Genomic DNA, 72,089 nt, shown 5'->3' with positions numbered 1-72,089 from the left:
GGTATTGCAATTGTTGAGTACTTCTCTTGATCAGTCACTGTTATCATGGACCCACAGGGATATTCCTGAAAATATACTATAGAAAGCAGCATTAGGGAGACAATTGAGAGTACTCCAGTGAACCTATGAGTTTACTTAGATACTCAACTATTTATAGAGAAAGAGCCGGACATCACATGACACAATGTAAATGAGGAATTCAAAACAAGAAGTTGAAAATAATATCTTGAAGACCATCATGTGTATATCAATGTCTATAAATTAGAGTTACATAAGGTTGCATGCAGGTACCTGACTTTCCCATGTGCATATATTATCAGCTGGATAGTGTCTCATATGGATGCAAATACTATGACCCTTATCAGTGTTAAAAAATAGTAACTAGGTTCGGTCTCCATAATGACATGTGTAATTGTGATTTTATGTATTTAATGTAAAGAATAAAAATAAAATTATTATTGTAATGCTTGTCTCATGGGTTTCATGAGCAAGGAATTTTGTTTTTTGTTATGGCTCCCATTGTAATCCCTTAGGATTGGTCATAAATTCAAATTAAGTCAATGTCATATATAAAGGACCATTTTTGGGCATGTTACATATTTGTATGAGTTATTAAAAGAGTAAAAAGGCCCTCCAAGACCAAGAAAAATCACCTCCAACAAGTTAGACTTAAATGAAATAATGGAACTACACCAAAGGACCTGTCGGCTCAACCACAACTCAAGTTGGATTATTTGATGGACGAAACAATTTAAGTAGACAGTTCGACTCTCATTTGAATACATAATAAATCGGTCATGCAAGTCTGCAATAAGGAGTGCAAAAACACTTTGAAATGAGCCTCATGGCCAACCAAGAGAAGGGAAGGAAGAGTGAAGTATTTGGTGTTACTTTGGATATGTTTTTGGGTTGTTTATTGTCAAATGTGTGAATAATAGAGGCATCATCTGCTGTAGGAAAGTTCGAGAGTCTTACTGTCTGCTGCAAGGAAGGGCCGAGGTTGGTAACTTCATTGTAGAAGTTGAATAAAGGAGAATACATTGCAACCATCATGCCGAAGTGTAGAAGGAAGTATCCTTATTCAAGCGAAGTGGTAACAAGGTGCTTCAACTAGGGTTTCTGAAATAAGGCCGAGAATTTCAGTGTTGAAGCAAGGAATCAAAACACTTCAAGATAACCAAGAAGGAGGAAGAAATAAGGATTTTGATTATCGTTGACTCAAGGAAGAAGAGGAATCTTTGTGTCTTAGTCTTGGAGAGGCAAATAGGTCAAGGGTCTTGGTCTTGGTATTCATCATTTTAAGTCTCTATAAGAAGAATAATTAATTTGGGTTTTCCTCTCAAGTAGGAGAGGTTTTGGCCATGGCTGATCACCTACATTATGTGTCTCTTGCCTCTTTACTATTTATGAATTGGTAACTATTTGATGAATAAGAACACAATAATAATCTAAGTAAAGAGAACATCCTAATCTAAAGAAGTAAAAAACGTTCACAAGCACTTATCATTATAGAGAAATCACCTGATCTTGATGCCCTAGATTTTTCAACATGGTATCAAAGCTAAGGTGACAAAGTTAAGGAAGGGAATCTTATCAAGGGACACTCAAGGATCAAAATCTGAAGAAAGACATCAAAGCAAATCTAAGAAGATCATCTTGGAGTCAATATCTACAAAGAAGTATCAAAACCGTAGATTGAATAAGAAGTCTACACCAAGAAGAAGTCTTGGGATCCTCAAAAGACCAAAAAGACCCTTCTCAAGTTGAATATACTTATGAATCAAGTTTCTTGAAGACCATTCATTCTAGAGAAGCAATATTATGGACGTTGTCATCATCTTCAAAAATTCAAGGCACTTTCCTCTTGTTGAAGCAAGAACCTTACTATTGAAGAATATCATCCAAGAACCATCAAGACATCATTAAGAAGTCATCATTATCAATAAGGAGATCACTTTCAAAGGATATAAAGTGATCCCCTTATTTTTGAAGTCAAGGATAAATCTTGAAGAAATCTATCATCATCAAGGATAATTTATCTATCATCTATATTATCATAAAATTCAAGGAGGGTAGTGAGTGAAAGAAGCATATTCACAAGTAAGTACATTTATGTCTGAATCTGTCACAATTTTTTTTTGCAAGGAAAGAAACAAGTTGGTTGGGGCTTCAAACTATCTTGCATGGAAGAGTAGGACAAATTTGAATCTCATTGAAAATGAGGTTATGGATAATGTCAAAGGATCTATCGCCAAACCAACAAAAGAATATGCTCAAGAACTTGCAAATTTTATAAAAGGGGAAGTGAGGGGTCAAAGGATTCTCATAGAATCTATCAAGGATCCCCTCATTCCATATGTATCTAAACTTGACACCTCAAAAGAAATATATGATAAATTGGTAGAGTATTTATTTTATTTTATTTTATTTATTTATTTATTTATTTATGTAAGCACTATTGGAGAATTTATCTCTCTAACAAAAGACCGCTAAAAGCTAAGGAAATCAAAATAAGAAGGAATAGCCTCACAATTTATGAGGATATATGAAATAAGGAATCAACTTCAAGATCTGGGAGAAGTAATGTCTAACAAGGAGATGATCACTATAATACTAAATACACTACCAGAGGAATGTGGTAACTTTGATTTAAGCATTTATGGGAAGAAAAAAGCTACTCCATTCCATGACCTATGGTCTCTATGCAAAATTGAAGAAACCAGACCAAAGGCAAAAACTGATGTGGGATCAAGTGATCAAAATTAGGCATATGCTGCTATGACAACGAGAAGAGGAAAATATAGGAAATTTGGTCCTCAGAAAAAGAAAAGGAAAATGGCTAACATTAAATGCTATGGAATCTGGATGTCAAGAATATGGGCATTAGAAAAGAGATTGTCCTAAACTCAAGAAGGACAATAATAAAAGAGGTATATAAGAAGGCCATATCAACGAAGAAGTGGAGGAAGATGAAAATAATAAGTCTAAGAAAGAGAAAGTAAAAGATATCTACTATGATTGAGATAGTCTTCCTCACCTAGTTCTTTTCAAGTTCCCGTTTTCAATTTTTGTTGTTGTAAGCTATGGCCATCATGATTCACTACGGAAAAATGATAAGATGCATCATGGCATCATAGAAGCATTAAAATCAAGAGATTTTGATCATAGAGAAACATGAAATATGGCAGAAATAGGAGTTTATGGAAGTCACCGATGGAAGGATATAACTCCTAGTAACCTCATTAGAAGAAAAAATTATCTTGTACCAAGATCATCATACATCAGTCAAAAGGAAACATCTATTGGATGAGGATACTCAAGATACTCTATTGGAATCTTCATCGGAAGGTTAAAAAAAAATAAAGGGTTTCATCAATAATTCCAACTTTTAGGAATTCATGGGATGGTGGTATGATGACAAAAGAGGTGAATCAGATCAAGGAATTGAAGTTTTTTCAATCAAGGAAGTTGTTGAAGGAAGTATAAGATGACCTAAAGTAAATTGAGGTATGTATGCTTGTATTCAATATTGTAGATTCATGTCATATGGTTGCAGGTAACATGGATAAATGCTCTATCATGAGAAAATTCTCAAAAGAAAGGATCTCCTCCTTTAAAAGGATGCAGGAGGGCATGGGTCACACATTTTCTAGATGAAATCAACATAATATGTCCCCATAAGGAATATGATGTGGTTGACAAATTGGAGGAACAATGACTATAATTTCCAAAAAAGAAATGTGTGAAGAAAGAAAAGGAAGATATTATGAAATATGCAACTATGGACAAGGAAATAAACATCTGGGGACTAAGAGATTTTAGTAGGATATCTCCATGAAATATATGAAGACTTTTATGAAGTTTGAAAAAAGAAAGATACCCTTGGAAATATATATATATATATATATATATATATATATATATATATATATATATATATATATATATATATATATATATATATATATATATATATATATATATATATATATATATATATAGATATATATGTATGTATGTATATATGTATTCTGGAGATGTGTTTATATGTATGTAGGATGTTGATGCAAATTAGAAGATGTTATGATAAAAGACCATCACAAAGGTAATTTAATGGTTCATCTCTTATTTTTGGATAACATCTGGATGGGATGATGCAGGGCTGCCAAGGGAAGAGCTATGGATATCTTCCATGACTAATGTCCATGTAGTATGATGAAAGATACTTAAGGAAATATGGCATGAAGAAGGAAACATGACATGAAGGAAGGCCATATATGAACTAATGGATCAATTTCTAATGAAAGGAATAAAAACATGACTAACTCATGATAAAAGTGATGGATGGTCTCTGCCCTACAAATAAGTCCAATAAAATGTAGACTCCTTGACAAAGAAGAAAAATTCATGACATCAAAGGAAGGAGTTCTACAAGAAGTTGGTTGTCAGATGATCTCCACCTAGAGAGTTGCTGGAAGCAAGTCCCTAGTCAAGAGGGAGCTTGGTCAAGTCCCTATTTAAGAGAGAGCTTGGCTACATTCCTTTATGGAATGGGTTGGTAATTCTTGGTTAAGAGGGAGTGAAAGTTGTGGTTCTCTATCTCATGTATCATGCACTAGACTAGTACTAACATTCGTAAGTCTTAGTGAAGGCCACGAGGAGAGAGATAGAAACATCATTTTTGTCTACACTTGGGAAGGAAAAATGAAGGATTGGCTAAAAATATGGCATTTGATACTCTTTGAGGATGAGTTATGGAATCCAAGGTAAGATTAGTCATAGAGGACCGATATTCTTTGAGGACTGGGAATCCAAGATAAGAATAGTCCTGGTGGAACACACCTTGAAAACCTGAGTGGGGTATGTTCTGAGAGAGACAATGATGAGGGTATCTATACATCATTGGTCTTACCAACATTTTGCTCTAATCTTGTGGAGAGATAGAATTGTTAGGCAAAGCCTTATTATGTGACAATGCTGGTTGATATGATGCTATACAGATGGGTTACCAATCCAACTCTTCTTATGAGAATTATTCAGATTGAGAATATCCAAGTACCTTGTGTGGATTATGAATACATCCTTAGTTAAGAGGGGGTTTTGAAAAAGTGTAACTAGGTCTGATCATCATAATGACATGTGTAATTTTGATTTTATGTATTTAATGTAAAGAAGAAAAATAAAATTGTTATTGTAATGCTCGTCTCATGGGCCTCATGAGAAAGGAATTTTATTTGTAGTTATGGCTCCCATTGTGAGCCCTTAGGATTGGTCGTAAATTCAAATTGAGTCAATGTCATTTATGAAGGGCCCTTCTAGGGCATGTTACATATTTTTATGAGTTATTAAAAGATTAAAAATGCCCTCCAAGACCAAGCAAAAGCACCTCCAACAATTCGACCTTAAATGAAATAATGGAACTACACCAAAGGACATGTTGGCTCAATCAAAACTCAAGTCAGCTTATTTGATGGAAGAAACACTATAAATAGGAAACTCGACTCTCATTTGAATAGATAAGAATTTGGTCAAGAAATTATGCAATAAAGAGTGCAAAAAACACTTGGAAAAGATCCTCATGACCAATGAAGAGAAGGGAAGGAAGAGTGAATTCTTTGGTGTTACTTTAGATATTTTTTTGGGATGTTTCTTGTCACACATGAAAAGAAGAGAGGCATCATCTACTACGGGAATGACCAAGAGTATTATTGTCTGCTGCAAGGAAGGGTTGAGGTTGGTAATTTCACTCTATAATCTGAATCAAGGAGAATACATTGCAACCATCAAGCTGAAGTGTATAAGGAAGTCTCCCTACTCAAGCAAAGTGGTAACAAGGTGTTGGAATTAGGCTTTCTGAAATAAGGTCGAGAATTGCAGTGCTGAAGAAAGGAACCAAGAAACTTCAAGATAGCTAAGAAGGAGGAAGAAACAAGTAGTTTGACTATAATTGACTCAAGGAAGAAGAGAAATATTTGTGTCTTGGTCTTGGTATTCATCAATTGAAGTCTCTACAAGAAGAAGAATTCTTTTGGGTTTTCCTCTCAAATAGGAGAGGTTTTGGCCTTGGTCGATTGCCTATATTCTATGTCTCTTGTCTCTTTATTGTTTATGCATTGGTAATTGTTTGATGAAGAATAAAACAATAATAATCTAAGTAAAAACAATATCCTAATATAAAGAAGTAAAAATAATTCACAAGAAGTTGTCATTATAGAGAAATCCTATAATTTTGATGCCCTATATTTCTCAACAAGCAGTACCAGTGGACGAAGGCTTGCTTATTTTCTAGCATCGGATTACCATCTCATGTATCATTTTCCAGAGCTGGAAACGCTCATGGATTCTTACTTCTATGCAGCCACCAACTACTTGAGAATAAAGAATGTTGTCAAAAGTTGGGTGAAATAGCCAACGAATTTCCATTAGACACCTACCAACACCTACAAGACAAAATCTCTCAGGAAGGATTATCAATACTTGATAGTTCTATTTTGCAGGATCTATGGCCAAAGAAGTACTAAGACCTTCCCAAAGGGTGGGAATTTTTTCTAAACCAAATTGTGAACAAAGGAAAACCATTCAAATGGTTATATTTTTTGGCTCGAAAATTGAATATCCATGTAGCTAATGCTCATAATCCTCCCAAGGATAAGAAGACACAATTTTACATGTATTCCTACCTGCTGGATGCAATTTGTGCTCATAATGAATTCCCTGACATGAATTGGACCTAAACACTAAGGGAGAATGTCATGCATATTTACTGCAAGCTTCTTTCAGAGTGCAACCATAGAGGAGTAATGGAAAATCTGCCTGATCACTTCCTCATCCCATTGTACAAGATTATCTTTGAGGAATACCCACCTTGCATGTTACATGGGGAAATGGAAGCAGTGTTAGAAATAGTAGATTGGTTTGCCTCACCAGATGGCACTTTCCTCAAAGTGTTTGGCAGACAAAAGTCACTAGATGCTTTATGGAGGTATGACACTGATAATTTGGCTATGCAAGAAGTTGTGTACCATCTCTCCACAGGGTTATCAACAACTTTGCACAGGAAGAAGAAAGCACCTTGGGTCATTCTTCCTTTGCAAATCAGATTGTACAAGATCAAGAAACTGAAAGTTGTAGACATTGAAGGAAAGAAGATAGATACATTCACATTTAGTTTTTTAGAATTCAATACGTACAATGCTAGGAATGTTTGTAATGACCACTATGTGAGGATTCATTTCCAGTGGCTAAGTGATACATTTTATAGGCTCGAGGAGGAGAAGATAAAGAATTCTTACAATACCTCTAGGCCCCATGAACTAGTCAACTTTGCTGGAACATCACTGGTTACTATGCAAAAGGACGTCACTCCAGAGGCAATACCAAAAGGAAGACGTAATCCAGTGTGTGAAAAAGGCAAGAGGAAGGTTTCACATAACCCAACATAAGAGAAAAGTTGCATGATGAAAGTATATCTAGTCATCATGAAAGCGGATATAGAAATAGAGAAGAAGAGGAAACAAAGGAATCAGAAATAAGAAAAAAAGAAGAAGGAAGAACAAGAACATAAGATATTGGAAGAAGAAAGGAAGAAGAAAGTTGGAGGTTAGAAGAAGAAGAAGTAACACATAAACAAACTGAAGAGAAAGAGCAGAACTGACAACTAGAAGAGGAGAGAAAACAATTGCAAGACAAGGAGATCGCTCAATAGATTGAGGAGTTGAATATGATTCAAGACATGGAGGTGGAACTAGAGCTTCTTAACCAAGATGTTGATTTGATTCTGAGTACTTATTAGGTCACCATTCAGTCTCCCCATCCTCTAATAGCAGAGCAAGCTCCAAGTGAGGAAGTGGAAATTGTTCCTCTTGATGAGGGTCCAGTCATGGACATGTACAATATGACTTATGAGGACATTCAAAAGAATATTTTAAAACCAAGGAAGAAACATTTCTGGACAACCTCACATTTCCTGCATTCATCAAAGAAAGGGTATTTGTGAAAGATACCAGAAGGAATCCAAATTCCAGTGCCGCAACTAACTTGGCCTTTGTAGGAGTAGTGCTGTCAAACACAGAGTATCTGATGGCCACGAAAAAACAGTTGGAAAAGATCTTATAGGCTGCGGGGCAAGAAATTGTACAACTTTAGGCAGAGGTCTAGAATGTAGCTCCCGCAAAGATATTTTTGGAAGAAATCAAGGCTACCATACTCGATGAAGTATCAACAGTTGGAGAAACCATGCATAACCTTTATGAGGAGCTTGTCACCGTTCATAAGGAAATTGTCCACTTGCACAACATGCAAAAAAAGTGTAAGTATATTCTAAATCTCTCAAATATTTTTACACAACCATCACTTTCGTCCACGAGTGGTGAATGCAACACAAAGGGGCACCATCTAAGCTAGCAAATAAAACAAGATAACAAGAATATTTGGAGAAAGAAAAAGTTTGAATGATCATCCAGGGTAACAAACAATTCGCCTCATTCATCGCTAACATTAAAGTATCATATGCACAATTGTACAACAACGTGGATTTCTCAGTGAAATCACAAAAGATCCCATCAATTGGTTTGCTCACCAAAGCCAAGCACAGGAATCAAGTCTAGTAGGAAGTTGAAGAATACTTGGACCAATTGTGGAAGATTTCCGTTAAGGAAGATCTGGATGTGAAGAGGAACAATATGTAGAAGTACATTGGCGGGCCAGTCCAGATCAACAATATGTTCCTCATGCTGAAGAAAGAAATTTATTTTGGTTCAAAACCAATCTAGTTGGATGCCATGGAGGCTACAATCCACTTCCAACATGTTCCCGTCACACATTTTTGGGAATTCATTGCACAATATAAAGCTTGGTACCAATATATGACCGAGGAACTACATGTCGAAGTGGTTGAGTTGGAGTTTCCCCAAACTCAAGCTTAACTTTTTTCATCTTATAAGGGCTTCAAGTTGACTCTACCCAATTTTTTCTTATGTCAGTATGAGTAATATTGTAATATTTTTTTGTAATTAATTAGTGAAATTCCAAGTGTCATGGTGGAATATGAAGAGTAAAGGAAAGGAAGTCTAAAGGTCATGGTTATAGAAATAAAATAGTCATGAGGGAAGTTGAAGAGTCACAAATGGATATTAATAGTCACCCATGTGCTATAAATAACTTTCATGAGTCATGCAAAGGGATTTTGGGAGCCAAGTTTTTGGTCGGGCTTTTGGCTTAGGGGAAAGAGCCTGAGAATTTTGTTGAGGGCCTTGGCTTCTTCGTAGCATAGAGGGAGTATCTTTCTTTGGAGGAGTAGGTGTTGGGTTTACATTCCACTATTGGGGCTAGTGGTTTGTCAAATGTATATGTATGGTTGGAACTTTCACTTTAATAAAATCTCAGAGTTGACACATTTTCATGCATATGTTGTGAATATAGTAGGGCTATTCTTGTTTTGTTTACAATATATGTTATTTCATTTACACTAACACATATGAACTATTCTTTTCACATTAGTTTGAATCTTGTTGAATGTGTGTTGTTGCATTTTTCCATCATGGTTAACTTGTGAACTATTTTGCAGGTTAACTTGTGATTTCTTTTACGCTCGTGTGTTCCTTTCAAGTTGTGTACTATTATAGGCTTATAAGGGGCTCACTTATTTTCAGTTCATCATATAAAAACCTTTCATACATTTCACTTGACCCTCCGCAAAGTCACACGCATATTTCATAGAGTCATAAATACATCACTCTATGTGTTATTGCAGCGAAGGCATAACACAAAAACCCGTAATTTTGGCAACTGGGTCGTATTACAGATGGGGCTCCTACTCCAAATGGTGTGAGGTATATTTGGGAGTTCATATTGGGGGGACCCCTGAATGTTAGTGGGTCCAACACCGTCAACATTTTTGGCACTAGAAGGAGGACCAAATGACAAGATGATCCCATGAATTCTGTTTTAACTTTTCGTTTCTCTAAATGGATTCTTCCCATATCTTAACCTCGATATTGTTTTCCATTATTGCGAATCTAAAAGTGCCCAATGGGACAATTAATGACTTGTCGCATTTGAAATTCAATGGTAAGGGTGGAACAACCATTCTCAATCACACTGCTTGCTTTCTCAATTTTTTCACTCAACAAGATATTCACTGTGAGGATATTTCTAGCAGGTTGTTCGTTCTTGTAATAACCTCCTCCCACATCTACCCAGGTAACCGACCAAATGGGGTAAACATGTGACAAAGAGTTAATATGATATGATTCATCTCCCTATGTGTGTGTTAGTTAAGGAAGTGGAACCAATGGAACACAAAAAATCATACCTTCTAGACTTACTACAGAAACCCCAGGAGTAATCCAAACCTTCTAGGTAACTAAATTTTTACTAAATTAATCCTCTAGTCATTCCCATGAAATGGGAATCAGTGTGATTGGGACCCTCCAGTTGCTCCCACAACATGGGTATGCCTACGACTGGGGACTTTCCTAAGCAGTTTTGTGCTCGCGACTCTAAATTTTTTGCCACCTTTTCAGGCCTAGGGCTGAGGTCACTACACAGAACTCCATGAAACTTCTAGAAATCAAAGATAACAATGGAATAATGATACAAATGTACTTACTTGAACAAGGATTTGGATAGACCCCTACTAGTCACGACAAGCATTTCATCAAGCATGTAAAAAATATGCATTCTACAGGTTTAAACAACATATCTGAGCATAGGTGTCTCATACTTATTTGAGAACCACGAAGAAGAATTTATACCTCATCAAAATAACTAAATTACCATCTATTAAGTCACATATTCATTGTAAATTTAGTGATTAACCAAAACATGATGAGACCCATACATTTCCAATGCCATAAAACTCATTCATAACCAACATATAACCAACAAAAATATGAGAGATATAAAAACCATATAAGAAACATATAAACAAGTATATTTACCCATAAAATTCCAAGGAGAAAGAGAGCTCTTATTGATGATTGTATAATCTGACTAGGTATGGGACTTCCACGAACCACCCGACCATAGACTAGGATGAACCAAATCTTTCTTTCATCTAGTCAACCTCGTACCATATTCCAAGCATGAATGTGGGATCTCATAAAACAAATCAATCAAATCCATCCAGGGCTTCTAGAGGCCAAACCATCGCAAAACTCAGCCAGTGATTCCACCTCACAGTCAGACATCACTAAGCATCACCAGATTGGTCTCCACCCAAGTTGTTCAAGGCTCCAGAGCATTTGTTACAACCAAGACTCCAGGAATAGTAACTCAACCCATTGTTGTTGTCGGGGTCCAGAGCGTTTGTCCAACCAAGTCTCTGGGAATAGTAACTCAACCCACCAAGGGCTCTAGAGTGTTTTTCCAACCAAGGTTCCAAGGCTAGTAACTCAACCCAAGTTGTTACAGGGCTCCAAAGAATTTGTCCAACTAAGGCTCCAGGAACTAGTAACTCAACCCACAACTAAAGGAACATGAGAACCAACCAGAAAAAAAGGAAGTGAACCCACAACACCATGGTTATCCAAGAAATGGAAAGGCTAGGAAAATTTGTTGTCAATATAGAAAATCCTCCATGACAATGACAAATCATAACCAATAAACCACATGCATATACCATGCATGCCAAAACTAGTGAGGAAAACATACATGCAACTTGGTACCTACAAGCAAAACCCACTGTAGTTGTTGATCCTGATGTCCTCTTGCACTTTCTCACTCTTCCTTTGCCTTCTTGCTACAAAACTCCAAGTATTCAACACTCCTCCAAGAGTGCTCCAAGAAAACTCTAAGTGTCCAAGTGTATGAGAGAGATAATAGAGAGAGAGCTCCAAAACTGAACTGACAAAAAGGTTACAAATTGAGCCTTAGAAGCCTTTTTATCAACGAGGCCTTTATTTTGTTCATTTTCCATTATTTTCCTTCATTTTCCTCCTCACGTGCAACCTGTGAGCTTTCACCTTCCTTTTCTCCTAATTTCCATTATTTTCATAAATAAAATGCCAATAAATTCCTCATGCCTCTCCAAAGCCTTTTCCATTGCCTTTGCCAATTTTCATAGCCATTAATTAACCATAACTGATCCCCATCACTATTTTTCTGCCTAACATTCAACTTGGAATAAAAGGCAAATGATCGAGGTATTATTTTACCTTTATTAAGTTTACATGGATTTTTAACCACGGTTGTTATAGAACCCTCTCCCTTGGGGGAACACCATCCTCGGTGTTCAATGAGACCTACAACCAATAAGACTATTGTAAATAAAACATACTGGCCATGGAGCTTTATAACTTAGCTCGATTTAGTATTTACAATGATCAACCTACTGAGAAGAAAACCAACATGATAACATGAAAAATATAACATCATAAATACATGAAACCCATATTGCTTATTGGAGCTTTATAACATATCTCATGGCAGTATTTACATCCTATACATATGTACATATATCAAAACATCACCAAAGCATGTACCAAAAACATATACCAAAATATATTCCAAACATTCACTCAACTAGTGAATAGAGAAGGATACATAGCCCGCATATGATCCGCCATCTCCCATGTAGCTTCATCAAGCCTAAAGTGCTTCCACTGCACTTTAACCTGCTCGATTGCTCAATTCCATAGCATGAGTGTATTTCTCTGCAAAATGCAATGAGGTTTCGGCTGGAACTCTCCTTTTGGCTCCACCTGCAACAAAAACCAGTCAATAACATGATTAACATCTTTAACATACTTCTTAAGCAATGACACATGGAAAACATCATGGACTTTCATTATCGGAGGAAGTGCAAGTCAATAGGCTACTGGCCCAATCCTCTCAAGAATCCTGAAAGGTCCAAAAAACCAGGGTGCCATCTTGGCACATGATCCAATCTGTAAGGATCTCTTCTTCGGCTTGATGTGCAAGTACACTTGCTACCCAACCTGAAACTCCTTAAACTACATGTTTAGATATGCATAGCTCTTCTGCCTATCTTGTGCTACTTTTAGATTCTTCCTGATTACTTGCATTTCCTGCTCCATTTTTGCTAACATATCGGGTCCAATCAATACCTTGTTAATTGGATCACTCCAACTAATAGGAGTATTAAACTCCACCCATTGAGTGCCTCAAATGAACTCATCCTCAAATATTTATGATACCCATTGTTGTAAACAAATTCAACCAGTGGAAAAGTTTCTTCCCACTTCCGTTGTGTTATCACTGAGAAATACATTGGCATGTATATAAGTTAAGTCCAAAATTTCATGGGTAAAAATGTGTGTTATTTGGTTGGTCTCCTATGTTTACCATTTAGGTGTCATGTTCTTCAATGAAGTTGTTGAGAATCATTTTTAAAACCACGAGTCACCCTTCATCATGATTCATTAAGGTATGTCTTGTCTCGTATGTGTCATTTGTCCTTTTTCGCAATTTCGCAGCACTTTTCCGCAGTTTCGCAGCGCTGTTTGATTGGCTGATTTTGCAGCGTAGTAATGTTTTAACCTTTTCGTAGCGCCAGCCATTTCGCAGCACATGTCACTGAATTGTAACTGTTTGCGCTACGAAATCGCGGATTCGGGATTTTGTAGCGCGCATTTTTAAAATGTCATGTCCAGAGATGAGTCATTGTGTCCGGTCGGATTGTTGTCAGTTTATGTACCTTCCAAACAATTGCAAGGCATCATTCCACAAATAGGTTCAGAGTTATGCACCTTAGGTTCATTTAAATGTCCTTGTCATGCATGCTTGTGTCATGATGTGCTATTATCATTATTTGAAGCGGCCAGCTTACATGTTAAGCTATTTGAATTGTAATGAGCCCGAATTTCTTCTTCAAGAGAGCTGCATTGCAAGCGAGCCCGTGTTCTAAAGTTCGAAGTTGCCTGTTGAGTTGAAGCTGCCGGTGTTACTGTGTGCAAAAAACTTTTCAAGGCGTAATGGAGAAGAGAGAGCATCGATCAGGAAGGTGCCAAAGAGCAGAACCCGAAGGATTAGACTTGACATTGAGGGAGGAAGGTGTTAAAAAGGCCTTCAAAGACGCTGGTTGCTGGAGTTTTTGTGAGAAGCTGAAGGGAGGACACACTCAGGTAACAAAGGAATTTGCATTAAATTTTACAGGCTTGAGTTCCAAAGTTTCTATGTTAGAATTTCCAGTGTCTCCAGAAGCTATTGCTAGGGTGACTGAGATTCCTAGAGGAGGCCAATAGTGGTTCAAAAATTTCAAGTTTGATATGAGCCCCTGTAAAATATTCTTGAAGGAAGCCTATGTGAATGAAGATTTGACCAAAGCTGTACCAAGAAGTTATGTCAAGGAGAGTTATGCTATGCTGCTTACTTGTATTCAAAAATATTTAACTTGTGAGGGCAGGTATAACAAAGTTTACTCATATCATTTCAAGTTGTTGCTTCATTTCACGGGTAAATCACATATAGATCTCCCATTCTACTTGTTTCGAAGCCTCAGTAAAATGTGTGATAAAATTCAATTGAGGAAGGACGATTGTGAGTCATCACTATTTCATCATGGCCTAGTTAAACTATTAGTGATGGATGCCTTGCAAAATATTGGTAAGGATTGGGAGTCTTTCATTTATATGGCCGGGTTCCAGAGCAAGACAGGCCTCACCCCACAGCCACTCAGAGAAAGAGAAGAAGTGATGGAGGAACCCACTATTGCTGAGCTTAGGAAAGAGGTTAGTGAGAAAAAGAAAGTTAAATCTCAGTTAAACAAACCAGTCAAACCCTTGATTATCAAAGAGCCATCTCAGCCACCTCAGTCATCATCAAAGGGAAAAGTCAAGCAAAAGAAGGATGTTCATGGATCAGCTGAGTCTGAAAAAACATCAAGAGTCAAAACTAGGGGTCAACTAAGTAAAGAGAAAGGTAAATCAGTGGCTGTGGAAGAGAGTCCAATTTCAAAGGCCAGTCTAAGTGACCTACTTGAGGCTATTGAATTTGAACAAGGAGAACCAGTGCATCTTGAACCGATGCATATTGACTTGACCCAATCTTCTCCTGAAAGCACTAAGAAGTCAAAAGCCTCGAAAAGATTAAGGTTTGATGAGCCTAGTGAGGCCTTTATGTTCAAGCCAAGAAGGCCAGTTACGAGGAAGCAAATTAAAGAAGCTGAGAAGGTGAATAAAGAAGAAGAAGCTGTAAAGGAGAAAGTGCATAAGGCAAAGAAGGCTGTAAAGTCACCTAGAACTGAGGTAATTGATGTATTGACAAAAACAGTGGAGGCAGTCAAACATAAAGACAAGGATAAGAAGGTCATCATCACCCAAGGGGGAAATGTGATTGCCATCAAGAGTCAAGTGAGGACAGCTATGAAAGATCAGGTGGGAGCAGCCAAAGAAGAAATTGTCAAAGCCAAAAATGTGACTAAGGAGCGTGCTGTGAGATATGCCAATTATAAAAGAGCTGTGTTGAAGGGCAGCAGTAACTTAATGGGTCAGACAGAATCTGTGGCTGATGTATATACTTGGACTGTCCCAGCTCTAAAACAAGCAAAACTCCTCAAACAAATGAACCTGACTCTGAGAGCTAAAAACAAGGCTTTAAAGAAAGAAGTTTCAAATTTGAAGATGCAGCTAGGTCAGCTGGCTCATTGATTTGAGGAAAAGGTGATATTTTCAGTTTTGGTCAAATTTTGTTTGAGTTGCATTATTTTTGAAGTCATCTAAGTGTTTGGCACCTGTAAAGAAGGTTTGAAAAGTTAAAAGTTCAAGTCAAGGAAGCCTTAGTGCAAATGCGTTCTGTTTTGGTAAAAACAGCAGTTTCGTAGCGCGCTACGAAACTGCTGTAGGTGCTGATTTATAAGGAAAATGAGCAGTTTAATGGTGAGGTCATCAGATTTTTGAAGGAAACGCCAAAGTAATGAAGGAGATATCACTCAAGGCTATCCTAGCCATTTAGAGAATGACAGGTGGACCTTTTGGTAAAGGTGAAGTTTTTGTCTCAAGTTAAATTTTTGAAAAGCTACTTTATGACAAGTTAGGGTTTAACAGAATGGCATACGAGGAGTATCTTCTTGGTTCATACACCTGGCTATCCATGAAGCTTCCAACGCATTTGAAGTATGGTGAGGCTCGTAAGTTTTGGGATATTTAAGGAGCTGGGACATGTTGCTTGTTTTTCGGAGGATGGTAGGAGACAGGGACCATAGAAACAGGGGTTTTGATTCTAATGATAAATGATCCATCAGCGCCTTCAGGTATCCAAAGTCAGCGTTCCTTGCACCTGTAGCCCAGTCATCTCAGCCTAACCAACAAGAAGACAGCTGTCAAAGATCAAGAAAAGAATCATGCTACGAGGAGATGAAATTAGAATTTTAGTTTGATTAAGACTCTTTGTAATTACAGCTCAACACTTTGTGTATTTAATGAGTTTGTTTAAAGTAGATAAGGATAGTTAATGATAGTTCATCGAGCTCCCCTCATGCTTGAGGAGGAGACTCGAAGTAGTTAAGTATGTTTTCCTATATATAGCGAAAACTCTGATGTAATTCGGGTTGGAGATTTATACAAAAAACAGAGTTTTTATATTGACTGATGTAAAAGACTTTTGACAGTAATAGAAAGATTACTTTTTCTTCTCAAGATTCATCTTGTGTTTAAATGCTCAGAATATATATGGTTGTGTCTTTTCCTTTCTGTTTTACAGCTCCATAGATGTGCAATCACTCTGAATTCACCTAGTGCTCAGACTTCCTGTGTATGTTTATGAGTTGAGGTTCCTTTGAGAAATGTTTTGAGTGCTTAGACATTGTATGCCTTGACTTCCATGAATGAGTAGTTGGTAATTTACTGCAAAGGTGTTTGACTCCATGAGCCCAATGGAAGAAGTCTTATTTTGTTGTTCCAACCAGCTTATTTTCATGTACTGTTTGAAGAGTTAGCCATCTTTTCTTGTCATTAATTCATATCAAAAAATCTGTGAGAGAGCCCTCTCTGACTAAGGAGGCTAAGCCTTAGTCTAAAGCCTGGTCTGAAGTAGTTACATAAAGTCTAACTGGTAGCAGCCATCAGTACATGATTTTGTGATAACACGTTGTTCATGCATCACATACATCCTTAACATGTCCTCCAATATCTTGTTGACCTTCTCTGTCTTTCAATCTATCTACAAATGATAAGTTGTACTGAAGGCCAACTCTATACCTAATCATGCAAAGAACTCCTTCAAAAACTTGGAAGTGAATTTAACATCCCTATCTGACACAATCTTCTGCGGAACACCTTGTAATCTCACCACATCTCTTATGAAGACATGTGCTACATCATTCAATGAGTATGTAGACTTCATTGGAATGAAGTGCACTACCTTCATCAACCTGTCCACCACAACCATGATGGAATCATGCTAACTAGATGTCCTCGACAAACATGTGATAAATTCCATGGAAATGACCTCCCATTTCCACTTTGGAATCATAATCAGCAGTAGTAGTCCACTTGGGAGCCTACATTCTTCCTTCACCTGCTAACAATCTAAGCACATATCAATGAAATTCTCTCTTCAAATTCAACCAATAGTAGAAATTCTTCACTGCCATCAATGTCTTCTGATATATTGGGTGGCATGAATATGGTTTCACATGAAACTCCCTTAAGATCGCCTTCTTGAGCTCACTATTGTCTGGCACATATATCCTGTCTCTAAACTTGACCAATCCATCTATTTTCAGACAATAGTCCACATACCGTGCACCTATACCTGTACCTGTACTCTGTTGTAACCTATGCCTGAGCTCCATGTACCTATTATCCTGCTGATCTGCCTATAAGATCCTATCCTATAGATCTGTCCCATACGAGATCATAGCTCTTATATGATTTGCCTGTATCTGTCGGCTAAGAGCATTTGCAACCCTGTTCTCTTTACCTTTAATATACCTAATCTCAAAGTCAAACTCAATGATCATGGCCAACCATCTAGATTCCTAACATTCAGATTGGGTAGGTCAAATAGATATCGCAATCCACTATGATCACTCATCAATACAAATTGTATTCCAAGAAGATAGTGCCCACACATCTTCAATGCATGAATGATCACTCCCAACTCAGGATCATGTGTCAAATAGTTCTAATCGTCTTCATTTAGTTTCCGTGACTCATATCACACTACCTATCCTTCCTGCATACAGATTCCACCAAGTCCTCCCTTGCAAGCGTATGTACATGCCAGAAACTCTTTATCCAGACTTGCAATATTTAACACTAGAGCATGTGTAAATAACTACTTTAACTACTCAAAACTAGATGCACATTCCTTTTTCCATTCAAACCTCTTTCCTTTCCTTTGGGATGATGTGATAGGATAAGAAATCTGCGATAAGTTCCTAATGAAACTCCTGTAATATCTTGCTAACACCATGAAGGATCTCACCTCATCCACATTCCTAGGAGCTTACATTTTCTAGGTCCACTGCTATTCCTTCCTTGGAAACCACATGTCCCAAGTAATGTGCCTCACTCTAAAAGAAACTGCACTTGCTCAGATTAGCATACAACTGATTCTCTCTCAACAATATCAATACTTCTTCCAAGTGTTTGACATGAGGCTTCTTCATTTTTAGAATATACAAATATATCATCAATGAACTTCAGCTCTACCAACTCCAATGTGATCATCCTGTAAGGTGCCTTAGATGTTGGTGTTGCCCTTGGTACCAACTCAATAGAAAAGTTTATTTCCCTATGAGGTGGCAACATTGAAATCTCTACAAGAAATACATCCTGAAACTGTTGTAGAATTGGGTACCTTATCAAAACATTTTCATCCTCAACTTCCTTACCTTTGTTGCTAGAAATATGCACTACAAATAACACACACCCTTTGTTGCGACTACACTTGGCTTGCATAATTGTCACCATTATCACTGATGTTGATTTCTTCTTACCCTGCAAGACTCTTTGTTCCCCATTATCATCTAGACACTCAATAGCCTTGTCATAAAAATACACCTTGGTCCTATGGAGATACAACCAGTCCATACCCAACAACATATTGTATGATCCCAATGGTAATACATTCAAATATGTTGAGGTAGGGATACCATTCAAATAAAATGCACAAGATCTTACCCAATGATGAACTCGCTTCTTTGTACCTATAACCAACTTCGCTAAGCAAGACTCTACATGTACTTATTTATTCAAACCAAGGCTTATCCACCAGGTCAATATTAACATAACTATAATTAGATACAAGTTCAATCAAAATAGAAACAACTTGATAAAAAATATTATTGTCAAACTCAATAATAGATGCCTGCTGATATGCCTGCCTATTATCTAGCACTATATGGATCCTAGGAATACTTTTTCCAACATATCCCACTGTCTGTGCCTCCTGAGCACTGTAGATATGTAGTCTACCACCCTGATGTGTGGAAAATCTCTCCTATGATTCTTTCCTCCACAAGTCCAACTTTGCACGGTCTCCCTATTTTCACTCTTATTATGCTCCTCAGAATGATGTTCCTATCATCTTCCAGATGTATTGAACTTCTTAGGTGGTGCAACATTCTCTTTGTTACCTGTGTCCTGAAGTCTTGCTTGCTTCTTCTCCCATTTTCCTTTATTCTTATCATTACCCTTCCAATCCTTCTTAGTCTCAAATTTGTGCTTCGATTTCTCATAACAATGCTTTAGCTTTCTATTGGCTTCCTACAATGATTTAGGCTTGTCGAACCCAATATTGTCTTTGAATGCAATCGGCAACCCACTGATGAGTATCTGAATCTTGGCCTTCTCCTCCTTGACGTAAGGCACATACCTCAACAACTCTAGAAATATGGTAGTGTACTCCTCATCGGTCATAGAGCCCATCTTTAGCTTATAAAACTATTTTTCCCTGTCGTCATCGTACCTCTCCGACATATACTTTTTCCAGAATAACCTCTCTAACTCACTCCAAGTCAACTCCTCCTCATAAATATCTATGACATTCTTTACATATTCCCACCAGATGTTTGCTTTACCTTTAAGACTGAATGTAGCTATTTTGGCTTCATGTTTTCTGAGTAATCATGAAATATGAAGAACTTAATCATTCCAAGCAACCATGTTTCTGCATTCTGCGACTTCTTAATCTCTCCATAAAATGTAGGTGACTTTTCTTTCTTAAGATCATCTGGAAAATAATCCTTGTCACTACTCCTGTAAGGATGATAATGATGACGATCATTATACTTGTCAGAACTAGAACTAGAATAGTACCTGTGTCTATCACCTCTCCTATCAGGAGTGTCCAAGAACCTACCATATTGATCATGTCATCTCTATCTGACCTGTACCCACCAGGATACCTACTGCCATATGCCATATCATTTATGTTCTCTTATTCATGGTTGGTCTGAAGTGGTCCCTATCTCTGAAAATCTGACAAACTCTGAAGGATTACTGCATTGACTTCTGCTTATTTCTCCTATGTTTGGAGGGTTTTGTCATTTTATTTGTTACAACTCCTTATTTTTACCTTCAAGCTTCTTAGTGTATTTGCTAAGCTAGAATAATTCCCAACACCATGCTAATTCTCTGATCCATAAAGAGAATCTCGTGAACTGTAGTCTACCATATTGCTAGTCATCATGATCTCTTTCCTGGTGTTAGCGCTTGAAATTGCACCTCAGGCTGAAAAAGGTAAACTCCAAGGCAACATCAAACCACTTAGCCTTGTAGCTAGCCCTACGGAGCAGGAGAGGGCTCTCTCTGGTCTATCTCGATAAAGATCTTCAAAGGGTGAGATAACCAATAAGGAAACACTGATTTTAGGCTAGTAAACTGATAAAAGGTTTGAATTGGGAAGTTTTAAGATTTTGGTGGAAAATCGGGGAAAGGCAATTTTGGGTGCGGGGTTTGGACACAGTTTTTGCAGGGGGTTCTTTGAGGCAAGGTTGGAGACTGTATTGATGCCTTTGAATTAAGTGAATGGATAGGAATGACTGGTGAGGAGCTAAAGAGAGCAAGAAACCTTCAAGAGTTCTCTTTAGACAGATGAAAACATAAATATTAAGAAAACTTAAAAGCAGAGCATGGCAATCATGAATTCTACTTTAACACTTCATTTGCCTAATTTGCAGAAGGAAAAGTGAGAAGATGAATCACATAGCAAACTTACAAGTACAAAGAGAAACACACCATCAATACATATAACCACAGGAATCCCAAAAAGGACTGCAAAACCCTGGTCTTTCTTCCTTTGCCAAAATTGCAGAGATACAATGAGTAATACAATAGAAGCTTCTCCCTCAAGAGTCCAACCCTCCAACCTCTGAAAATGACTAAGAAAATACATAATATAGGCAAGCTAACACCTTTCCTTGCATCTAGGGGTCGAGCTCATCCTTCTAGGAGCTGTTTCAACCAATTCTAAACTGAGCACTAAAATCTAGGCAGTCAAAACAACTTGCCTCTATAAGCTAGGAAACCAATTCATTCATTAAATGTATGCTATTTCATGAATGAATCTTCTAGAATAGGTAAATAAGTGTCATGTCAACATGAAAATACATAAATTACATCAAAGAGGGTGAAAAATCCCATCACAAGTCAAAACTGGTCAAAGCTGGGCGAATTTCTGAGCTGTAGATGAATTCCTGTGAAAACTGCCCAACGGGTCGCGCCCTCTTCCTGAACGGGTCGCGCTACTTTGGAGGTGATTTTGAGGTACTTCCAGGTGTCCAAATGAGGCAAAAGTGGGCTTTTTGGAAAGGTCTGGATGTCTAATTTCCCACCCAAGTGGAATTTCTAAATTTGGTGGTCATTTTCCCCTCCAAAATTGCAATCTCCCAAGACTGCTTCCTGTGTGTCAAAAAGGTGGCAGAAAGTCATTTTTTGCTTGTTTTTTGACTTTCTGGAGGCCCAAAACTTGGTGAAATTTCTTGGAAATGGCTGAGAAAGTGTATCTTTGCATGAAAAATCCAAAAATGTTGAGTTTTCCCAAAAAGGAGTTGCCCAATGAAAGGGTCGCGCGCGGCGCGCGACCCGTTGGTGGAGAAAACCTGTGTTTGGCACAAAAAATTCACAATTGACAAAATTTTCTCCAAATTTCTTGAAATTTGGGCTGGGAGTCCCAAATAAAGTACCATGCTCAGTCAAAGAGGCTTTAGCCAAAATTTGGAGTGGATCGGGCCTTTTCCGTCGTTTTAGTGCCTTGGCCAACCTCCTTGAATCTGGCAATTGCAATTTTGACATTTCTCTAAAACCATGACACCTGTGAAAAAAGTGAAGGAGGTTTTTCTTCTTTGGCATGTTTTGGACAAAAACCTCTCTCCGTTTTCCAAAATTCATCTTTTATTGCTTTGGAACATCATTTGAGTGTGACTTGTCCCGATGTGCGAAACAAGGAATTTTGTCGAAATGGAGCGAAATGAAGGGGATAGGGGGCTTCTAAATTCTTGGGGAAATTTTTGGGAGTGGGGAGGGATGTTAGGAAGCAGGGGGAAGTGGAATCTCAGAGATTGAGTGAGGGGAAGGGGTGCAAAAGGGCAAAACACAGGCCAAACCTAGAAAATTGCCAGGTTGTAGCTAGAAACTAGGGTTTGTGCAAAAATGAGGAATTTGGGGGATCTTAGTGATGGAAAGCATTTGATAAGGTACATGAAGGATAGGGGAAGGTGTATGAACATCTGGATACAAGTTTTTCCAATGATTTGACCGTCCAAGAGAAATTGCCTTCAAAACCTTAGGAGAGGGAAATGACCTTACCTAGGCGCAACTGAAGCATGAACAAGGTGTACAAGGACTCATTAGACACTGACATGATAATGACAACCCTATGAATGATGATAGACTCAGCTGAATAGTGACATAGATTGGAATTTGGGAAATTTTAGAAGGAGTGAAAGCAAACCCTAGACCTAATGCCTAGTGACCAAATTTTGCTTGAAAACTCTTTGAAATGACAAAATTTGACCTGGATACTCTGAGACCACTTTGTAAGAGCATATTTTATCATTGGAGGAAGGCTGGAAAGACTGAAACTAACACCTGGAAGGCATCTCATGTCAGCAAAACCAAATCATAAACACAACAACGTACCTTAGCATAATTCAGGGAGGATATCTCATCTGCAAGATCAACCGATTTAGTGTGATACATGTATAAACATAATCATAACAACATATAGACATAACAACATATAGACATCATTCTAACCATATTCTAGTCATCAATGCATGACCATATCAACTACACATCATGACCTCATGTATGAAAACAAAAACCATATCAATGTACACTTGACAACATGTAAACACTAACTTGCATAAACAACACATAACCAATCATACACTCATGACGACACATTCCACGACAACACCATCAACCTTCACATGGCGACATCACTACAACCATGATCAACACCATGCATATGCAACAAGCACATAGACCACACATATGAGTAACACATATGCAACCAACATGAATGCATGACCAACACACCGCCCATCCAGTTTGAGGAGTGAACCATGCTCTAATACCACTCTGTAACACCCTCCTCCCACATCTACCCAAGTAACCATCCAACTAGGGTAAACATGTGACGAAGAGTTACTATGATATGATTCAACTCCCTATGTGTCAGTTAAGGAAGTGGAATCAATGGAACACAACAACACAAACCTTCCAAACCTACAACAAAACCCCCAGGATCCATCCAAACCTTCTAGGTGACTAGCCCTAGAGACAAACTAATTTTTTATTGCATTAGTCCCCCATTCGCTCCCATGACATGAGCATGAGTGCAACTGGAACCCTCTAGTTTCTCCCATAGCATAGGTATTCTTGCGACTGAGGGCTTTCCCAAGTAGTTCTGTGCCTACGACTCCAAATTATGTGTCACCTTTTCAGGCTTAGGGCTCAGGTCACTTCCCAAAACTCCATGACACTTCGAGAAATGAAAGCTAACAACAGAATAATGATACAAATGTAATTACTTGAACAAGGACTTGAATGGACCCTATTTTAGCGGCTGCAACACCCTCCAAAATTTTGGCTTGCACTCAAATTTCGGAGCCTTCATTGGTTTTTCCTTTGATAGTTGCAAACACTCGAGCTCATCTCTTGAGCTCCTTTAGAGTCTTTTCACCCTTTTACTTATTTGGTCAACTATAGTCTTTTGGCATGTTGATTGCTTTCCCATGCTTGTAGCCTTTTTCTAGTGATTTCGAAGGTTTCTCTTTGGGTTGTTGAGTTGTTCTAACTATGTAAACATCAGTCGCACTCGTACACAAAGTTGTAAACATTGTCATGAAAGTGTCATCACGATCGTCCGAAGGTCTATCTCAAGTGTCGCACTCATCTCTTTTAGCTCTAGACAGTCTCAGAGAGGGAAATGATTTGTCTTGTTGTCTCGGTGGTTAATGTTGTCATGTTGCCAAAGTATGTTAACTGTGTGATCACAATTTCAAGTCTTCACAAGTACACTTGCTTCCCACAGTTAGCCATTTTCCTAAAAATGCTTCCGATCGGACAAGCCCATCTCACCGAACCTTGATTTGGCTACACTACGCAGTCTCAAACCTTAGTAATGTTGCTGTGCTACCTAGAACTGTGTAGTGCTTGAGGCTTTCCTCAAGGTCATTTGCATTACGTAGTCCCAGATATGAGTAACTCGCCTTCCTTCCTAGAATTGCAGAAAAACTGCCTCAAAGCCCGACCTGAACTGCACACTTCACAAGATCAGTCATTAAGCCTCCAACCTGCCTACTGAAAGCCAACAATACATAGAGACTTGAGCCTGTAATGTTCCTACAAACTGTGTAGAGATGTCCTTCTAGTGTCTTCCCTCAGATGAGACTCACTACTCCTAGAAAATATACAGAACTATCCCCTCTGGTCCTTCTACTGCCATGTCTTGTCTTCTCTCATAAAACTGTGAAAAGGTGCCTCCTAAGGTTCCACCTTGCAGTTTCCACTGGTGACCTCAACTATGCAACCTTGCCTCCCAGTGGCCATTGCGCAGTTTTTCCTGACAGTGAAGATTGTGCCCCAAAGTTCCTCATCCAAGCCTGAGTTACGCTCTATGCATACTTAGTGACCAGTGTCCCTCACTATCACCTGGAACTGTGCAATGCGTAATTACTGTTCCCTTTCCCAACCTGTCATATGTCCCTAGCCTAAGCCATGGATAACAATGCATCATATTAGACTAGGAGATTCTGGATTTAATGTCATCCTGTCATGAGTGAATTGTAAGAACATGTACATTGATAGATCATGGCCAGATGAAGAATGGGATGAAGAAGGAGTGCACATGCTAGAAGACTCACTTGCAATTGGATTGATGAAAGAAGTTCATCAAAGAGAAAGTGAAAGAAACACATGCATGCAACCATCTTACAAGAACAAGACCATTGAAGACCCCACAACATCAAGCCATGCAGAGGAGAAGACAAAGCACATCCAAGAATTGATCCAAACGGAAAATGGCATCAACCCATGGTATTCATCCAGCCATGTTATTTATCCACCCGTGGAATTTACCCATGGTATTGTAAGTGGCATCCATTCATGGTATTTATCCACCCATGGTATTCATTCACCCATGGAATTGACCCATGGTATTATGACATCCACCCATGGTATTCATTCACCCATGGAATTAACCCATGGTATTGTGACATCCACCCATGGTATTCATTCACCCATGGAATTGACCCGTGGTATTGTGACATCCACCCATGGTATTCATTCACCCATGAAATTGACCCATGGTATTGTAACTGAAAAATACTATAAGTAACAAGTCACATTTTGTAAAAGGACAGTTTGTCCACCACAATGTAGCTTTTATAGTTATTCTCCATTTTAATAAAAAATTCTTTGTGGTTTTGTTTATTGGGAACTCTCCTCTTTTTCTTCTAGCAATTCAAGTTTTCATATCTTAGGGGTCTCTCTCCCCAAGATCCATTTCAATTTTTTATATCTTGGGGGCCTGCCCCCAAGATCCAGATCAGTGGTATCAGAGTAGGTTACGATTCCATGGGAATGAGGGTTTCATGCATATTTTAGTTTCAAATTTTTGTAGCAATATTCAACAAACTTTAGGCACGCGTTGCGACCTCCATAGAGCACTTTCTTGGGCCAAGCAGGAAGAATTTTTCTTTTTTCATTTTTTTGCAGGAATTTTTTTTTGGGCGGCGAGTTTGCATATCAGATCTGAAACATTTGGTGCAATATTTACAAAAACAAATAATAGATCTAGATTCCTTGTGAAAAAATACCAAAATTCAAAAAACAAATCAGCCGAATTGGAGTCTAGATGAGGGAGATATTGCTAATTTAAAATCAGCTATGTTGTAGATTTTTTTTTTTTTTTTTTTTTTTTTTTTTTTCTGATGACAACTGGTGGACGGTGAATCTCCTATCATTTTTTGAAGTTTTTGTGCATAATTTCAGAAAAAGGATTATATATCTGAGATCCTCTTGAAAAATAACCCAATTTAAAAAAAAGGGTCGAATCGGAGTTCGGATGTGGGAGATGTCGCTCATATAAAATCAACTATTTTTTCAGAACTTTTGTGACGGCGGAAAAAATTGCAGCATGAATCGAAGATTCTAGGGTGTCCAGATAAGGATTTCCAACACATGGGAAGATGCAAAATGGTCCTTTTGCTTCCAAAAATAGGTTATAATAGATATTCTGAGTTATATTGACCGAATTATGTCCATTTTAATTCTAGAGCAACATTCAGAGCGGGTTCTCGTTGGAGACGTGCCCCCCCACCCCACTTTAGTAGGAACTTGCTTCACATTCATCAGTTTCAACATAGCAACATTCAGCTTGGGTTATTTGGAGACGTGCCCTCCCACCCCAGGCTATGTAGGCACCTGCTACTTCATCAACAACCAACATCATGGTTATGGGTCAACTACACAAAATCCTTGTCATCGAAGTCCATTTGCTAGGCCACACACTGTTAGTATCACAATTGGTCATAAGCATTACATGGTATCTCTATCCTCGGATCTTCGTTTGTCATGGTTATGGGTCATCCACAAACCCACACTTCATCGAAGTCCATTTGCTAGGCCGCACACTGTCAATATCATAGTTGGTCACAAGCATTACAGGGTATCTCTATCCTCGGATCTTCATTCATCATGGTTATGGGTCATCCACAAACCCACACTTCATCGAAGTCCATTTGCTAGGCCGCACACTGTCAGTATCACATTTGGTCACAAGAATTACAGGGTATCTCTATCCTCGGATCTTCGTTCGTCATGGTTATGGGTTAACCACATAAAACCCTTCTCTTCAGTGGCTCTTCATATTAAACAAAGGCTTCGCAGGAGGGAACTTCATGCAATGCGGACCATTGCTTCTTAAGGAGGGAGGAATGATCCAAATGGAAAATGGCATCAACCCATGGTATTCCTCCACCCATGGAGTTTACCATGGTATTGTAAGTGGCATTCATTCATGGTATTTATCCACCCATGATGTTGTAAGTGACATCCACCCATGGTATTTTCCCATGGTATTGTGACATCCACCCATGGAATTGACCCGGGTATTGTGACATCTACCCATGGTATTCATTCACCCATGGAATTGACCCGTGGTATTGTAACTGAAAAATACTATAAGTAACAAGTCACATTTTGTAAAAGGACATTTTTTCCACCACAATATAGCTTTTATAGTTATTCTCCGTTTTAATAAAAAAATTCTTTGTGGTTTTGTTTATTGGGCACTCTCCTCTTTTTCTTCTGGCAATTCAAGTTTTGAAATCTTGGGGGTCTCTCCCCCCAAGATCCATTTCAATTTTTTAGATCTTGGGGGCCTCCCCCTAAGATCTGGATCAAGAATACATCCATCACTCAGTAGCAACAAGAACTTGAAATTTCCACCACAACCATCCAGTCCATGTCAACAGTGTCATGTTAAGTTGTTCCATGAGTTGTCAAGGCCACATCACTACTATGTGTCATATCTATTGTAGCCGAATGTAATGTAAAGTGAAATTCCAACAGACACACACATGAAGATGAAGAATCCTGTCAGTTCAAAATTCATAGGAAGTTGAATGATCATGAGGGTAGTCCAAGTGTCACAATGGTCAAGCATCACCCTTGGCTACATATACCACTCCCATTATATGAGAAAGAACTTTTCACCTTGGTTCCTCCCACATAGCGTTGATATTTTTTAGTCAATTCTTTGAGGAGCGAGGAGTGGCTCCAATGTCCCACTACTGGGACTAGTGATGTATGATGTACAAATGTGTCTTGGAACTTTTGCTTAACTCAGAAGCATGTTAATACTAACACGTTTTCATACATGTTTTGTAGATTTTTGTAAGACTATTCTTTTAGCATTTGTAGTGCATGTTCATTTCACCTGTACTGAGATAGTTGAACTACTTCAGTTGTTTTAGTACTTACATTGTTGGGAATGTGTTGTATTGGTTTTCATTGTTGTATCATCCTCGTGGACCACTTTGCAGGATACTAGACAAACTTTCCGTGTTTACTGGTTATAACAACCGTCACATCTGTGTGGATTACTCTGCGTGATGGTGGACATGTTTTCCCTTATACTTCGGTTTTGATGACTTCAACATCCGTTGTGGACTATTCCACTAGATTTTTGAGAGACCCTTTATGGTTCACATGTGTCTCTTCCTAGGTGGTACTACTACCTCTCACTTATAGGTTCATTTTACTCTTCCCCTTTGTAGTAAGAGAAACTATAGACAAGTGACATTATGCGCTCACTAGGCATACTCACCTCGCTTTTTGAAGATACCAGCATAACACACTCATTTTTTGAACAACAAGAGCTAAGGAAAATATCTAAGTAAATGGCAACCAGGCCATCGTACCAGATGAGACTCCTACACCAAACGGTGTGAGGTCTACTTGGGACTTCATACAGGGGAGACCCCTTGAATGTTGGCGGATCCAACATCGTCAACATTTCTGACGCTAGAATAAGGGCCGCCAATAGTTTATGGCTGATTTTCCCACCGACCCTACTCACCCATCATTTGGTTAAGGCAATAACATTCACTCCCTCTCCCCTACACGCAATTTTGAAGTTGGACATTTCTCACCTCTCAGACCCGAACATCAAATCCTGTATCATCAAATTTGAGTTGTCCATCTCATCACCCATCAATTCGCTAAATTTGTTGGACTGATTCTAGGAGTGTACACTCTTATGTATTCTCAAAAGAAGAAAAAGACTACCCCCACAAGAGTATTAGTTTCATCTGTTGAAGAAGCGATCTTCGCCACTCTCGAGGAGCTGGCAGAAGTTGTGGAGAAAGAAGAGGAACCCCCACTATTTTCAAAAGGAAGAAGAGGACAACCACATACTCTCAGGCTCAAGTTCTGGCATAAGAGGTAGAGGGGAAGTAGCGGAGAAGGTGGAGGGTAAGGAAACGAAGGAAGAGAAGATGAAGAAGAACCAAAAAATTTAGATGAAGAGTCATCAGATTCAAAAGAACTAGAGGAGGATGAAGAAGAGGACAAGATGGTTGAAAAAAATATGGAATGGATGACTTAGGGTCCATTGGCACTTATAGGTGTCCTGCACAAGATGCCAAGACATGAGGAGAAGCTCTTAATGAAATATGACCCTAAAAATACAGTGAAGGCGAAAAATCACTTAGACACATTCTACCTACATCTACAAACACTCGAGGTACGTTATGATGATGTTGCTTCCAGATTGTTTCCACGTATCTTGGATGGAAGAGTATTTGTATCGTACCACAACCTTCCTCCAAACTCCATCCAGAATTGGGGGGTGTTCAAGAGAATTTTTCTTCAGAAATTTGTTGAAGACAAGACCCCGTCATGTTGCTGAAGGAATTGGGTAGTCTCAAGATGGATCAAAAATAAAAAGTTAAATATTTCAATTAGAGGTTTAACCAAAATTTGAAGAAGTTCTCAGCTAACACTAAGCCTCATGACTTCATCACCATCAACTATCACACTTATTCCTTGCCGACCAGTATTGTACAGTTCATCAAGCGAATTGCAAAACCAAAATTGACAAAAAAATTGTGAAGAGGCTATTTCCGTGGAGAAAGACCTACACACTATTGGAGTCATTGCAAATGATGAACCCAATAAGGATTCCAAATATACAGGCAAGAGGTTTCATGCCTCTGTAAGTAAGGAAAAGGAAAAAGAAACAAGTGACATTGAGAGCCTTACTCATCTCCTCAAGTCCCTGACCACTGAAGTTGTTGATCTCAAACAACGAACGAGAAAGACAACCATGAACAGTATGTTAGGCCCCTATACTACTAGTGTAACCCCTTATTGTTATTAGTACAATCCCCTTATTATATTGTTGTACCCATGTAGCCCCCATATTGTTACTATTGTGCCCCATAGAAGCCCACTATTGTTATTATTATGCACTTACATTATTATTGTTATGTTGGCTCTGATTACATTATGACCCCTTAGACTCCTATATATAGAAAGGAGGTATTTTCATTTGTATAATCCAAGAATTGTTCATTTGTGTAATGCAAAGGAGGTTGCCCCCTCTAAGAGGCTGAATTCTAAGGCATTGATCTATCTTTTCTATCTTTTTGTGAGTTGGTTTCATAACATTTGGTATCAGAGCTTTGGATTCTAGGGTTTCGCTACTCCAAATAGGTCATCGTGGCATTTTCGTTATAAATTTTTTTCTACGACATTTTAGAAGTGAAAAAAAACCCATTTGATATGAAATTGCACTGAACCTAGGGTTTTAATTTCAGAGTTTTTCGCGTTATATTTGCGGAGATATGATCTGATGAAGTTGGTCTTTTGCAGACTCCAAAATTACATTCCAAATAGGTGACCTGGGGAAAATCGTCATAACTTTCTTTCTGAGCATCGGATTGACATTTTGTAAGAAGTTACAAAAAGAGGACAGACAGTAGTTTCTTGTATATATTTTTCAGAGCCAAAGGTAAAAACAGTGACACGTGGCACTTCATACAAGTTCGTTCTGCTGGAAAGGTCTATAATCAGGTCAGATTGGGAGATTGTGCATAACTCTTCCTTGGAGAATCCAATTTGGATCAGACTGGTGGCATTGGAAAGAGGACATAGAGGGCTACTACAGATCACAATTTCAGAACTGGAAGAGCTGAAATTACAGAGTTATAGTCATTTCAATATCAAGCTCCTAAAGTCAAGAAAATGCAATATGAGGAAGTTTGATGGCAAGGATCTGGTAAATTGGATACTTTAGATGGAGCAATATTTTGATCTACATGGTGTACCAATGTTACAAAAGGTATGTATTGCATCTTCATATTTAGAACTAGATCAATTTTTATGGTATAAAGGGCTCTGTTCTTGTAAACAACTTGTTACGTGGTCAATTTTCATGGAGGAAATGATAGCACATTATGAGGATACAAATAGAAACACCTTCATAGAGAAACACCACAAAAATTGGAAAGAGTAAAATTAAAATGACAACAAGGAAGTAAAATTACATAGTGGAAAGTAAAATTATGGCAACAAGGAAGTCTACCCCTCACAACTATAAAGATGGAAGTGTTGTTTCTCCTAGCCTTCCACGACCTACAAGGGTTACACCACAACAATTGGAAGAAAAAAGAGAAAAATGGTTTTGTTACAATTGTAATAGCAAATGCACTAAAGGTCATAAGTGTGCTGAGAAGAAATTATTTTACATAGAGTATGAAGAGGAGGAAGAAAAGGATCAAGAAACATCAAAAGAAGAGGATATACGCTAGGACCCAACCCCGGAGAAAGAAGAAATGAATCAGACCATATCTTGTAAAGCATTGGCAGGAATTACCACTCCTTAAACTCTCAAGATAGAAGGACATATCAAGAAGAAAAAGGTGCAAGAAATGAAAGATCACATCGAGAAAGAAGAAATGAATCCAACCATATCTTGTAATTCATTGGTTGGAATTACCACTCCTCAAACTATCAAGATAGAAGGACATATCAAGAAGAAAAATGTTCAAGAAGTGAAAGATCACATCGAGCATCAAGAAATGAATTCGACCATATCTTGTAAAGGATTGGAAGAAATTGCCACTCCTCAAACTCTAAAGATAGAAGGACATATCAAGAAGAAAAAGGTTCAACCAGTTAAAGATCACATCGAGCATCAACAACAAGTTCTCCAACTTTTAAAGGATAATGCCACTTTGGTGCAAAATCGAATGAAACAACAAGTAGATAAACATCGTAGTGAAAAATGTTTTGATGTAGGTGATTGGGTATTTTTACTGCTACATCTCAAGCAAGCTATTTATGAGAAGGAAATGTTGGCAATACTACATGCACTTAAGAAATGGCGACCTTACCGAATGGGAAGACACTTCATGGTAAAAATGGATCATGATAGTCTTAAATACTTTTTAGAACAACTATTATCTTTAGAAGAATAAAAGAAATGTGTCACAAATATGTTGGGTTATGACTTTGACATCATCTATAAAAAATGGAAGCAAAATTTTGTTGTAGATGCACTCTCAAGAAAGGATGAGGATGTGGAAGCATTGTTTTGTGCTATTTCTATTATCCAACTAGATTGGATAAACGAAGCAATGGATGAATGGAAGAAGATGAAGAAGTATGGCCACTTATTCAAAAGTTGCAAAAGATCCCAATTCAAACAATATTGCCAGAAATTGAAGAGGAAGGAAAAATCATATTGGAATCTGGAGTAGTCACAGAAACAAGAACCCGACAGCTACGAAATTGATCAATTTCATAGTATCTCATCAAGTGGAAGAACTTACCCACTGAGGATTCCACATGGGAGGACAAGAATTTTATACAGAAGCATCAAGAACTACTCAAGCATTGAGGACAACACTTTTTGAAGGAGAGGGGCATGTTAGGCCCCTATACTACTAGTGTAACCCCTTATTGTTATTAGTACAACCCCCTTATTATATTTCTGTGCCCATGTAGCCCCCATATTGTTACTATTGTGCCCCATAGAATACCACTATTTTTATTATTACGCCCTTACATTATTATTGTTATGTCGGCTCTGATTACATTATGACCCCTTAGACTCCTATATATAGAAAGGAGGTATTTTCATTTGTATCATCCAAGAATTGTTCATTTGTGTAATGTAAAGGAGGTTGCCCCCTCGAAGAGGCTGAATTCTAAGGTGTTGATCTATCTTTTCTATCTTTTTGTGAGCTGGTTTCATAACACAATAGGCCTCCCAGGTACCTGCATAAGAAGAAAGTAGCTTCAGGCAACAACAACAACCATCTAGCCAAATATGCACAAAACTCCAATCTGGTCATGAACCTTGACCAGTTCATGACAGATTCATATTTCTCGTTTCATCGCGAACAACATTTGGAAAGAACGTGCCTGAAATGGAACCATGTAATGAGAAGCATGGCTGTTAGAAAATTATATATTACAGAGCAATGGAATACATAAAATATTGTAGAAATATAAACACATAAAACAAGAGAGACACAGATATACATGGTTCACCTAGTTTGGGCTACGTCCACGGAGAAACAACCAGTCCTTCCTTTTATATTATCCAGCAAAATAAAGAGATACAACCTACAACAAATCTATTGTAATTCCCTCTTTGCTCTCAATATTCTCTCTCTTCCTTACTCAGAATACAGATCTACATAGATGCAATACAATTCCCTCATATATAGCGAGGGGTTGCCTTCTAGGGCAAAAAACCCTAAATTAAACATAACTTCTACCGTCAGATCTCTGCTTAATGAATGGCCCAGATTGACTACGAAATTACAACATTTTACAAGGCAATTTTACATCTATTTTTAGCTTTGGGGGCGTTGCCCCTGATCCCCCCGCTAGGGGGGTGGCTCCCAAAGGTCACAACCACCCCCCCTGGACCCCCCCTGCAGCGAATATTTCACGGGGGGCATTGTCACCCCATTACAAACTGGGGTCCAATGCGGTGATACCTTTGAATACAGAAGATAATCATGCTCCACACCCAATAATGGCTACACAGTTGTCCAACAACCTCGTAGCTAATGAGCAGGCTGAGCCCAAAGAAGAAGAAAAATAAGTTTCTGCATATGATGAAGCTCCAAGTACTGGGCATGTAATAAACATGTATTAGTGTACTCACACAGCCCAGAAGATCACCATCAAGAAGGAGCCTCTGAGTGACAGTCCGGCCCCAAAGAAAAACAATCAATATAACTTGAGAAGTCTAGGGGTCCCCACTATGTTTGAGATACTGAGAGATAAAATAAGACTAGATATGTTAAGGACAGTAGGTCTGCCAGTCAACTCAACAAAGAAAAATTAGAGCAAGTCCAGGAATACAACAATAGTGAAAAGTGCTTCTGCAAGCAACAAAGACAAAAGAATCCCATCAGAAACCATGAACTTAATTCCACCACTAGACACCTCAGTGAGCCTCCTCACTTTGGATTGTAACATTATAGAAGACATGAAGAAGACTCATACAAACATATCTCTATATGAGCTTACCAAAAGCACCAGTCAGTGGGACATTCTTCTATAAGCACTTGGGAAGACCTCTATAGGTGATTCTACCTCTTCCAGCAAGGGATCAAGTAAGCCTCCTAACACAATTTCATATGTTCTCAACGCGGTCCGCATGGAGGAGGCAAACTCACTCTACCTACCATTCTTGTTATCATTTGAAATCTTCAATTTCAATGTTCACAACTGCTTGGTTGATTTTGGCACCTCAGCCAATGCCATGCCACTCTCCATTGCTAAGAACATCAGTTCCAAATGGAGTAACACATGTGCACATATCATCCAATTAGATAGAACATGTGTACCAACAATTGGTGAAATCAGGGATGTGATCACCTGGTTATTGTCTAATGGACGAGTAAATCAATGCATCAACATCATTGTTGTGGAAATTATAGAAGCATATGGTGTATTTCTTAGCAGAGACTGGTCAAGCAAGATGTAAGGATACTTTTCTACTGACTAGTCACACTTATGGCTTCCGTATAAGGTTAGAAACAACTAGATACAGGTATTTTCAGAGAGATACACGAAGCACAATGTGACTCCCAATGAAATGTTAGCTTTCACAGAACTTATGTTCATCAATTGCTTTCTGGAAACACAATTGGGGTGTTATCTTGCAGAGCCATCCCTTGCTCCACCAGAGACAGTTGGGCCTCCGTCCATGCCCAACTAGTGAAAATGAAACTTGTACAATATTTTGTAAAAGTAGTAGTAGTAGTAGTAGTGATAGTAGTACTAGTGTGGCAAGCAGTCCTTGTACATATGATATGTGGACCATGTACTTTGAAGCATCCATGACACAAGAGGACTCTGGAGCCAGTTGTATTTAACATACCCGTTGCAGAGAAAACACTTAATATCTAGCTGCTTGGAGTTCGAGTGCATGAACAAAACCGCTGAGTATGAAGCACTCCTCTTGGGCTTACAGAAAGCCATCAACCTCAACGGTGTTGTTCTAAAAGTGGTAGGTGAATCAGAGATTGTGGTGCGTTAGGTACGTAACACTATACATTATGTGTCACCCCATATTAAGAGTTATCAATAAGAGGTATGGCGACTCATCTTGTTGGGTGTGGAGCTTGATTATCTTCTTTATCTAGAGGTATTGTCACATTGGACCCCAGTTTGTAATGTGGCAGCAATGCTGCTCATAAATTTGCACCGCCAGGGGGGTCCAGGGGGGCGATGACGATTATTTGGAGCCCCCCCCCTGGCGGGGGATCAGGAGCAGTGCCCCTGAAGCTAAAAATAGATGTAAAATTTCCTTGTAAAATGTTGTAATTTCATAGTCAATCTGGGCCGTTCATTAGGCAAAGGTCTGATGATACAAGTTATGTTTAATTTAGGGTTTTTTCCCCTAAATATATGAGGGAATTGTATTGCATCTATGTATATATGTATTCTGAGTGAGAAAGAGAGAGGAGATTGTGTGAGAGCGAAGAGGGAGTTACAGTGGATCTGTTGTAGGTTGTATCTCTTCATTTTGTTGGATAATATAAAAGGAAGGACTGGCTGTTTCTCCATGAATGTAGCCCAAATTGGGTGAACCACATATATCTGTGTCTCTCTTGTGTTATGTGTTTTTTGTTTTCATATTTCTGCAATATATTTATGTGTTCCATTGCTCTGTAATATATAATTTACTAACACATCTCTCAATTCCAAGCTTTTAATATTATTTTAGTACCAAGAATGTGTAATGCAATTGTAGATGCCTTCGAAAATGCCGCTACTAGGATTTCACCGTTAAGGGGTAGATTTTTTGTCAATATTTTGTATAAACCATCTATCACAGACAACATCAGTAATTTATGCATATTTTATGATGATCAACAGATATTTCATTTCATGGCTAACGTTGATGTCTTCAAAGATGCAAGGATAGACAAGGACTAGCATGAGCATTTTCTGTAGGACACGGTCGAGGAAAGCAATGGCAATATCATCTCCAAGGGTGTGGTATCACTTGAGAAGTTGTATGACTTACAAAACCACTTTCAGGGACCTTTGAATTCCAAAAACCACAGCTCTACATTGTTGCACGAACAAATTAATTTGGGAACAGATAAGGATCCAAAGTTTGTGATTCTCGGTACATGTTGCATGTCACAAGAGCATCAAGATTTCATCTGCCTTTTCAAAAAATATCGTGATGTATTCATGTGGACATACGATGATATTAAGACATATGACACATGAATAATCCATCACATCATTCCAATCAAGGAAGGGGACAAGCCTTTTCAACAGAAGCTAAGGAAAGTTCATCCATCACTTGAGCCCCTTATATTGAAAGAAATGACCAAGTTGTTGGATGATCGAATCATCTAAAAAATACGACATTCAACGTGGGTATCCAACTTAGTCCCTGTTAGAAAGAAGTCTGGGTAGATCCACCTTTGCGTAGATTTATGTAATCTTAATCGCACCTTGAACAAGGATAACTACCTAGTGTCGTCCATGGAGCATATACTGCAGACAGTATCTGGAGTAGAGATGTTTTCTTTGCTTGACAACTTTTTAGAATACAACCAAGTTCTGGTAGCAGAGTCTGACAAACTCAGAACAACATTCTGTACCAAGTGGGATATGTTCACTTTCCACATAATTCCATTTGAGTTGGTGAATGTAGTTGCAACATTTTAGCACACAATGGACATCACCTTCTGTGGGTTTATCGTAAAGAGTGTAGTGGTCTACCTCAATGATGTGATAGTCTTCCCAAGACAATAGTCAGACAACTTGCGCCATCTCAAGAAAATTTTCGAGCGATGTCGAAAATACGGGATTTCCTGGAATCTCAAGAAGAGCATCTTTGCAGTGTTTGAGGGTAACCTATTTGGACACATAATCACTAAAAGTGGGATCAGGGTAGATCTGGACAGGTTTTGGACCATCACGCAGATTCCTCACCCCATGAACAAGAAATTCATGCATTATTTCTTGGGGAAGATCAACTTCCTCATAAAGTTCATCTTTGATTATGTGAAGATTCTTAAACCCATTCAAGAGATGATCAATAAGGACGTAGTTTAGAGTTGGGGAAAGAGGGAAAAGGATGTGTTGGCCCATATCAACCAAGAAATAATTGAGGCACTAGTGCTGTACAACCCAAACTTTAGCAAAGATTTCTTGCTCTATAGTTTTGCTTTCGACAATTCACTCGCTGCGGTACTCACTCAGAAGGACAATTTGAACAATGAGCAACCCATCTCCTTCATGAGTGTGAGCCTGCAAGGATTGAAACTCAACTATACCATCATGGAAAAATAAGAATATGCAGTGTACAAGGTGGTGAATCATTTCAGACCCTACCTATTGAAAAACCATTGTATTGTCTTTGTGCCGCACCCAACAGTCAGATCACACTCGTTCAACAAGAGATGGGTGAAAGAAGGGTGAACTAGATGACAAGACTGCAAGAGTATGATCTTGACATCAAGCCAGTTCACACCATCAAGGGTCATGGTATTTGTAGACTAGCAACGGAAGTAGTACATGTGCAAGAGGAAGAAGAAGAGCTCACAGGTTGGGAGCAAGAAATAGAAATGTACAATGTTGAGCGAGCCTCTCCCACTTCACATGGAAACTCTTAGTACACAGAAGTGTGCCAGTACCTTAAGCATGGTATTGTGCCCTCTCATTTTTCTATGCAGAAGAAGAGGGCACTCCGATTCAAATCTCTATCCTACTAGATGCTGCATGGGGTGTTATACAAAAATCACCACAATGGTATATTGCTTAGGTGCCTGGAGGCACAAGATTCATAAAAGGTATTACGTGATCTCCATGATGGACCAATAAGGGGAAACTTTGCGGGTAACTTAAAAAATCACAAGGTTATGCAGCTCGGTTTCTACTAGTCTACATTATTCAAGGATGCACATGCTTATGCCCACAAGTGTCTGGTTTGTCAGAGATGCGTCGGCAAAATTCGAAAGTCAGCAGCCCTGCTTTTTTCCTGTTGCAGTGGAAGAACCATACCAACAGTGGGGCTTGGATATCATTGGGGATATTTTCCCACATTCCTCAAAGCAACACTACTAAATTTTGACTACTACAAATTACTTCACGCGGTGGACAGAAGAATTTCTGTTGAAAAAAGTGAACGATCAGGAAGTCATCAACTTCCTACAACAAAACCTCATTTCTAGGTATGGTGTTCCTATATCACTTGTTTTTGATAATGCAACATACTTTTATTTGTTAAATATTTATGACTTTGCATTGGAAAATGGTATTTTTTTGAAGAATTTTCCCAAGTACTATCCAAAGGGAAATGGTCTTGTTGAATCTACAAACAAGAACCTCACTCGCATCATCAAAAAGACCATTTACTCTAAATAGTGAAATTGACACTCCGCTCTAGTGAATTCTTTATGGGTTGATCGAGTCATAACTAAGCCTTCTTTGAATACTTACCCCTACTTCTTGGTATATGGAAAGGAAGCCATACTCCTACCAAACATCTACTTTACTACCCTACAGTTGTCCCAAGAATACCAAGGCAAGTTGTGTATTTTAGTTCAGCGTAGGATGGACACATTTCACAAGTTACAAGAAAGGATGAAAGCAAAAGAAAAAATTACACTTCTCCAGAACCGTATCAATGGATGGTTCGATGAAATTCTGCAGAGAGTTAAAGCTTCAGTGTGGGTGACTTAGTCTTAAAGTGGGATAAGCCGACAAGGAAAAAGGTAAGAACACTAAGTTTCAATCCTAGTGGATTGGTCTGTTTACATTCCATGAGAAGCTTGGCCAACACATGTATCATTTTCAATCACTTGATGGGAATATTGAATCTCTCCTGTCAATGGCTAGGACTTAAAATGTTATTTTCATTGAGATCTGGGGCCACGCCCCGCGCTATGTACATAGTCTTTTCATTGCTTGTTGTTTTATTTTGTTTGGTTTTCTGGAGTTTTTTCTTATGGGAATAAGTGTTGTGCCTCACTGCGTTCTAGATTCTGAATGTGTATGTGGCTAAAGTTCAAAGAGTATTGTGACACTACAACCCTTGGCTAGTCCTACGTATATCTTCTTTGTGTTTGTTTGTAACTTTTCGTCGATGAATTCTTGATGGAAAATATGATACATCTGTAAGGAGAGTTTTGGTCAAACCATGAACCTTTGGCCAGTCTAGGAAACCTCATGCCTAGGCTCAGTTTTGTGCTTTGGTGTGTTCAAGCTCATCCAACTATTAGAAATGGAGAAGGGGAAAATCTAAATGAGAAAACCTGAATTATAGGTCATTACATGCTTCTCTGAAGGAAAAACCTCTCCTTCTCTCAATAAGTTGGGATTCCTCTTCCCCACAAAAATAAATAAGTTCCTATGCACAGTTCTCTTTAAAAAATAACAAAGGTGAAAGAAGAGAAAGGCTTCTTGCGCAGAGTGATGAAGCAGGCAACTCCATCGGGGTACTGTCTAAGCCTACTGGTAGTAGAGCAACACCATAGATGAAAAACTATACTCTGAAAATCTTAAGTTCATGAACCAAACTACGCTTCCCAATTAGAAACATTGTGATATGGCTGGATATTATGTTGTGTTCAACTAAGAAGGTACAAGGAAAACCATGTTTATCCATGGGGTAAGTAGGGAAGTTGAAGTAATCTGCACTATGAATCAATACTCCCCGAAGGACCAAGGCCCTGCACAAAAAAAATGAACCAAAATAGAGAAGTTGGTATTCAACCAGTATGTTGCCAAGTGTTGTAGTGGCTACAACACCCTCCAAAATTTTGGCTTGCACTCAAATTTCAAAGCCTTCTTTGGTTTTTCCTTTGATGGTTGCAAACACTCGAGCTCATCCCTTGAGATCCTTTAGAGTCTTTTTCACCATTTTTTTTTTTTGGCCAACAGTCATATTTTGGCATGTTGATTTCTTTTCCATGCTTGCAGTCTTTTTCTGGCGATTTCAAAGGTTTTTCTTTGTGTGTTTGAGTTGTCCTAACTATGTAAACATCGATCGCACTCATACACAAATTTGTAAGAATTGTCATGCAAGTGTCATCACGGTCGTCTGAAGGTTTATCTCAAGTGTCGCACTTGTCACTTTTAGCTCTAGACAGTCTCACAGAGGGCAATGCTTTGTATTATTGTCCCAGTGGTCAATGTTGTCATGTTTTCGATGTTTGTTAAGTGTGTGATCACAATGTCAAGTCCTTACAGGTACACTTTCTTACCACACTTAGCCATTTTCTTGAAAATACTTACGACTGGACAACCTCCTCTCACCGGACCCTGATTGGTTTGTATTGCATAATATCAACCCTCAGTAATGTTTCTCTACTACCTGGAAATATCTAGTGCTTGAGGTTGTCCTCTAGGTGAGTTTCACTATGCAATCCCAAAGATGAGCAACCTATGTTCCTTCCCATAATTGCACGAAAACTGCCTCAAAGCCCGACCTAAACTGTGCACTTCGCAAGATTAGTCATCAAGCCTCCTCCCTACTTGTTGGAACCCTGCAATGTGTAGAGACTTGAGCCTGCACTGCTCCTAGAAACTATGGAGATATGTCCTTCCAATGTATTCCCTCAAACGGGACTCACTGTTACCAGAAATTCCACAGAATTTTCCCCTTTGGTCCCTTTGATACCATATCTTGTCTTCCCTCATAAAACTACGCAGAGGTGCCTCCCAAGGTCCCACCTTGTAGCTACCACTGGTGACCTCAACTATGCAACCTTTCCTCCCAGTGGCCACTACGCAGTTTTTCCCAATAGTGAAGATTGTGCCCCAGAGTTCCTCACCCAAGCCTGAGTTGCGCTTTGTGAAGTCCCAATCACTAGCCTCCCTCCCTGTCATCTAAAACTATGCAATGCGTAGTTACTAGGCCCTCTTCCCAACTTGTCATCTGTCCCGGGCCCAGACCATGGAGAAGAATGCATCATATTAGACTAGGAGGTTTTGGATTTAATGTCATCCTGTCATGAATGAATTGCAGGAACAGGTACACTGATAGATCATGGTGAGACATGAATGGGATGAAGAATCAACACACATGCTAGAAGACTTACTTGCAGCTGGATGGATGAAAGAAGCTCATCAAAGAGAAAGCGAAAGGAACACATGCATGTAACCATATTACAAGACTAAGACCATTAATGACCCTGCAACATCAAGCCATGTGAAGGATAAGATAAAGCACATCCAAGAATACATCCACCACTCAATAGCAACAACCGCTTGAAATTTCCACCAAAACTAGCTAGTCCATGTCAGTAGTTTCATGTCTAGTTGTGTCATGAATTGTCAAGGCCACATCACTACTATGGGCCATATCTGTTGTAACCGAATGTAATGTAAAGTGAAAGTCCAATAGACACACACATGAAGATGAAGAGTCATGTCAGTTGAAAAGTCATAGGAATTTGAATGGTCATGAGGGTAGTCCAAGAGTCACAAGGGTCAAGAATCACCCTTGGCTATATATACCCCTCCCATTGTATGAGAAAGGACTTTTCACCTTGGCTCCTCCCACATAGCCTTGAGAGTTTTCAGTCAGTTCTTTGAGGAGCGAGGAGTGGCTCCAATGTCCCACTACTGGGACTAGTGATGTATGATGTAAAAATGTGTCTTGGAACTTTTTCTTAATTCAAAATCCTGTTAAGGCCAACACGTTTTCATGCATGTTTTGTAGATGTTTGTAAGACTATTTTTTCGAAATTTGTAATGCATGTTCGTTTCATCTATACTAAGATAGTTGAACTACTTCGATTGTTTTAGTACTTACATTGTTTGGAATGTGTTGTATTTGTTATCACTATTGTTTCATCCTTGTGAACTACTCAGTAGGATACTAGACATACCTTCCTTGTTTACTAGTTATAACGACTGTCACATATGTGTGGACTACTCTGTTGGATGGTGTACATGTTTTCCCTTGTACTTCAGTTTTAATGATTGTCACATCCGTTGTGGACTATTCTGCTAGATGATGGAAAGACCCTTTCTATTTTGTGTGTGTCTCTTCCTGGGTCTCACTTAGAGGCTCACTTTACTCTCCCCCTTTGCAGTAAGTGAATCTATAAATGAGTTACATTACGCACTCACTAGGCATATTCACCTCACTTTTTGAAGGTACCAACATAACACTCTCATGTGCTGAACAAAAAGAGCTAAGGAAAATCTCTAAGTAAATGAAAACCGGGCCATCATACTGGATGAGACTCCTACACCAAACGGTGTGAGGTCTAGTTGGGACTTCATACTAGGGAGATCCCTTGAATGTTGGCAGATCCAACACTGTCAACAGACCCCTACTAGCCATGATTGGATTTTCTTCAAACATGTCAAAAATATGCTTTCTACATGTTTAAACAATAGATCTGAGCTTAGGGGTCTCATACTTATCTAAGAATAACTATGAAGCATTTATGCCTCACCAATAACTTCATTACCATGTATTAAGTCACATATTCATTGTAAATTTAGTGATGAACCAAAACATGATGAGAGTCATGCATTTTCACTATCATAAAACTCATTCATAACCAGCATATAACCAACATAAAAATTAGGGATATAACAACCATATAGGCCACATATAGACAAGTATATTTACCCATAAAATACCAAGGATAAAGATTACTCTTATTGATGATTGGATAAGTCGATCAGGTATGGGACTTTCATGAACCACCTGACCATAGTCTAGGTCTACCCAAATCTTTCTTTTATCCAGTCACCCCCATGCCATATTCCAAGCATGAATGTGGGATCTCATAAAAAAAATCAATTGAAACCATCCAGGGCTTCCAGAGGCTAAACCACCTCAACCCTCAACCAGTGACTCCACCTCACCATAGGACATCACTAACCATCACCATATTGGTCTCTACCCAAGCTGTCTAAGGCTCCAAAGCATTTGTTCCAACCAAGGCTCGAGGAATAGTTACTCAACCCACAGGTGTTGTCAAGATCCAAAGTGTTTGTCCAAAAAAGGCTCCAGGACTAGCAACTCAACACATCAAGGTCTCTAGAGTGTTTATCCAACCAAGGATCTGGAAATAGTAACTCAACCCAAGTTGTTACATGGCTCCAAAGAATTTGTCCAACCAAGGCTGCAGGAACTAGTAAATCAACCCACAACTAAAGGAACATGAGAACTAACTAGAAAACAAAAGGAAATTAACTCACAACACCATGGCTATCTGTTGTTGGGAAAAGTATCCAATACGGAATGACCCTATCCCACTCTAAGGGTGATAGTACCTCAGCAACAACTGAATGAAAAGCTATTCAAGATTACTTCTTTATGGGATGAGAGAGGGAAGAGAAGGATGATCTACTAACCGTTATCTTGCGCTTAATAGTCGATCCAGTCCTCACTCCTTGCAGCTTGCTCCTAGCTCCTTGCTCTTTCACCGGCCCAACTACACAAAGATCCTGTAAAAGCACAAAGAAAGGAAACTACAAGAAGCATACATCCATAATCGATTCAGGGATTAGCATAAATCAAATATACAAGCATCTATTCACCATAAAGACACATGCATATAGAAGAACCTCAAATACTTTATTAATGGAAGAAGTAAAGTTCTGAGAGGGTTACAACCATAATAGGCCCAATCCAGCAACACCTCCCAGCAGAAAGAAATCTCCTCTTCACCTCCTTCAAGCAATCACCTAATAGTTCTATACACAAACCAACAGCACTTCCTTACTTGCACAAAATTCCAGCCTCCCTAGACCTCATGAGAGAGTTCTATATATAGGGTTTTGGAGAAAGGATGAGTCATCTTGAGACTGGCATGAAGCTGACTAGTGTCCTCTCCCACTTTAGTTAATCTTCAGTTCTTGAGTCCACTTGGAGATTCTTGCTTCCACTTGGAGATCAAGACCCTCTTACTCATCACAAGGCGAATTCCTTGACCCAAGTGTCAGTTTGGAAGCTTCCTGGGCAATTGACACCTTGCAGAATGACTGTGCCACTTGGCCAATCTCGCCCAGCGCAGGTAGCCTTCATTGGTTTTGACATTCAGCACAGGTACAGAGTGGAGCAGTTGACATTCAGCGCAGATGCTCAGTGGAGCAGCTGACATGATCCAGAAAATGCTTGTTTTTGAGTGTTTTCAGGTGGAGAACTGATTTTCAGTGCTGTGGTTTGCTGACCTTGTTCCTCTAGGGGTAGGAACAACATGTTTAGGGACTTTGGATCCCTTAGATTATTGACATTTCATGCTTCATGCTGTTAGGCACAAAAATGTCTATAACAGTTGCCCCCTAAAGTATGAGGTCGTTTATCGGGTGAAATGCTTTATCAGGAGGATCCGAAGTTCATTCAATTGCCGAGAGGTGCCCTGTAATAAAATACAATACAATACATTATTTTTCATTCTGCTTTCATGATCTAGCTGAGGCGGGCATTCCCATGCTCAGCTTTATAAATTCATTTTGGTACATAGAACAGACGATCGTCTGATGGTAGACTGATAATTCTCTGCTGAAATTATCATCCTTGGAGTAGGATGATCATCTGCTGCAATGATGTACATAACAAATGTCTTTATATTTCCTGAATATATATCGCAGCCCGGATGGATGAAACTAGATCCGGGGTCTTCAAACTCATTCGATCTTCACTCTAAGTACAAGTCGATCCATGTGAGAATTGCGTTGAAGTCGAACATGGAAAGACATTGCTTGATTACCGGTCAATAATGTAAACCGTTAACAAGCGCGAGAGGAATCACCAATAATGACAATGACCCTCAAGGTACTGCAGTACAATTCACGTGGTGTGAATAAAGGACTTGGCATCGAACACCACGCGAAATCTTCTGGTCGAAGGTCATTGATGTATACCTGTCGCCGGAAGTGAGAAACTTGCCATTAAGGCATGCAAGCTTCAAAGTACTGGGGTTTTTGTTCCTAGATCAACTTCTTGGATAATGAGCTGAAGTCGACAAGAAGCGATCCGTCAAAGGAGGGCCTTAATGAATCTCACATCAGTGACACGGAACGGAGCTAATGATTTTAGTGGAGGTGAGAACAATCTGTGAAACATGATTCAGGGTGGCGATCATGGGTGGATGAAGGATAATGTATGGCAGTGGATGGGACACGGTTGACTCTTTCTGAACACATCTCTTGAACATATAACAACACTGATGTGATGGATCGGTAGCATTACCCCAAATGTGGATGGTTTGGCGAGGACCATGGCGATGAGACCGGTGAATGAAACAACCCAACCCGATGTGATACGGAGGACAAAGTGTCATGTTCAAGAGCGACTTGCTACCATTAAAGCTTCGAGGTTCTCCCAATTTTTCCCCAGTCATTTTTGACCAGTACCTCTTTATTTTTGTCAAGCTTGAGGAGGATAACATATGCTTGTTCTATAACCTGCCCTTCGGGCAAGCCCATCGCTATGTTTTAACGAGCCTAGCGATAGGGAAACTCGTTCTCGTCTAAAGACAAGTTTGTCGCTATTTAATCATTTTAACGAGTCTAACGACAAGGAAAACTCGGTCCTTTTCATTTTTAGAGAGTCTAAAAAGGTACGAAAAGTTAACTCCAAAATTCCTTTTTCGTCATCTAATCCCTTAAGTCCAAAAAAGTATAAAACAATACAGAAGGGATGAGTTTTCGATAGTTTTAACGAGCCGAACAAAACAAGCGCTCGATCTTTTTGTGCAATAATCCCTCAGGTCCAAAAAAGATTAAAATCTAGAGGAGGGATAGCTCTTCTGGTCGTTTAACGAGCTGGAAGGCCAAAACTCGGCAATCTTTTCATATTTTACGAGTCAGTTGAAAAGAGCTTAAAGAAGACTCGTCTTTTGAGGAACGAGTGATAAACAGGGATAGCAGCAGATTCCAGGTACAGGTTGGAATTTTCCAATCACGGCAGTGTCACAAGGATGGCTAAGTGGAATCACTCTTCGTAGCTGTTCCTCAAAATGGGTAAACAATCATATGGAGGTAAACGATCGGCCAAATGAATGGTGGAGGTGATGGCTGCAGTAAAACATGACCAAGGTCTTTTACGGTTGATCAGGGTACATTCTTAATGGTTATTTACCGGGAAGTTCATTTTTTAACGAGCTTAAACTTGCTCAAAAGCTTATGTTTATTTTTTAACGAGCATGAACTATGACGCTAAAACTGCTCGGATCTCACTTTTATATTTTTTAACGAGCATAAATTCCACGGTAAAACTGCTCGATATACCAGTCATAGGATAAGAAATGTCTTCCTGCAAGATTCCAATTTTTATAGAGCTTGCACCTCACATAAGCTATGCTCTAAATTTGGCAATTTTTGACCTTTGCCCCCCATCCTTTCTTTGTGTAAGTTAGGAAACGATCAATGACCACTCTTTGCTTACACTCCGAAAGGTTTGCATGCCCCCAGGTATAAAGTACAATTTCAAGGCTACCCCTCCTCTCCTCCACCTCTGCTTTTCTTTGGGTGTTCACAGCTACTTGTCGTCTTGCTAGTCTAATGTTAACGATACTTGTCTTCTCGTTATTTTTAACAGGTCTTACGCGGTACTTGTCTTCCCATCGGCCCAACTTTTAACAGATCTTTTGCAAGATCTCAAGAGAACAGCTACTTGCGACAAGAGAGCAGCTACTTGCGACAAGAGAAGAACACTACTCAAAGACAAAACATTAATGTTATTGAGGGAGGCTTGCCTCTTTCTGGTTACCCAAAGAATGGTTTTATTTGCTGCCGCAAATGAAACTCTTTCTTCGGCGATGTCTATCATTAGGTTACTCAAAGATGGTTACTATTTGTTGCAACAAAGGAATCTCTTTCTTTGGAGGCTGCCCCTACTTATCCTCTAAAACATTAGTTTTAATGGGTGAGGCTTGCCTTTTACCCAAAGAGGGTTACAATTTGCTGCCGCAAAAGAATCCCTTTCTTTGGTAGCCTACCTGTTTAGACAAAGTTGAATGACCTTTGTCAGACAAGTAACCTTATCAAAAGAATCCTGTTCCAGAACAACCCCTCTTCCTTTTCGGACGGGGTACGGACTAGTCATATTCTTCCGCGGAAATTCTACCTTATACCCAGGGTTTCCTCTGCCCGAAGCAGACTAGGATGCATGCCCCCTGGGTCCCAATCCCATCTTTCCGAATCACTCGCACTCATCGGGAAGGAGGACTGGGGGTGGAGACATTTCTTGAGTGAATAGACCATTGAGGGTTGGTATTTGACTATTTGCGATGCGTGATCCCGGAAATGAAAGTTGATCTACGAGCTTGACCATTCTTCCTTCGTGTGGAAAACACATTACTCTAAAGAGTGAGGAGACTATAGCTCCCATGCAATATATATAGTCTCGTCCAAGGAGTAGGTTATAATCCAAGGGTCCTTGAACGACCATCACGTTCATTTGAACGGTCTTCCCTTTCAATGTAACAGGCACATTGGGGAGGATCCCTAACGGTCGACTGGTTCCTTTATCAAAACCTGAGAGATTTCTTATCTCAGGTAAAAGCTCTGGGGAACCCAGTGCTTTCCAAGCAATAGAGGAAAGGATACTCACAGATGCCCCTTCATCAATGATAGTTCCAGCCATTACCATTCTGTAGATTTGGACGATGATTCTGAATGGTATATTGGCTGGTAACCGGGGTCTGCCTAGTTGGTTCCAATCAAAGGACACAACCAGGTTGCATGGTGGTGGGACCGAATACACGGCCGGATATGATCCTGACGATGTTCCTTCCTGCAATAAAGGAATGGGCGCATTGCCCTGATGCTCATCAGAATCTGTGTTGATGAAAAGAATCTGGATGGTGTCATCCTTATTCTCTTCAGTGAGGGTGTCATTTGAAGATGAATCTTCAGTGACGGTGTCATTTGAGGATGAAACCTCTGAAGGAAGAACCGGGTCAACTGCCGTATCGACCTTTAGAATTTCGTCTGGTCTGGATTCAGTAGGTTCATTTTCAATGACTGACGCTTCAGCTGACCACTTGAGCGGGCCAGCTGTATTTTCAACCAACGAAGGACTTGGCACGAGTTTTTTGTATCCAGGAGGAAGTATTATCGGTGAAACCGTACGATCTTCCAAAACTCTCTTCGCTTCGTCTAAGAAGGGACAACGGTGGATGGCGTGACCGCCTTCACACAGTCTGCAGGGGGATCTTGATCCCCCTCTTCGTCTTGAACCTTCACTTTCGCTGGTTGACGGTAAGCAATCAACATGGCTATCAGAGGTTGATGCTCCCGAATTGTGCAAACGAGGTGACCAGTCCCTTAGTATCCGGGGAATACAGGGACAATCTCTATGGAAGTGGTCTCCTCTACATATGACACATGGCGATTTAGGCCCGGTCTGTGCTGTGTGTGGGTTTTTGTCAAATGTCTTTTGCTTGCCCCCAGTCGCCTTAGGCTCCTTCTTCTTCTTTTCTTTCTTCTTCTTTTCCTTCTTCTCCATGGGAGCTTGGCTTTTGCCAGCCCCACCTTGCGAAGATGGAGGATTAGAGGAAGAGTTATAAGAAGTGGAAGGCTGGTGGGCAGCTCTAGATTGATCTAACAGTTGACTCGACTATTCAGGAACCATGGTGGTCTGAACTACATTAGTTGAGAATATCCAAATAGGCAGGCCAATTGTCAGTCCTGGAAGCGACAATGTGGCCATGTGGGGCGCACCAACTTCTCCCCAAGAGGAGAATGGACTAGGATTTCCATCATGTGGAGCTCCTTGGTTGGGGCGTTCCATGTTCTCAACTTAAGATCAACGCGGGAATAGGAGGTCATTATGTTTCGTTTAAAATAAATTTTATAACGACGCTTAGACACAACTTGCTTTTTCACTTTTTAAGAGTCGAGAAAAAGCTAAAGATGACTCTAGTCTCCTTCGATGTTTTAACGAGCCCGAAGTGACAAATGCTCGGTTGGACTTTTTCAGTTATAGAGTTTGAAAAAGGCCAAAAGAAACTGCTCTGGAGATCTAGGCAGAGGGTGTGCCAAACCTTTCGCAAAACCACAGAATACGTTTTACGGTACGGGTGGTCGATCTTCGTGAATGTTGTGTTCACTGCATTGCGATCAGTAGGGCGACCGACACGGTTTCCTATGGATAAAGGCTTTGATCCTATAGGGGTCTCCCAATATATACGCGACGGTACGTGGGAGCAAAAGTCCGTATTGATACTTATCGCTTCACCGTGGAGGAATCACCCAACCACTCAACACTAAGATATCACGTTTAACGACGCCGGAACACGTCTCTAGCTTAGACCTCTAGATGTTTGCGTTATGTTTCAATGCGTTGTTATGTAAATTCAATTTATTTTAAGGTTGATCTTGTTTAGCAGTTTGCCTTTATGGATCACCACGAGATGTATGATAACACTCCTAAATGTAGTCTAAGATGATAAGCAAGCTTTTCAATCTTTCAACTTTGAAAACCTTAACTACTGAGGGAAAAGAAAGATAACACCTTTTCACACAGATCATAGAGCACACACTAATGCACTTTTTCCTAAATCAACATGCAAACTGTCCTAATGCATATGCACAATGCAAGTATTTCTTTTCTCTTTCTTAATGTTGGTGAAATGCAAAAAGAAAGTTGTTGTATAATTTTGAATTCAATTTCAAGTGAAAGCAAACAAGCTTGTCCAAAATCAAAAGACACCTTAAGATTTACTTGTTTCGACACTAGAAATATATAAATTCAAACCAATATGACGAAAGTAAAAGCTCAATCAGCTATGAACAGCAAACAAACTAGCTCTTAAGATCAAAACGACACTTTATAACAGGTCTAGATCTAAGAGGCCACAACAAGACTAGTTCACTTTCGTTATGGGAAACTGTAAATGTACAAGAAATACACAAAGAACAAACACAGTTTCTTTATACAACCGAGGCAGAATAATGATAAGGAAAGTTGGTTTCAGATAGGCCTACTGACTGGTAACAAACAACAAAAAACACGAGTGAAAACAAGGCAAGACACAGCAAGAAACCCCAGCAGCACAAGGCAGGATTGGTCCAGCACAGGTGGAACACTGCCTGTTTGACCTTCAGCGCAGGTAGCCCCTTCGGGAACTGCGCTGAAATGCAAACAGCCTTTGTACAGCCTGCACTGAAGAACGAAACTTTCGTTTCTGGTGGTTTCCGGGTCACAGATTGCTAAAAAATTCACAGTTTTTGCTCAAATCAGAAGCTATCAGTCAAGGACACACTAAGGAATGACAAGGAGGATGAAAAGATATCACTAAGAGCTTATTAAAGTCCTTGTGAATCAGCTCTTCAAATTATAAACTTGCCCAGAAATTGAGCTAGAGTAGCTGCCCTCTACTTTGTATTTGAATGATTCAAACACAGTTCGATTTGGTACTCCCTTTGTTTATAAAATGAATAGAAAAAACACAAGTAACCAACAAGATACGATCCCCAGCGGAGTCACCAATTTGTTGTTGGGAAAAGTATCCAATACGGAATGACCCTATCCCACTCTAAGGGTGATAGTACCTCAGCAACAACTGAATGCAAAGCTATTCAAGATTACTTCTTTATGGGATGAGAGAGGGAAGAGAAGGATGATCTACTAACCGTTATCTTGCGCTTAATAGTCGATCCAGTCCTCACTCCTTGCAGCTTGCTCCTAGCTCCTTGCTCTTTCACCGGCCCAGCTACACAAAGATCCTGTAAAAGCACAAAGAAAGGAAACTACAAGAAGCATACATCCATAATCGATTCAGGGATTAGCATAAATCAAATATACAAGCATCTATTCACCATAAAGACACATGCATATAGAAGAACCTCAAATACTTTATTAATGGAAGAAGTAAAGTTCTGAGAGGGTTACAACCATAATAGGCCCAATCCAGCAACACCTCCCAGCAGAAAGAAATCTCCTCTTCACCTCCTTCAAGCAATCACCCAATAGTTCTATACACAAACCAACAACACTTCCTTACTTGCACAAAATTCCAGCCTCCCTAGACCTCATGAGAGAGTTCCATATATAGGGTTTTGGACAAAGGATGAGTCATCTTGAGACTGGCATGAAGCTGACTAGTATCCTCTCCCACTTTTGTTAATCTTCAGTTCTTGAGTCCACTTGGAGATTCTTGCTTCCACTTGGATATCAAGACCCTCTTACTCATCACAAGGCAAATTCCTTGACCCAAGTGTCATTTTGGAAGCTTCCTGGGCAATTGACACCTTGCAGAATGAGTGTGCCACTTGGCCAATCTCGCCCAGCGCAGGTAGCCTTCATTGGTTTTGACATTCAGCGCAGGTACAGAGTGGAGCAGTTGACATTCAGCGCAGATGCTCAGTGGAGCAGCTGACATGATCCAGAAACTACTTGTTTTTGAGTGTTTTCAGGTGGAGAACTGATTTTCAGTGCTGTGGTTTGCTGACCTTGTTCCTCTAGGGGTAGGAACAACATGTTTAGGGACTTTGGATCCCTTAGATTATTGACATTTCATGCTTCATGCTGTTAGGCACAAAAATGTCTATAACACTATCCAAGAAATGGAAAGGCTCGGAAAATTTGATGTCAATCTAGGCGATCCTCCATGTAAATAACAAGTCATAACCAGGAAATCACATGCATATGCCATGCATGCTAAAACTAGTGAGGAAAACATACATGCAACTTAGTACTTGCAAAAAAAACCGTTTTAGTTGTTGACCCAGATGTCCTCTTACATTTTCCTTCTCTTCCTTTTCCTTATTTCTCCAAAACTCCAAGTATGCCACACTCCTCTAAGAGTGCTCCAAGAAAACTCTAAGTGTCCAAGAGTATGAGAGAGAGAGAATAGAGAGAGAGCTCCAAAACTGAACTGGAAAAATGTTACAAACTGATCCTCAGAAGCCTTTTTATCAATGTGGCCTTTATTTTCTTCATTTCCTTTATTTTCCTTCATTTTCCTCCTCACATGCAACCTATGACCTTTCACCTTCCTTTCCTTCTAATTTCCATTATTTTCATAAATAAAATGTCAATAAATTCCTCATGCCTTTCTAAAACCTTTGTCATTGCCTTTGCCAATTTCCGTAGCCATTAATTAACCACAAGTGATCCACATCACTATGTTTTTGCCCAACATTCATCTTGGAATACGTGTCTCATGACCAAGGTATTATTTTACCTTTATTAATTTTACATGGATTTTTAACTAGGGTTGTTATAATTCTCACATTCGAAGCACACGTAAAGGAATGGTGTTACACATTTCCAACTGCATCTATCCACTCTTTCAAACACCTTTCCAAGGAGCTCTACTGTGGCTTTGACAAGTATGTTTATAGAAAAATCATGCATCTCAGAAAAACACCTGATGAATCTCTTAACGATTTTCACGATCGCTTTATTCATTTCTGTTACAAATTTTCTGAAGATGATATTGATTGGAATTTCATGAAAGAGAAGTTTGAATTTCTTATTCATATTTCAATGAATCCAAAAGAATATGAATCTTTCGAAAGTCTCCCAACATACATTGGTTATGGAGCTCCTAAATCTGTGATGAAAGAAGTTGTTGTTCCAAGTGACTCTTCGTCTTCCTCTCATCAAACAACTCCATTTATGCAAGGTGAGGTTAGAGAACTTGAGAATCCAACAGTTGATATACCACCATATTCTCCCACCCCACATTTTCAAAATTTAAACGCAAGTTTGGACCATGAATATGATGCTTCTATTGATGTTATTTATCCTTCTCCTCCATCCATTGGTTCTTTTGGTCCTCCTGATTGTGAGTTGTTGTATCCATCAGTTTCAATTGTTTCTTCTAATGTTCATGAGAATCAAACTCCAGATGGAGTCAATGTTTACTAACAAAATCGCAATCTCGTTTACGATGATTGTGTGTGGGATTCTGTTTCTGAAAAATAAGTTGTAATCCAAGTCGATGTGTCTCCTTCTTTCCCTCTCCCTCATTATTTCGTGTTGGGATGGGGTCCCCTAGGTCAGTTTTGGGGTTAAGCTAACCCAAGTTGTGGTATAGTTTTTGTAAATAATGTAAAGTCTCCATGATTAATGGATGCGGAGCACGTAGATGAATAGGAGTCAAAAGGGTTTAGCCCCTTATTTTATGTAAATTTTGAGTCAGTTTTGAGATTTAGCCATGGTCCGCAGACCATGGAATTATATGAAAAATTATATAAATAGGTGTGTCTTAGAGATTCTAAGGAATAATTGATAATGGAAGGGAAGAGATAGCGAAGAGAAGGGGGTAAGATAGGAGAAGAAAGGCTTTTCTACTGAATGCACGAACCCTTGCAGCTGTGTGCGCGGGGTAGTTTTGAGTCTATAACCTTGAATTGAAGATCAATAAAGACAATTTTTGAAAAATTCTTGTGTATTTCTATTTATATATGTTAATTCTATATGATTTCGATGAATGATGTGTTTTATGGAGGATTGATTGAATGTAACATGATTCTCTTGAATAACTATTAATGATGTATGCAATGCATGTTTAAGTAATTTCACGAAGACTCTGATGAATTCTCTGATGTTTACTAATAACTTAAGTAAATATGTGCAAATCTCAATTTAGGACTTCTCTTTGATGCACGTAAGTAGAGAGATTGATTGTTAAAGTTCTATAAGGACTGATCATAGGCCTTCGCGAAGGTTTGAAGGTTGTTGCAACAGAGTTTCCGCGGCGTGCCCTAAGAGTGTATCGATCTGCGTGAAGGCAGATTTGAGGCATTGGAAGACATCACACTAGTCTCTGGATGCAGAAACTTAGTTCTTGCATCCCCCCATATTGCTTCGGGTGAGAATGCAGCCTGCGCTATGCGGTTTGTTGCCAAAAGGGCTAGTAGTGTAGGGTTTTGTTGGTTGGCGCAGCTAAATCTGAACATGGGTTAGGACCCCCTAAACCAACGAATGGTTCTATTGCCGGGACTAGGATTTGCTTGAAAGAGACGTGTGATGTCACATCATTGGAATCTGACCAAGAAAGAAATTGAAAAGTGGTTGGATAAGAAGATACACAAGTTCACGATGCAAGAAAACAAGAATTCACGCTATCAAAGGAAGAGTGGTTGAACAGGTATCTGTATACATAGATACAAGATATCTTATTCTACACTTTTCCCATTGAACTGTATGAGTGGTTAGCTAAATTAACAGAAAATCAAGGAAGGTGGAAGCTCGACAATCCTGTAGTGTGGACTCTAGAATTAGTGTGACGGCTAGAAACTTCTGAAAACAAGATCACATGGGTTGTTGATCATTGGCTCGATCAGATTGGGGGAGGATTTGTTACAGAATTTGCAATTGATAGCTTGGCCAACTTTAACGAAGCGAAGAGATGATTTTTCAAAGCACTGCGAAGTAAGTATTTAAGATCATTGAATACTTGGATTAAAATGATGTTATGTGAAAAATGGGTGATGCCATTGACTTGATTTTCGGAGCTACATGAAGTGGAAGACTCTTTAGAGATCGAGAGAGATCAGGTCTAGAATATAGTCCGTTAATCAGACCTACTTTAAGTAACGATGAAGGAGCAGTGCAGGCTTCACTGCGAAGTGTTGTCTAGATGGTAATGCTAGGTTTTCCTTAAGTAAATAACCCGGCCACTCCACCTCCACCACATACACCTTCACCCACACCTCCACCTCCACCACCACCATTCAACATGGCGAATGTGATGAAGCTGTCTATCTTCAAGGGAATAGGAACTGAAGATACAAAAAAAAATTGGTTCATTGCCAATGCTATTTGGACAACTCAACAGATTACTGATGACAATATAAAGAAGGCATAGTTGGTTACAGATTTGTTGGATTGCGTGCTAACTTGGTATATTAAGTATTGTTCTGATAATCCTCTTGCATCACTAGCAGAGACTAAGGAAACTTTAAACAAGAAGTTTGGTAAGCCTAAGTTTGACTCATAGACAGTAATTGGATTTAAAGAAATCATGATGAGGGTTGATGAGATGCCTTGGGAATTAGATCAACAGTTGAAGTGTCAGATTCGAGAAGCTAACATGAAGCTCACGAATAGTTAGCATTGTGAATGGTTTATAGCTTTGCTTCTACCCCACATGAGAATTGCTCTATCACAATAGAAGATAGGAACACAGGAAAAAGCCTTGGAAATTGCGATGAGACTACATGCATCACCTGTTCAGGATGCGACCTTGGGGGTACAACAAATCCACTCTCAGTTACAGATCCTACACCGAGAATTATAGAGTTTGAAGAAAGACAAGGAAACTAAACCAGAAGTGTGTGCAGAAGTCTGGTGTTTGAAGTGCAAGAGCCAGGAGCACGATAAAGCCCACTTTCCCATGTACACAAATTATATTATAGGAGGGGGACCAATTTCCCTAAAACCAGAAGCCCCAATAGGGCCAAGCATGGGGGCTGCGCTATGGTGTGCTATTTGTTAGGTTTTTGGACAACATACGATGGATAATTGTCATTTACTTCAAAAGTTCATCCAGACACCTCAACAGTTTTTTTTGTAAATTCTAAAAATCAGCAGGCCACGATGAGTGCCACTGTCAAATCTATGAGCTAATGATGGAAAGAACACCTACATACTAGATGAAATAAGTGTTGGAAATAATACTGAGAGGGGGGGGGGGGTTGAATCAATATTATCACATTAATAAAACTTTTTCATTTCCAAACTCTGATTCATATATGCTACTTCCACAACTTCTTATGATTAAGTTAATTGATCTTTAATGAGTGCATTAGAACATTATCAACCATATTATCAGTTAACAGATGCAGTAACATAGAATAGATCATCACACATAAGGCACACACATGAACACCATGATATAAGGTGGAAACCCAATGCGAGAGAAAACCACCTGCTGCAAGTCATCTCAATCTTCTTCTTAATAAGAAAATCCTTTTACAATATTTGTACTGGTGCAGTCTTATACCAGTACAGGAGCTACAACCCCCTTTGCTCTTGTACTAGCCGATCCATTTACTAGTACGCAGGCTGCTACCTGCAACAATGCTCCAAAGATTTCCTTTAGCTCTTGTACTAGCTTAGATACTAGTACGTAGGTGCTGACCTACAATCTTCTCTCCTCCAGGTACTACGTTTCATCAATTTTCAGACTGGATACACTGAAGCACAACACATAATCTGAAAGGCCACATTTCATCTGGGCCCAACAACATTGAAGCTCATAATCAAACAACCTTCTGAAATACCCAAGCACTAGATCAATACATATACAAGTGAGTCATCAATCCATCAGATCACATAAAATGAGTCAATAAGAACCTGATCCATTCATCCATCAATGTATAAACATTTAATCAATCACTGTTGTTATCAGAACTTAATACCAGAAACCAGACATCACTTCAAAACCCAGAACACAACAATAAACAGGGGCAACTAAATAGATTTTATGAGAAGTACGCAGCTTCACCCATATAACACCTGCGTAGAAGTATGCACTGTTTCCAACTGTGTTCCTGCGTACCCACGCACTGTGCCTTACTGACTTGCTACGTACCTGTGCTCTGTGTCCAATGAACTTCCTGCGCACCTCCGCATCTGCAGCGCTTCTGGGCCTGCGTATCGGCGCACCTACAGTGCTTCTGTGCCTGCGCATCTCCGCACTATTCTTTCACTGTACTTGCGTACCTAGGGTATAGATAATTTCAAGACTTCAAGAATAACCCAGACTATCAGATCTACAGATCTGAACATGCACCGAGGAGATATCAACCCATTAGTAGATCCGACTTGTAATTCTCATGTTTCTCCTTGATATTGATTCAACTCTCTCTCACTAACCAATTACAAGAATTTCAGATCTAGCTTCTCTTAAGATCTTCTAATTTCACAAGTATCTAGCCAAATGATCTCCTTTGCTTTATATAGGCAAGCTCTTCCTAAAATCATGGATCAATACCATAGATAACCAATACAAGGGATCCAAACCGGGGCTAAATTAGATCCTATACCACTAGCCAAAACCATAGAATCAAGAACGGCGGGCTAAATACCATGGGCCAAACATAAGAAACCCCACGTGAGCGCGCTTCTCTGCCTTGAAGTGAGTGAACTGGGGGTACGCACCTCATGAATGGGATACCTGCGTGTATGTACGCACCTTATCTAAGACATGCCTGCGTGTCCGCACCTTTTGTACGGTGTACCTGCGTATCACTTATTTTCTTCAATATTTGAGAGCTGATCATTAATCTCTGCTACTGACTGGTTGTACTGTGATCCATTACCCGTATATGTTGCCATCAAGGACAACACTTTAGCCATAATGCCAACAATCTCCCCCTTTGGACTTGATGGCAAAGCTTACTGAGAACTTGCCATTTGATTCCTTTGAGCTGTCCTGCATCTATGTATTATGTCACATCTGATATCTCTTCTGTAGATTCATCTGAATGTATATAAGTGAGATGATCTTCTATGAGAGGGTTACCATCAAGTACAACACATGCATCATAATGCCAACAATCTCCCCCTTTGGACTTGATGGCAACAACACAAAATCACTCTCCCCCTTTGACATCAAGGGCAAAGGGTTTTGCTCCCCCTAAGAACATGCTCCCCCTGACTATAAATCAGATCTGCTGAAGTTTCTGAATGAGCTCTGCCTTTGTATATGCCATGGTGCACCAATCTGATAATGCTCTTTCTGAGAACAAGTTGAAATGTTTGCTCTGCTATATAGTGTTGTTCATGCTCAAGCTCCCCCTGACTGTAAGCAAGGTCTGCAAAAAGATGTTCTACAGGAAGAACATGACTCTATATATCATAAATGACCTTCCTATCACCAAAGACTCATACATACAATGGTGATATACATATGATAACATAAAAGAATAACATCATTCATCCCAGGCATAGTGGGGAAACAACATAGGCCATTACATGACCTGAAGAGATCTCATCAAATGATTATAATAGATACACTATTACATCATGAGACTTGATATGACTTTTACATCGAATGATATACATGAAAAACATCATGATAAACATCAGCAACAACATTGAATGATTTGCTCCATAGTATCTGTCAACAACAACTAGATCAGTGCATGAATCATCAAGGTATGTCCGCATCAACAAAATTCTATGTGAGAAACACCATAGCCATCATGATCATCATTTGGGAAAATCTGCATCAATCAACATATGTACGAAACAACCTATCATCATATAGGTAAGAGCTCATCATCATCATGTCTTCAACAATGCAACTTTTGAATAATCATCCCTGTATCCAGCCAACAATCCTCATCCATTTGTGCCAAGAATGAAAGGAATCATGCATCATGATCTTTATGCATATGTCAACAGTAGCATATGAGTGACTCATCATCAAGAATATGTGAATTTAAGCTAAGTGCTTCTCCTTATCCTCATGAAAGTTACCATGAAAGCACCATTAGAGAATCAACCACAAAAATGAGCCAAGAACCATGTGAACAACTCCTAGCAAGATGAATCATTTATCTATATAAGCATCATCACCAAGGACTATTAACCATAATGGCAACAATGCATTAAGAACATATGCTCCCCCTAAACTGGTGCCATCTGTCAGATCTTATCAACAAGAAAAGTCAGCCAATAAATGCCTTAAGACAGATACGCAGTTTCTCATTATATGACCTGCGTGGCTCCGCACTTCATCTTTCGCTCCTCTGCGTATCCCCGCACTTGACTTTTTGTGTTTCTGCGTATACCTGCAGAGAGCCTTCTGCTACAGCGCATACCCACGCACCTGTGCCATCAGTTGCGCCGCGTACCTCATGCATCCTTTGCTTCTATCGCGCCGCGTACTTCTATGTACCTCCGCAGGTTATCCTTCTATCGCGCCGCGTACCTCCGATCTTGCTCCGCACCTCTTCTTTTGTCTCGCCGCGTCCATCCGCATGTTCTCTTTTGTTACGCCGCGTACTTATACTGTACCTTCGCAGCTTGACCTTTTATGTCGCCGCGTACCTACGCACCAGGACCATTGCTGTGCTGCGTACCCTCGCACTTTCACTGTGTATCACCTGCGTACCTCTGATTAGAACCCAATTAACAGTCCTCCTCTGTGCCACTGACAGTCAGATTCTCAGATCTGATCTTGTGCTCAAGAGATCATACTTCATAGATTCACTTCCAACTTCACTTTCCCTACTGCCTTTCTTCAAACAATCATATACACGATTGTGCAGTATCCAACTCGCGTATATATGCGACTTTCCTTTATGGAGTTTGCATATGAGATTCAAGACACTGAAGTTTTGTACTTTTAGCTCCCTCTGATTCTGGTATGTCTGTACATTATGCTGTGCCGCCTTTTTCTGACTGTACTTCCTTTTTCCTCCATATCTTCAAGCGTGATGATGACATTTTCTCCTTTTGATATGGTGCCCACACTTTGCTCCTGCATTTCTTAGCTATATGTCCAAGCTTGTTACATGTATAACATCTTACATGTTTCATATTCCTCCTGTAACAGTCGGCAACTTTATGCCCGTACATATTGCAAGCAAAGAAATATCCATTAAAGTACCTTGAATGTGATGATCTTTCTGCATAATGGTCTTGAACCCTTCTTCTTCTACATCTAGCTGCAACATTTCCAAGATTATGACATACATAACATTCAACATTATTCATAGGAGGAGTAAAGGATTTTCTTTGAGGAATCTCTTTCCTTGTTTAATGATGAGATTGACCTTTCATTTCTTCTTTGATCACTTTAGATTTCTCTTTAGAGTTCCTTGCCTCACCTTGTGAGCTAGATTCACCTTCAACAGATTCATGGAAACCAAGACCAGTCTTTATAGCAGGAGACCTTTGACTACTAAGAATATCATCCAAGACTTTAGAACTATCTTGAAATCGTAAAAGCTTATCCTTTTCTTCTAATTTACCTTTCAAGATATTTACCTCAACCTGAAGTTGTTCTTCCTTTTCAAGAGATTGCTTTTTCAAATCTTCTTCAGCTTTCCTTCCTTCCTCCATTTATTCCCTTAGTTTGAGAATCTCCTTTTCTTGTTCTTCATTCAGATCCTGCTGCATTTGACGAATTCTGAATGCACATTCCAGCTGAGATTTTAAGTTGATTACTTCGTTGTCTTGTTTTTCAATTGCTTGATGTAGATCTTCATTCTGCTTCTTTGATTCTTCAAGATCTACTTTCAGTGAGAGGATTGTAGCTTCAAGATTTTCACAGTAGCTGGATCTATCTTTGAGTTTCTTGATGGTTGTGCTTCTTTCGTTGACTTCTTTTCTTAATGATGTCACTTCATGCTGCAATTTTTGACATTGGTCTTCCTTGTCCTTGAGAAGTTTTCTTACCTTGTTTCCTTCTTCTAGTTGGGCCTTTAGTTTGGTAGCTTCTTCTTTGAAGTCACATTCCATTTTGTTCAATAGATCTTGTTGATCTCTAATTTTTTCTGTCAGCCTTTTAAATTCTGCCTCTATTTGATATCTTTCTTGTTCACCCATAAGAGCAAATTCAGTAGTTTCGCTATCACTTTCATCTCTTCCAAAAGGAAGGATAGCTGGAACATCAAAGGATAATATATTCATACCTGATAATGATTCTGAATCTGATTCTGAATTTGAAGAGCTTCTTATACCTAATCCCCAATCGATTCTCCCACTGTCATAGTTCTTCTGAGATGACTTCCTTTTCTTAGGCGCTTTCTTCTTAAGCTTCTTTCCCATTGTTCCACGGATCTCCTTCAAGCGATCAAGCTTCTATCAAAGGACCTGCTCTGATACCAATTGTTGGAAATAATACTGAGAGGGGGGGGGGGGGTGAATCAGTATTATCACATTAATAAAACTTTTTCATTTCCAAACTCTGATTCATATATGCTACTTCCACAACTTCTTATGATTAAGTTAATTGATCTTTAATGAGTGCATTAGAACATTATCAACCATATTATCAGTTAACAGATGCAGTAACATAGAATAGATCATCACACATAAGGCACACACATGAACACCATGATATAAGGTGGAAACCCAATGCGGGAGAAAACCACCTGCTGCAAGTCATCTCAATCTTCTTCTTAATAAGAAAATCCTTTTACAATATTTGTACTGGTGCAGTCTTATACCAGTACAGGAGCTACAACCCCCTTTGCTCTTGTACTAGCCGATCCATTTACTAGTACGCAGGCTGCTACCTGCAACAATACTCCAAAGATTTCCTTTAGCTCTTGTACTAGCTTAGATACTAGTACGTAGGTGCTGACCTACAATCTTCTCTCCTCCAGGTACCACGTTTCATCAATTTTCAGACTGGATACACTGAAGCACAACACATAATCTGAAAGGCCACATTTCATCTGGGTCCAACAACATTGAAGCTCATAATCAAACAACCTTCTGAAATACCCAAGCACTAGATCAATACATACACAAGTGAGTCATCAATCCATCAGATCACATAAAATGAGTCAATAAGAACCTGATCCATTTATCCATCAATGTATAAACATTTAATCAATCACTGCTGTTATCAGAACTTAATACCAGAAACCAGACATCACTTCAAAACCCAGAACACAACAATAAACAGGGGTAGCTAAATAGATTTTATGAGAAGTACACAGCTTCACCCATATAACACCTGCGTAGAAGTACGCACTGTTTCCAACTGTGTTCCTGCATACCCACGCACTGTGCCTTACTGACTTCCTGTGTACCTGCGCTCTGTGTCCAATGAACTTCCTGCGCACCTCCGCATCTGCAATGCTTCTGGGCCTGCGTATCGGCGCACCTGCAGTGTTTCTGTGCCTGCGTATCTCCGCACTATTCTTTCACTGTACTTGCGTACCTGCGGGTATAGATAATTTCAAGACTTCAAGAATAACCCAGACTGTCATATCTATAGATCTGAACATGCGCCGAGGAGATATCAACCCATTAGTAGATCCGACTTGTAATTCTCATGTTTCTCCTTGATATTGATTCAACTTTCTCTCACTAACTAATTACAAGAATTTCAGATCTAGCTTCTCTTAAGATCTTCTAATTTCACAAGTATCTAGCCAAATTATCTCCTTTGCTTTATATAGGCAAGCTCTTCCTAAAATCATGGATCAATACCATAGATAACCAATACAAGGGATCCAAACCGGGGCTAAATTAGATCCTATACCACTGGCCAAAACCATAGAATCAAGAACGGCGGGCTAAATACCACGGGCCAAACATAAGAAACCCCACGTGAGCGCACTTCTCTGCCTTGAAGTGAGTGAACTGGTGGTACGCACCTCATGAACGGGATACCTGCGTGTATGTACGCACCTTATCTAAGACATGCCTGCGTGTCCGCACCTTTTGTACGGTGTACCTGCGTATCCCTTATTTTCTTCAATATTTGAGAGCTGATCATCAATCTCTGCTACTGACTAGTTGTACTGTGATCCATTACCTGTATATGTTGCCATCAAGGACAACAATTTAGCCATAATGCCAACAATCTCCCCCTTTGGACTTGATGGCAAAGCTTACTGAGAACTTGCCATTTGATTCCTTTGAGCTGTCCTGCATCTATGTATTATGTCACATCTGATATCTCTTCTGTAGATTCATTTGAATGTATATAAGTGATATGATCTTCTATGAGAGGGTTGCCATCAAGTACAACACATGCATCATAATTCCAACAATCTCCCCCTTTGGACTTGATGGAAACAACACAAAATCACTCTCCCCCTTTGACATCAAGGGCAAAGGGTTTTGCTCCCCCTAAGAACATGCTCCCCCTGACTATAAATCAGATCTGCTGAAGTTTCTGAATGAGCTACCCCTTTGTATATGCCATGGTGCACCAATCTGATAATGCTCTTTCTGAGAACAAGCTGAAATGTCTGCTCGTCTATATAGTGTTGTTCATGCTCAAGCTCCCCCTGACTGTAAGCAAGGTCTGCAAAAAGATGTTCTACAGGAAGAACATGACTCTATATATCATAAATGACCTTCCTATCACCAAAGACTCATACATACAATGGTGATATACATATGATAACATAAAAGAATAACATCATTCATCCCAGGCATAGTGGGGAAACCAACATAGGCCGTTACATGACCTGAAGAGATCTCATCAAATGATTATAATAGATACACTATTACATCATGAGACTTGATATGACTTTTACATCAAATGATATACATGACAAACATCATGATAAACATCAGCAACAACATTGAATGATCTCCTCCATAGTATCTATCAACAACAACTAGATCAGTGCATGAATCATCAAGGTATGTCTGCATCAACAGAATTCTATGTGAGAAACACCATAGCCATCATGATCATCATTTGGGAATATCTGCATCAATCAACATATGTGCGAAACAACCTATCATCATACAGGTAAGAGCTCATCATCATCATGTCTTCAACAATGCAACTTTTGAATAATCATCCCTGTATCCAGCCAACAGTCCTCATCCATTTGTGCCAAGAATGAAAGGAATCATGCATCATGATCTTTATGCATATGTCAACAGCAGCATATGAGTGACTCATCATCAAGAAGATGTGAATTTAAGCTAAGTGCTTCTCCTTATCCTCATGAAAGTTACCATGAAAACACCATTAGAGAATCAACCACAAATCTGATCCAAGAACCATGTGAACAACTCCTAGCAAGATGAATCATTTATCTATATAAGCATCATCACCAAGGACTATTAACCATAATGGCAACAATGCATTAAGAACATATGCTCCCCCTAAACTGGTGCCATCTGTCAGATCTTATCAACAAGAAAAGTCAGCCAATAAATGGCTTAAGACAGATATGCAATTTCTCATTATATGACCTGCGTGGCTCCGCACTTCATCTTTCGCTCCTCTGCGTATCCCCGCACTTGACTTTCTGTGTTTCTGCGTATACCCGCAGAGAGCCTTCTGCTATAGCGCGTACTCACGCACCTGTGCCATCAGTTGCGCCGCGTACCTCACACATCCTTTGCTTCTATCGCGCCGCGTACTTCTATGTACCTCCGCAGGTTATCCTTCTATTGCGCCGCGTACCTCCGATCTTGCTCCGCACCTCTTCTTTTGTCTCGCCGCATCCATCCGCATGTTATCTTTTATTACGCCGCATACTTATACTGTACCTTCGCAGCTCGACCTTTTATGTCGCCACGTACCTACGCACCAGGACCATTGCTGCGCTGCATACCCTCACACTTTCACTGTGTATCACCTGCGTACCTCTGATTAGAACCCAATTAATAGTCCTCCTCTGTGCCACTGACAGTCAGATTCTCAGATCTGATCTTGTGCTCGAGAGATCATACTTCATAGATTCACTTCCAACTTCACTTTCCCTACTGCCTTTCTTCAAACAATCATATACGCGATTGTGCAGTATCCAACTCGTGTATATACGCGACTTTCCTTTATTGAGTTTGCATATGAGATTCAGGACACTGAAGTTTTGTACTTTCAGCTCCCTCTGATTCTGGTATGTCTGTACGTTGTGCTGTGCCGCCTTTTTCTGACTGTACTTCCTTTTTCCTCCATATCTTCAAGCAGCATGATGACATTTTCTCCTTTTGATATGGTGCTCACACTTTGTTCCTGCATTCCTTAGCTATATGTCCAAGCTTGTTACATGTATAACATCTTACATGTTTCATATTCCTCCTGTAACAGTCAGCAACTTTATGACCGTACATATTGCAAGCAAAGCAATATCCATTAAAGTACCTTGAATGTGATGATCTTTCTGCATAATGGTCTTGAACCCTTCTTCTTCTACATCTAGCTGCAACATGTCCAAGATTATGACATACATAACATTCAACATTATTCATAGGAGGAGTAAAGGATTTTCTTTGAGGAATCTCTTTTCTTGTTTGATGATGAGATTGACCTTTCATTTCTTCTTTGATCACTTTAGATTTCTCTTTAGAGTTCCTTGCCTCACCTTGTGAGCTAGATTCACCTTCAACAGATTCATGGAAACCAAGACCAGTCTTTATAGCAGGAGACCTTTGACTACTAAGAATATCATCCAAGACTTTAGAACTATCTTGAAATCGTAAAAGCTTATCCTTTTCTTCTAATTTACCTTTCAAGATATTTACCTCAACTTGAAGTTGTTCTTCCTTTTCAAGAGATTGTTTTTTCAAATCTTCTTCAGCTTTCCTTCCTTCCTCCATTTGTTCCCTTAGTTTGAGAATCTCCTTTTCTTGTTCTTCATTCAAATCCTGCTGCATTTGATGAATTCTGAATGCACATTCCAGCTGAGATTTTAAGCTGATGACTTCGTTTTCTTGTTTTTCAATTGCTTGATGTAGATCTTCATTCTGCTTCTTTGATTCTTCAAGATCTCCTTTTAGTGAGAGGATTGTAGCTTCAAGATTTTCACAGTAGCTGGATCTATATTTGAGTTTCTTGATGGTTGTGCTTCTTTCGTTGACTTCTTTTCTTAATGATGTCACTTCATGCTGCAATTTTTGACATTGGTCTTCCTTGTCCTTGAGAAGTTTTCTTACCTTGTTTCCTTCTTCTAGTTGGGACTTTAGTTTGGTAGCTTCTTCTTTGAAGTCACATTCCCTTTTGTTCAATAGATCTTGTTGATCTCTAATTTTTTCTGTTAGCCTTTTAAATTCTGCCTCTATTTGATATCTTTCTTGTTCACCCATAAGAGCAAATTCAGTAGTTTCGCTATCAGTTTCATCTCTTCCAAAAGGAAGGATAGCTGGAACATCAGAGGATAATATATTCATACCTGATAATGATTCTGAATCTGATTCTAAATTTGAAGAGCTTCTTATACCTAATCCCCAATCGATTCTCCCACTGTCATAGTTCTTCTGAGATGACTTCCTTTTCTTAGGTGCTTTCTTCTTAAGCTCCTTTCCCATTGTTCCACGGATCTCCTTCAAGCAATCAAGCTTCTATCAAAGGACCTGCTCTGATACCAATTGTTGGAAATAATACTGAGAGGGGGGGGGTGAGTCAGTATTATCACATTAATAAAACTTTTTCATTTCCAAACTCTGATTCATATATGCTACTTCCACAACTTCTTATGATTAAGTTAATTGATCTTTAATGAGTGCATTAGAACATTATCAACCATATTATCAGTTAACAGATGCAGTAACATAGAATAGATCATCACACATAAGGCACACACATGAACACCATGATATAAGGTGGAAACCCAATGCGGGAGAAAACCACCTGCTGCAAGTCATCTCAATCTTCTTCTTAATAAGAAAATCCTTTTACAATATTTGTACTGGTGCAGTCTTATACCAGTACAGGAGCTACAACCCCCTTTGCTCTTGTACTAGCCGATCCATTTACTAGTACGCAGGCTGCTACCTGCAACAATGCTCCAAAGATTTCCTTTAGCTCTTGTAGTAGCTTAGATACTAGTACGTAGGTGCTGACCTACAATCTTCTCTCCTCCAGGTACCACGTTTCATCAATTTTCAGACTGGATACACTAAAGCACAACACATAATCTGAAAGGCCACATTTCATCTGGGCCCAACAACATTGAAGCTCATAATCAAACAACCTTCCGAAATACCCAAGCACTAGATCAATACATATACAAGTGAGTCATCAATCCATCAGATCAAATAAAATGAGTCAATAAGAACCTGATCCATTCATCCATCAATGTATAAACATTTAATCAATCACTGCTATTATCAGAACTTAATACCAGAAACCAGACATCACTTCAAAACCCAGAACACAACAATAAACAGGGGCAGCTAAATAGATTTTATGAGAAGTACGCAACTTCACCCATATAACACCTGCGTAGAAGTACGCACTGTTTCCAACTGTGTTCTTGCGTACCCATGCACTGTGCCTTACTGACTTCCTGCGTACCTGCGCTTTGTGTCCAATGAACTTCCTGCGCACATCCGCATCTGCAGCGCTTCTGGGCCTGCGTATCGGTGCACCTGCAGCGCTTCTGTGCCTGCGTATCTCTGCACTATTCTTTCACTGTACTTGCGTACCTGCGGGTATAGATAATTTCAAGACTTCAAGAATAACCCAAACTGTCAGATCTACAGATCTGAACATGCGCCGAGGAGATATCAACCCATTAGTAGATCTGACTTGTAATTCTCATGTTTCTCCTTGATATTGATTCAACTCTCTCTCACTAACCAATTACAAGAATTTCAGATCTAGCTTCTCTTAAGATCTTCTAATTTCACAAGTATCTAGCCAAATGATCTCCTTTGCTTTATATAGGCAAGCTCTTCCTAAAATCATGGATCAATACCATAGATAACCAATACAATGGATCCAAACCGAGGCTAAATTAGATCCTATACCACTGGCCAAAACCATAGAATCAAGAACGGCGGGCCAAATACCACGGGCCAAACATAAGAAACCCCACGTGAGCGCGCTTCTCTGCCTTGAAGTGAGTGAACTGGGGGTATGCACCTCATGAACGGGATAGCTGCGTGTATGTACGCACCTTATCTAAGACATGCCTGTGTGTCCGCACCTTTTTTACGGTGTACCTGCGTATCCCTTATTTTCTTCAATATTTGAGAGCTGATCATCAATCTCTGCTACTGACTGGTTGTACTGTGATCCATTACCTGTATATGTTGCCATCAAGGACAACACTTTAGCCATAATGCCAACAAGAAGAAACTCGACCTCCAGAGCATATTGCCAGAGGAGCGCGCGGAGTTTATCAGGGTTGAGGATGGGGATGAGGAGGAGGAGGACTTGGTAGAGGTTGTGGTCAGATTATCTGATACAAATGCAGACAACCAAGGCACTACGTGCGAGAATTTTAGAATCAAACATGCCTGTCATGTCAATACTGCATCCAGTTTGACCATACTATAGAAGAGTGCTCGGTGTTGATAGCTAAAATGAAAGAGAAGAAAGTGTAGCCTATGCAGAACTTACAGATGATGAGAGCTGAGCCCCATGAGGAGGATCAAATTGTGAATGTAGTGCTAAGAAGTGGAATAATGACTAGCGATGATAAAGGTAAACAACCTAAAGAGGACAAATGGGTCTACAAAGTGCCTAAGAAAGAAGCTGGCTTTGATCTAGAGTGCGCTAAGGAAACATTTATGGGAGCCAAGAAGTGCTTCGCTGAGGTCTCCACCTCAAGAAACCAAGAAAAGGTGCAAGAAACTAGCGTGCCTATAGAGGTTGATCCCTTTGTGCTCACTATGGTTTTGGAGACCTGCATGAAACTGTTGCACGATAGCAAATTCATGGAAGGCCTGCAGGAATTAATAAAAAATACACCAGCAAAGAGAAGGTCCCTGATGGACATCGGGTGGTCAGACAAATTGGCAAACATAGGGCATGAATAGGGCACAAGATGAGGTTAACCGTGCAAATAGGTGATTATGAGATGGACTAGGTCATCTTGGATCTGGGGTTCGAAGCAAACATATTACCAAAACAAACATGGGAAAGAATGGGGAGACTTGCATTGCAGTGGTCTCTAATTCAGCTCAGAATGGAAAACCAACAGAAAATCATCCCCATGGGATGATTATATGGAGTAACAATTGATATAGAAGGTGTGAGCGCGATGGCCAACTTTGAGGTTATAGAAATTGTCGATGACAGTAATCCATACCCTATGCTCCTGGGAATTGACTAGGCCATTGATATGAATGGGGTCATCAATTTGAAGAAGAGGACAATGTCATTTGAAAGAAAATCACTTCGGGTTGTAGTACTGTTGGACCCTGCAAAAGGGACGTGCTATACTGAACCAGTCCACGATTATGAAGAAAGTGATGATGAACTGGATCAAATCTAAAAAATAACAACGCGAGATTAAGACTGGATCAATCTGACGGCAGATGGATGGATTGCATGGGACTGAGAGAGTTCTTGCACCTCTGATTCAAACGAAGAGTTGGAGCATTGACAAAATCACTTGCATGAAGTATCTACACTGCGATGAAATATGATGACGAAGTCGTTGTGCTGTGTTTCGTCAGAGGTAAGGAAATTACCCTATTATGATGGTTTAACTGATGTAGACCTTTTTTTGGTTGAATTTGAGCACGAATTCCCTGATCATCACTACTTCCAAGCATTAGAATTGGCACTGCGTGCTACATTTGCACTATGGTAGGGAACACATAAGGATAGATTTGCTGGATGACGAGATTACAAAAGAATGATGAGGTTACAATTTGGGTATGTTAACACTAGCATTCCTAAGAAATATAATGGAAGGGACGATCTGCGTGATCACCTATCAAAATGGACTAAAGCATGGGGGACAGAAACGTAGCTAGAGTGAGTACACATATTTCTCCATACTCTGGATACAATCCCCATGAACCGGTATCTGGAAATGGAGCTCTGCCATGGCATGAAAGAATCGGATATATTGAGGGAAGGTTTCTTATTAACCTTCAACTTTGAAGATGGCTTCACAAGCATCATTGAAGAACTACAAGATATTAATGTGGTTATCTTCAGAATGTCGATGAAACCTATGGAATGGACCCAACGAGATTGGAGCACCCAGCTGCGCCATGCATTGGAATGCTATAATGTGACTGCTAAAGAGGAGGATGAAGATCTGAGAAACATTAATATTCTAGAGGTAGAAGGGCATCGTGAAGTCGAAGGCCCACAAATAGAAAACCCAGACATCTCTGCGCCATTGAAGACAAAGCAAGTAAACATTGGAACTAATCCAGAACTGAAGTTCATGAATATTGGAGATTATTGGGATGACGCTATCATGGATACATTTGTTGAGTTACTACGTGAATGCCAGGATCTCTTCCCTACTAATTTTTTGGATGTGAAGGGAATAGTTGGCAATTTGGGAGTTATGAAGATCACTTTGAAGCCAGACGTGAAGCCTATTAAACAAAGGCCGTATCGCCTTAATTCTAAATACAAGGAAAAGGTTCGCCAAGAGATGGACAAGATGCTCGAGGCAGGAATCGTAGAACTGGTTGAAGAATCTGATTGGGTGAGCCTAATGGTGGTTTAGGAGAAGAAACAAAAGGGTGAAATAAGGATTTGCGTAGATCTGCAGAAGATTAATGATGTGTGCATCCACGATCCATTTCCAACGTCGTTTCCAGATGAAGTGTTAGACAATGCTAGAGGGAAGGAAGCCTATTCCTTTACTGACGGATTTTGTGGGTATTGTCAGATCAAAATCGTGCTAGAGGATAGGATAAAAACAACCTTCGCAAAGGAGTGGGTTGTTTCCAATACATTGTGATTTTTCCCGCATAGTCATAGTAGCATTCAAGGAGTTCATTCATAAGTTCCTGGAAGTCTACTTTGATGACGGGACGATGTTCAGACTAGTAAAGCGCCATGTAGCAAGTTTGCGCCTGATGTTGGATATGTGTCGCAGATACCGGATCGCGCTGAATTTCAAAAAATGCATATTCTGTGTTCCCTTTGGGATCTTGCTGGGTCATGTCGTGTGCAAACAAGGATTGATGATGGACCCTACAAATATTGTGGTAATAGTGAATTTGGAGGCTCCTAGGAACGTTAAGCAGTTGCGTGCGATGCTAAGACATACGAGATATTATAGAAAATTTATCAAAGCTTATGCTCAAATTATTGTGCCCATGGAGAAACTGTTGAAGAAGGACACAACATTTTGTTGGGATGAAGAATGTCAATGCAGCTTAGATGTATTGAAATAAAAGATGGTCACTACACCGATATTGGTATTCCCTGATTGGAAAAAGGAGTTTCACATACATGTGGATGCCTCTTGCATTGTGTTGGGTGCAGTGCTAACGCAGGCCAGTGAAGGAGAAATGGACCATCCTATAGCCTTCGCGAGTAGGAAGTTATCGAAGGCTGAGAAGAATTATTCAACGACTGAGCGCGAAGGATTGGCCATGGTGTACGCGCTGTAGAAATTCAGGCATTATCTATTAGGAGGGCATTTCAAAATGTACACAGATCATTCTACCTTGAAATACCTGGTCAATAAGCTTGTGTTGGGGGGGAATATCTGTAGATGGTTGCTATTATTTCAGGAGTATGACTTTGAAGTCATTGTGAAGCCAGGGAGGTTAAATGCAGGACCTGACCATCTGTCATGGATTGAAATAGGAGAGGAGCCTAATAATCTGGAGGAAGGGTTTCCAGATGCATAACTCTTTGTGGTGCACATAGCAGATGATCATTTTTCTGATATTATTCACTTCTTGACTACAGGGATGGCACCAAAAGGATATACAAGTCAATAGAAAAAGGAATTAGTAGTGTGCGTGACAATTTTTTTAGTTATTACGGGACATCTATATAAGATAGTGCAGATGAAATATTGCGAAGATATGTACTGGATTTTTAGTGGGATATCATTCTCGTTGAAGCTCATGGGGGAGCTACAGGAGGTCATTATGTAGGCAAGGCAACGATGCAAAAGATTTTGCGCACAAGTCTATGGTGGCCTACTTTGCACAAAGATTCCAAGGCATATTGTAAGGCATGCAATGCATGTCAAAGAACTGGAACACCATCATGAAGGGATGAGTTACCACTACGTCCTCAGGTCTCTTTGCAGCCATTTGAGAAATGGGCGATTGATTTTATTGGGCCAATTCAGCTCCCTGGAAAGAAAACAGGCATGCGCTATATCATCACTGGGATGGAATATATAACCAGATGGGTGGAAGTA

The sequence above is a fragment of the Pinus tabuliformis genome, chromosome 2_1 (genome assembly GCF_031772625.1).
Source record: "Pinus tabuliformis cultivar Carrire ecotype Pingquan chromosome 2_1, CPIR1, whole genome shotgun sequence".
Classification (NCBI taxonomy): domain Eukaryota; kingdom Viridiplantae; phylum Streptophyta; class Pinopsida; order Pinales; family Pinaceae; genus Pinus; species Pinus tabuliformis.
The sequence above is the reverse complement of the archived record's forward strand: the minus strand, read 5'-3'. Positions refer to the sequence as shown.